The sequence below is a fragment of the Trachypithecus francoisi genome, unplaced genomic scaffold (assembly GCF_009764315.1).
Source record: "Trachypithecus francoisi isolate TF-2019V2 unplaced genomic scaffold, Tfra_2.0 Lachesis_group4, whole genome shotgun sequence".
NCBI lineage: Eukaryota > Metazoa > Chordata > Mammalia > Primates > Cercopithecidae > Trachypithecus > Trachypithecus francoisi.
In genome coordinates this window covers 15,932,685-16,002,741 of record NW_022681469.1, presented here as the reverse complement: position 1 = coordinate 16,002,741, position 70,057 = coordinate 15,932,685, and the positions used below count along the sequence as shown (strand labels likewise).

Sequence of the window (70,057 nt, the reverse complement as noted above, 5' to 3'; positions counted from 1 at the left end):
TCCACATTGGAGTGCCTGGCATAGAGTTTATGATGAACTACGTTTTATGAGGAATGAGCTGTGCTTGGGAAATTGCAAGCTATTTAATAGGTATATTTTCTTTCTTAGGCCCCAAGGGTAAAGGTGGCCCAATATACAAGAGAGGGGCCCAGAAGGTGGTGAAGAACAAGGAAAGGCGGCAAGGAGGTGTGTATGTGTGAATGGTGGGGGTGGGGAGGGGGGTTTTCAATCCCCAGCCCACACACAGAGAAATGGCCATCTTCTCTTGAAAGATTAGTTGGCCTGGAGAAGGTGGGAAGGGAGCAGCAGCTAGGACGGAAGAAAGGACACGATGTGTGTAGCAAAGACACCTGTGTCCCCAGCCATTCTCACCCTCCCGCCCTAAGCTTCCCCATCAGGGCCGGCCTGGGACCCAGAGGAAAGGAGTGATCACTGACCTGAGACCTGGGGGGTTGGCACAGAGGCCATGGAAACTGGGATTGCCTCCTTCTTGCCCCTCAGGTTCACCAAGTTCACCCATGGAGGGAGGGAGAGAGAAGGGGAAGAGACAGAGATTTCTGCCTGGGTAAAGAAAGAACGAGTTGCTTGGACAACATGGCTAAACCCCATCTCTGCCAAAAAACAAACAACAAACAAATGAAAAACTAGCCAGGCAGGGTGGTGTACCCGTAGTCTCAGTTATTTGGGAGGCTGAGGGCTGAGTTGAGATTGCAGTGAGCCATGATCACATCACTGCACTCCAGCCTGAGCGACGGAGTGAGACCCTGTCCCCCACAAAAAAGAAAGAACAAGTTGTTCCAACCCTCCCTTTGCAGCTGCCCTCTCTGGATGTGGCTTATTTAGGGAGAAGAGAGAGACTACGGGATGAGGGACTGGAGTCTGAGAGTTCCTGAAGAAGGAAAGAGTCATCATTGGGGGGTTATCCTCTCTGACCCATGGGAATGAGAGAGGCTCTAAGGACCTGGCCAGTGTCACCTTCATGGAGCCATGGCCATTTATTTCTACACCTCTTTCCCTTATCTCCTTATTTCTGAATTGGAAGACAGTATCCAGAGAGGGCTGAGAAAAAGCAGAGGGAGCAAGAGCACAAGAGAAGGGATCCAGGGCAGTTCAAGGTATTGCAATCACTCCTTACAGCAGTAAAAGTTTAGGAACGTATGTGCTTTCACATGCTTGGTGCCATTTTCTTGTCATAATCATGTCAGGTACACAAGTCAGAAATTATCGTCATCACTGACTGAAGTACAGGTTTCCTCAGCTAATACCATGGCAGAACCGGGGAGTAAAACTGGGTTTTCACATGCACACGTCATCCGTCAAGGGCCCCGGTTCTCGAGGGAGCTCTGCTCATGGGGATGAGAAAAGAGGCAGCAGCTGAGGTGGCCTTGGGTTAACCCAGCACCTGAGACAGTACCGACCAAAGAAGGCCGTGGTGGTGGCTGGGGCACGGAGGTAGTGATGATGTGTCTTGGAGGCACGTTTAACCCTCAGTGGGCACCATAGTTTGATCAGGAAGAAGAAAAAAAGCAGCTCAAGTAAAAGGGCCAAAGAGAGAAAGATTTGTTGATAAGAGAATGGCCTTTAAGAATCATGAAGGAGGCCAGGCGTGGTTGTGGCTCACACCTGTAATCCCAGCACTTTGGGAGGCTGAGGCAGGCGATTACAAGGTCAAGAGATCGAGACCATCCTGGCCAACATGGTGAAACCCAGTCTCTACTAAAAAATTACAAAAATTAGGTGGGCGTGGTGGCACGTGCCTGTAGTCCTAGCTACTCAGGAGGCTGAGGCAGGTGAATTGCTTGAACCCGGGAAGCAGAGGCTGCAGTGAGCCGAGATCGCGCCACTGTACTCCAGCCTGGCAACACAGCGAGACTCTGTCTCAAAAAAAAAAAAAAAACAAAAAAACAGAAAGGAATCACGAAGGAGAAGCTCTTCCACACAGGTAAGTGCAGGAAGCGCTGCACAGGTAAGTGTGGAGGCACACACTCAGGCTTGCCAGGCTGCAGCTGGCTTGCACAAGCCCCTACCCCCTCAGGCTCAATTGATCGTAATTGCCGCCTCCTCAAACCCAGGGATAACAAAGAGGCGCAAGCAAAATGAAGAAGGTGTGTCCAGTCCTTCCCCAGGTGGCTCCAACCTGGCTGCCATCGCAGGGCAGAGAGAGGGGGGCCACACTTCGCCAACCTCTCCCTGTCTGCATGACATCACTCAGCATGACCTGGTTAAAGTATTTCTCACCATGCCCATTTCTCATCTTTTCCGCATTCACCTTTAAGAAACAAGTAAGCTTGGCTCAGGGAGGTAAATGATCCTTGACCCCACGTCAAGGCATTGTCTCAGCTTTTCCTGGAGTGATCTCAGCTGTGCCGAGCAGCCTTCTGGATGCCATTCTTGGCCCCTCTCTCTCTCCAATGTTTCTTCTCTGCCCTGCCATGCAATGCCATCCTGCTTTTAAGGACCTGCTAAGACAACCCTACCTTGGCTTACTCTCTCCCTCCTCCTTTTCTTCCCCTCCCTCAGCTCTGCCCGGACCTTATCTTGCATTTCTTCAAGTGCAACACAGGGGGAGGAATGCTGACCTCTGGTCTCCCTTCCTGAGGTTGTCAGCAAAGCCATTCCTCAGGCGCAACTCAGCTGTTCTCACCAGAACCCAGCACCTTGTCGATAACATACTTTGCAAATGTCTGAGGCAGGGAGGCATTTTAAAAGTCCAGTGATGCCTGTGAGAACAGTATTTTCTTTTTCTTTTTTTTTTTTGAAACAGAGTTTTGCTCTTATTGTGCAGGCTGGAGTAAAATGGCACGATCTTGGCTCACTGCAACCTCTACTTCCAGGGTTCAAGCAATTCTCCTGCCTCGGCCTCCAGAGTAGCTGGGATTGCAGGCATGCGCCACCGCATCTGGCTAGTTTTGGTATTTTTAGTAGAGATGGGGTTTCTCCATGTTGGTCAGGCTGGGCTTGAACTCCCGACCTCAGGTGATCTGCCCACCTTGGCCTTCCAAAGTGCTGGGATTACAGGCATGAGCCACCACGCCCGGCTGAGAACAACATTTTCTCATTGCTTTCCAGCCTCTGGCCTATGAAACATACAGAAGCATGAATTTTTTTTTTTTTAATCTATATTCTGAAATAATCAGGGACAGGCGGAGACAGGAGGGAAAAATAGTAACCATTTGTGGGTACCTGAAGAATTCCTGAGGCAGAAAGAGCAGTAGCTATTTCTTCTACTCCCTGACCTTGTCTCTGAAGCCCTGTAAAGAAGCCTTGCAGCTGCCTGGCAGGAAGAGACATTTGCCATCTTGTTTAGCACGTGGATCACTTCCCGGATCTGCCCTATAGTGAGCTGATGTCTGTGTGTGTGTTCTCTTCCCTTCTCACTCGGGCTCCTGAGGGCAGATGTGGAATCTCATAGATCATCTTAATGCCTCTTTCAGAGGGTACCACATACCAGACAGTAAGCACTATTCCAGAGCTTTGCTGAAGGACTTCTTGCCCCCTTTTCCTCTTCCTCCTCTTATTCTTCATCTTTTCCCCCTTCCTTCTTCTCTTCTCTGTCAGTCCCGCTCCTGCCCCTTCTCCTCCACCACCTTTTTCCTCTCCCTCCTCCTTCTTCTCACTCTCTCTCTCTCTCTCTCTCACACACATACACACACAACACGTATATTTAGACTAAAAAACAGTTCCAGTAATCACATTTGCATTGGTTTTTATTCTTTCCAAAGTGTTCCACTTATATTATGTGCTCATCTTTAATTACAAAACCTCACTGAAAAGGCAGCTATTTTTTTTTTTTTACCACCTTTGAGAGGTAGGAAAAAAATGGAAATATGTTTGGCCAGCAAGAAAAGTCAGAATAAAAATAGGTCAATCATTCATAGATTCAGTTAATAAATATTTATTTCACAATATATTGTACTAGGAATTGTGCCAAGTACTGGGAATACACGGGTACATAAGATGGACATCATCTTTACCTTTGTTGTGGAGCTAATAGTCATTTAAACAAAGAAGTGCAATGAAGTCCAGCGTGTGTAATAAAAGGAAAATAAAGGTGGTCTAGCAACATAAAGCAGGTAGTCTCTAACCTAGCCTAGGAGTCAGGGAGCTCCCTCTCTTACCACACATGTGCACATACATACACCCTAAATGTACAATCTTTAAGCTGAGACCAATAGGATGAATAAAATTTACAGCAATGAAAGAGGAAATGGAGGCAGAGGGGTAGAAAGGTCCAGAAATGATGAAGGCCAGGAGGAAGGAGACTATAGCACTACCCAGGAATAAAAATAATACATCATGGTGAAATCATGTACAGAATGAGACACTTTAAAATATCCTAAGTGACAAAAGCAACAACTCCTTTTCTAATCTACTATGCTATTATATGTTTTTATATTTTAAGAGAAACATATGCATACATATACTTGGAAATGCCTAGAGTATTTTTCGAAGGATAAATAACAAACTTTCATCAGTGAATGTCCCTGAGAATAACAAGCAAGAGGCTGAGACATAGATGAGAGAGCTTACTTTCCTAGATATCTTGTGTGCTCTTTGGATTTTGTACCGTGTGATGTGTTATCTAATCAAAATTAGTTATTTTTCAAAGGAGAAATTTAGGGACTAGGCTATCCACAAGATGTGAGATTGACTGGATATGAGAGTTGAGATAGAGGTGTGGAGGATGGGGCGCCTAGAATCCTGGCTTAGGCAACTTTGTTGTGCTGCCACATAGTTGGTTGGGAACACTGGTGGAGGAGCAGGTTTGGTGAGGAAGAAAAGCTGCTCAGTTTGGGACATGTTGAGTTTGAGGTGTTTGTAAAACATCCAGGTAGAGCGCTCCAATCAATAGGCGTCCAAGCTGTTCATGCCTGGAGCTCCGGAGACAGATCTAAGGTAAAGATAAGGAGCTAGGGATTCTGAGCTTGTGCATGGTAATCTATTAAATTAGGCAGGACTACCCAGGTGGTGAGGAAAACAGCCTGTGAACTGAAAATCTTTAAGGGATCAGTGGAGGAGAAGCAGCCAGAGCAGCTGCGATATGTGGCACAAGATGTGTTGAGAAGTGGCGCATAGTTAACTGTAATCTGAATGCCACAGAGTGTTCAAGCAAAACTAAGACTTCAGTGGATTTAACTACAGATATCAGTATCATGGAGAAGACTGGGTCAAATCACAGTGGACTGAGGTATCAGTAGGAGGCCAGTAGACAATGGGGTTTACTCTTAAGAAGTTTGACCCTGAACAGGGAGTAAAAAAGATAAAGCAGTAGCTGAAAGCAGAGGTGGGGTTGAGGGAGGGAGTTTGCAGTTTCTTTGAAAATGCAAAAGAATAGAGCATGCTTATTTGCTGACAGAGCTACCAGGGAAGGAGAAGGTGAAGATACACATGTGAGAGGGGTCAGAGGAGACAGTGATGGACACGGGGTGTGAAAAGACAGAGTGAGGAATGGATCTAGAACACAGATGGGAGTTTAGCTTTGCACAGGAGCGGAAGTTATAAACTGAAAAAAAGATGTCTGAGATAAGTCTCGATCAATTTAGAGGTTTATTTTGTAAGGTTGAGGACACACTTGGGAAAAGAGACATGGGTCACAGTAAGATCTGAGGCCGGTACTTTTTCTAAAGTGCGTTTTGAAGGCTTCAGTATTTAAAGGAGTAAGAGTGGGCAGGAGGAGAAGAAGGAAAGTTAAAGAAAAGTAGGGGAGAGTAGACAAATCACACAAGTGGTTACATTCTTTTGAGGCTTTGATGAGTGCTCACTGAATCCACATGTTGCATGTGAGAAGCAGGGGGCAGAGGAACAGTCACTTATGTATTTGTGTCATGCTCAATAAATCTGCACTTTACATAAGACAAAGTAAATTAGAGGAAGAAGTCAAATATGCCTTCATCCCAGGGTAGGTGGAGGGACGATTTCTATTCCTCTCTTCTCCTCTACCTGTGAAGATAAACTGTTAATTTGTAATGTCAGGGTGAGGGAGGCCATCTGGGGAGATAATGTGGCCTTCTGTCTTGAGGCTATCTGTTTAGGAACAAAAAGACCGGCAGTTTCCAAACTTTTTAGAAGAAAGGTAACTTCCAAAAGTTTGACTCAATTTCTAAACTTAACTTTTCCCTTTCACATAGTGAGTTTGAGGTCCCAAGATGTTATTTTCCTTTCACATCCCCCCCACCCTGTTCTTCCAAATCTTTCAGGGAAAGCATTACAGAAGAAAGTGAGTCTCTGATCTCAGGTTTGGTCTGATCCCTTGTCACTAGGACAGTTTATTTCTAGATGGTTAGGTCCCTCATTTTAGAAAGGATCATTCTTAGCAGGTTGTGAAGTCTCGTGTTCCACAGAGAAAAATAGGGGAAAGAAGAGAGAAAGAAAACCAGTAAAAAAGGAGGAAAGATAATGACAACAAAAGGGGAAAGTAATCCTGGAAAAATGATTTAGGCTATATTACTCTGAAGTCCATGCATGAGTAGGCAGGCACAAAAGTGGTTTATATATATAAATAATTTGCTGTTACTTTTCCCAAAGTTTAAGTTTCTAGTTTCACTTGGCAGAACTTTAAGAAAAGCACAGTTTTAATTTTAATTTAATTTTAAATTAAAATTTCTAGTTTTAATTTCTAGATTCCACATGAGAAAAAAATGGAAACACATGAAAGAAAAAGGGAAAAAAATGAACAGTAATTTGGAGACTTGTAGCTAGGAAAGAACTTAGGATTCAGTCCAAATACATTTTAACGAAGAATAAAACTGAGAAACAATGATAAGATGGGGTCTAAGAATAGGTGTTTTATATTTTTTTTAAAAAAAACCTAATTTTTATCTCCTTAGTCCTCCATTTTTATCAAAGACATATCATAGTAGGACTAATTTATTTGTAAAAAAGCTTTAGTTGTATTGTACTTGGCCCAATTCTTTGTATAAAGTGCAGCAAGAATAATTATTTCCTTTTTTAATTGACTTTGCTGGAAACCTTTTTATTTAAGGAAGCTCAGTTTAGACTTTTTAAAGACCCCAAACCCAGTCAAGAATTTATTTGTGCCTGCAGATATCTGTATGAATTGGGTGAATGCCTCTCTTCGTAGTCCCAAGATAACCTGGGGTTCCCGAGCCTGCCAGAAAGTAACATTCTTTACTTATCACAGGTTGGGAACCCTGTAAAAGAATTGTGTAGGCAAGGTACAAGGCCAGTTTTTTTAAGGATCTTTTATTGGTTCTATAAGTCAATGGCAATTCCTTAAAGCAGTTTGTTTTGTTTACATGTTAAAATATTTCATTCTAGTCAAAGCTTTAGTAAAATAATAGTCTCCAATTGTGTCCTGTTACAAAAGAAAGCAGATTCTTATTGAACTCATACAAATAGCTATATTGTTATAAATTAAGAATACTCAAAGATAGTTTTCAAATTCTGGAGAAATCAGGTAGAGAGAAAGAAATATGCTTTAAATTTTGCTCACAAGAGCATATTTTACTCAATTGTTAAAAGCTGTAAACAACCCCATAAATGAAAAGAATTAGCAATGTTTCAGGCAAAAAGTTCACACAAAAATTATTTTAGTCTTCTATTAAACCAGTTCATGCAAGTAACCTCTGTTCTATTTGATACTGGGTCAACAATCCTCATGAATATATCAGATCTCCATGAGTGTCCTGGAAGATTTTTTTTCTCTATTTTAATGGCACAATCTCCAAAGCTGTCAGAAAACTGCATTTAAAAGTATCCATCTGATATGGTCTGGCTTTGTGTCCCCACCCAAATCTCATCTTGAATTGTAATCCCATAATCCCCACATGTGGTGGGAGGGACCCAGTGAAAGGTAATTGAATCTTGGGGGCAGTTCCCCCATGTTGTTCTCATGCTAGTGAGTTCTCATGGGAACTCACTCATTCAGTGAGTTGCCCACTGTACTCCAGCATGGGCAACAGATGGTTTTATAAGGGGCTACCCACATTGCTTGGCACTTATTCTCTCTCCTGGCACCCTATGAAGAGGCAATTCTGCAGTGATTCTAAGTTTCCTGAGGCCTCCCCAGTCATGTGGAACTCTGAATCAATTAAACTTTTCTTTATAATTTACCCAGTCTCAAGTATCTCTTCATAGCAGCATGGGAATGAACTAATATATCATCAGAGTCCTATAGCTGATTATAAACAACTTTTTGAAAAGGAACAAAGTAAAATAATAATTGTGAATGACAAAGGATATCCACGGTCAAAGATATAATTGACAAGGAAATCTGGTTATTTCTGTGGCACATAATAATTTAACATAATTATAATTATTACTGATAACATATACCAAGATGTATTAAAATTATAAGAATATTACACAATTTTGGAACACATAACAATAGCACATTTATATAAATATATCTCAGAGAAAGTTACACACCATTTTGTATTTGGAAATGCCTCCTGTATGATTTTGACATATCAAATAAGCCAAATATGTCTCTCTTGGACCTTTAAAAGTCAGTTTGAGGTTAAAAGGCTGCATTTAGAATTTAATCTTGAAAGTTAGTCAAACATTAAAAGTTTAAAGCACTTGATATCACAAAATGAGATTATAGGTCATTATAAAGTAGGTCATTTAGCTAAAGTGATAACTCACCAATTAAAAAAGAAAGCAGAAATCTTTACTCCTTGATAAAGAAGAGCTCAGTTTCCTGAAAAACAGGACCTAATAGAGATAGCATGAAGCCAGCTGAATCTGTCTCTCTCCTTCTTTATTTTTTTTGGCAGTTTATTCAAAGGGCAAATGAAAATCTTTTACTATCTCTTAATATTATACAAAAATCTTATTTAAAAGAGAAAACCAAATTTTATTTTTGTATTACTGTATTATTCTAAAACTTTAATATTATAAGCAAATCAATCAAATTTTAGTTAGTTTGATTGTAAGGTAATATTTCCATGAAGCTTTTATAAACTTTACAAATCTGTGTTAAAGAACAGATCAATATTCCAAGAAAATCCTGTTATCCTCACACAGTGCTCAGATTCTGACCCTGCATCAATGTGCTATTTATGTTAATGTTCAACTTGTATAAAATCTAAATAATCCCCTTAAAATTTTAGCCAAACTTGATCACACACAAAATTCCTTTTACAAGATCAACCTTCCAGAAACCTTCTACAACTTGCTTAAACTTTCAGTTTTTGTCCTTTCTGTTAACTTGAAACAATCCTTAAAAATCCTCTAAACTAGAAAAAAACACTTTATCTTAAAAAAGAACCACACTCCCGTGACTTATTTTAACATTTGTTCTCCAAAAAAAAAAAAAAACACATCCTACCTCTTTAATACACATTGTATGTACCTAGTAGTTTTAATTACATTCATTAATTCATAATGTTAACTCTTAGTAATTCTTATTTTAGTGAAAAACCTAGGCAGTAAGCAATTTTAATTACATACCAGGTACACAGGCCAGGACAAAGGACAATATCTGGGGGTAGGCCAAGGGCTCAAATCAAAAGACATGTGAGTTTATAGACAAGTTAAGCAAGCATTAAAAGGATTACAGGGCTAGTGCAGTGGCTCATGCCTGTAATCCCAGCACTTTGGGAGGTCAAGGCAGATGGATTGCTTGAGACCAGGAGTTCAAGACTAGCCACGGGCAACATGGCAAAACCCCATCTCTAAAAAAAATACAAAAATTAGTTGGTTGTGGTGGTGCACACCTGTAGTGCCACCTACTTGGGAGGCTGAGGGGGGGAAGATTACTTGAGCCCAGAAGGTCAAGGCTGCAGTGAGCAGTGATCACACCACTGTACTTCAGCATGGGCAACAGAGCAAGACTCCATCTCAAAAAAAAGGGCTATGAAGCAGAGTTTTAAAGCGCTTCCACTATGAAAAGAATAAAGAAGAATGATGTTGACTGAGCAGTTTTACACACCCTGCCACCACTGTGTCCCAGTGTGTGCGGGCATGTGTATACACATTGTGTGATTCCTCACTGTTGGGCACTCAGTCCTGAGCTAGTGTATCTGAATTAACTGTCTGTGGTTTCACAAATACCACTTACTTCTTTGTTATCCCAGACCACAGTCCTCTGAAAGCTGACATGGCTTTTTGCTAAGGGGGATGATAGGGACTGGGACTAGAAGTATACTGCTGGAGACAAAAGAGAGGCTGCCCATGAGCACCTATAATGGGTGCCCTGGACACATGATTCCCAATTTCCCTCCTGGAGAGGGATGACCCTTCCTCTGTTGTTGCTGTTCCTTTCACAACTCAGTGTGGGGAAAAGGGGATGGGAATGGAGGACGGCTATGTCAGGAGACCAAGCAGGAACTTGTTGCCTCCTGGCACAAGGATGATTAACTGCTAGGGAAAGAGCAGGAGGGTCCTGGAAAAGAAATGATTAGGCCATTCAAATATAGGCCTAATTTACCATACATACACCAGGATGCAAACACTTTAGACTGTGAGCCTCAAAGAGCAAAGATAAGACAATTCAACAACAACAAAAACCTAATTCGAAAATGGACAAATGAACCGAAAAGACATTTCTCCAAGGAAGATATATAAATGTCCAATAAATAGGTGCATAAAAACATGTTCAGTATCATTAGTCATTAGGGAAAGGCAAATCAAAACTACAATGTGAAACCACTTCACACCCATTAGAAGGGAATGTAAAATGGTGAAAGCTATTATGAAAACCAGTATGGCAGTTCCTTATAAAATTAAACATAAGAATTGTCTAGCAATTCCATTTTTAGGTGTATGCCCATAGTATTTGAAAGTAGAAACTTGAACAGATATTTGTATACCATATTCATAGCAGCATTATTCACAACAGCCAAAAGGTAGAAAAACTCAAATGTCCATTGGTAGATGAATAAATAAACAAACTGTCACAGATTTTGGACTAAGATTGCAGAATCCCACTTATATAAGATGCCTAGAATAGTTAATTCATAGACAGAAAGCAGAATATTGGTTATCAGGGGCCGGGGCAGAGAGATAACTGGAGAGTTATTGTTCAATGGGGATTAGAGTTGCAGTTCGGAATGATGAAAATGTTCCATAAATGAATAATGGTGATGGTTACACAACAATGTGAATGTACTTAATGCCACTGAGTGGCACATCTAAAAATGGATAATATGGTAAATTTTATGTGACATGTATTGTGCCCCAATAAAAAATTAAAGAAGGCAAGAATAAAGAGACTATTTTATTGCAGTTGGGGTTTGGTTGCTAAGTGGGGAGAGAGACCTACAGGAGGTTGTGAAAACAAGAAGGGCAACAACCTCTATGCCATGCCTGGCTCTTCCCACATAAGCCCTGGGGAGCCAGAAAAGCCTCACAGCTTACTACTTTCTAGGGTCTGCGTGGGGCAAAAGAGAAATGGTCCTGACATTAATCTAGCATCCCTACTTCATATCTTTAACTGCCAACCTCCTTTTTCCTGAGATGTGGGACTTCCAAGAACCCAGAAAATACGTGAGACAATAGATGACCATTGCCCATTGCCAAAATTCTGATGTGAAATGTGAGGTGTCGCCCTTTCGGGATTGTTCTGTCCCACCCTCCCATGATTAACAGGCACAGAAGTTAGACACATGCATAGGCAGAGGTCTCCGTCTCTGTCCCTGTCCCCAGGCCAACCTGGAGTAAGGTCAAGAGTGACAGCAATGCTAATCAGAAATGGTAGACCTCCTCCCCATCCCCCTCATTAAGGTTCAGTCCAAGATCCAAGTGCCCCAGGGTGTTTTGACGAAGGATCTCCCAGCCTCGGTGACTGCTGCTCTGGGATGTGGTCCGGGATAGGGAGGAATTTGGAAGAGCCAGGGAGGCTCTGGCTAGAGTCCCACTCCCAGGCCCAGAGGGCTGTTTCTCAAATGGATGCTCCTGGTCATCCTCCTTGTCTGAGTTCTTGAACGCTTCCACATAGCGAAGCACTCGCAGAGGATTCTGATCATTGTGGTTCTCAACCCTGATGAGGGGAAAGGGGAAAGGACTCAGTCCAGGTGGGGAGAGATGAGCAGGGGAGAAGTAGAGGTGAACATTTAGAAAGCAGGGTCAAGAGGGAAGGAGAAAGAAGGGAGCAGAGTTGAAACAGGAAGAGTATCGCGGATCAGGTGAAGGGAGGTGATTGGAGGGCAGGCTAACCTGGGATAGAGATAAGGCTGAGCAATCAGGGCTTGCAGGGTGGTAGGTCGCACACAGGTGTGTGTGTGTGTGTGTGTGTGTGGTGTGTGTGTGTGTGTGTTACTAATACATGGGAATGTGAAAGAAAACAGAGCCAACTAATAGATAAGTGTGTCACGAGGATGACGAGATGCAATTCAGGAAGTAAATTTGAGGAGAGAGGAGGGTCACGCCAGGAGATGAGGGCAGAATATGAAGGAGGAAGTTAGATCCAAGCCAAAAGTACACTGAAAATGAAGGTCAGCTCAGAACAAGGTGACAGCAAGTCTGGTAACCCATGCTGACGTCTGAGCATGGACACATGCACACAACCTTTTACACGTGGCTGCCCTGAGGTACACACAGCATTCTTCCTACCCCTCCACTTCAGCTCCCGCCCCCTCCCCTAGACAAGCTAATGCAGGCTCCAGGACACCTGTCGGTCACCCTTGCTTCCGTGGCCTTATACACATCTGCAGTTTTGCATGTGCACACCGTCACTCACCGCAGGAACCAGCGATCCCCCAGCCCGTACTCGCACCCACAGATCCCGGAGCGAGGCCACAGGCAGCGAGGCAGCTTCCGTTCCAGCATCACTGTGGTGGCCACGACCTAGAAGGAGGCAAGAGGTACAGGAAAAACTCTGAAAGAGCCATGAGGTTCAAAGAGGCACTGAGGCCACTGACAAAGGGAACCAAAGGCAACCAGTGAGATAGGACACTAGAGGTCAGTGGTGAGAACAGCCACCTATTCACCCCATAGCCTGTGCCAGGCACCGTGAAACCAGTTTCACTCATCAAGAAATGAAAGAGGATTTTTTGTGAGTGTTTTGAATAAAATAGTGACCCTTACGTTACTATTCAGACTCATGGAAAATGTGTCACTCCAAACTAATCTCAATTTGTTTGTCATATAAAAGCCATGGACCAATTATCTTGATTTAAATAAAATGATTAAATAGAATCTCTGTGATCTTGGGGATGAATTGATACTGTTACTGTTCAGGGAATTTTCAGCAAATTAAATATCCATATCTTAAGAAGGAAAAGGGTTGATTAATGACTGCAAAGTTGGCAGGGAAATTTCTGGTAGCAAGTCCACCACACGTTCTGTCCTTTGCTCAGCCCTCATTAATTACCTAGATGAAACGTGGAAAAGAAGCTTATCAAATATGCCTGTGACACAAAACTGGGAGGGATATGTAATAAGTGGGGCAACAGAAGCAATATAAAATGATATCACTAGGTTGGAAGGCTGGTGTAAAATCATTAACAAGAAATTTAAGTAAATCAAATCTAAGGTCCTACATTTACATTTAGGAAGCTTAGATAAGTGAGTCATAGAACAAAGAAGTGGGTGTGCCAGCTGATCACAAGCTTAATAAGGGCCATTTGTATATTTACTGAACGACCTGACTCTGCTTTACATGCTCTTAGCATTATGTCCAAGTAAGGAAAGTCAAGGTCCCGCTTTGTACCGCATTGCTCCAATCATATTGGAGACTATTCTAGTTTCAAAGGAACCATGATCTATTAGAGCATGAACAAAAGGGTCCAATCAGAATAGATCAGAACCAGGAAGGCTTCCTAACTGAAGGAGTGGCAGTCTTCAAAATAGCAAATTCTTCACCTCATGTTTTTCTACTCCCTATCTTCCTCATTACTCCACACTTCTTTCAGTTTCTTAATTGCACCAAGTTCCCTCCTAGCGCAGGACTTCCAGTCATTCTGTGCTCTTACCCTGGATAGCTGTTCTTCTTTGTCTTGAAAGGAATGTTTATTGTTCTTCCTGAGCCATCATGCAGCCTCGTCCTTCCTCAGGTAACAGCACCCAGTTTTCATTTAGGGAATTGCTGCCTCATCACTTTCAGTGCATTGGTTTGAGTTGACTGGGCTTCACACAGTTCTGCTTCATTAATTTATTTTCCCTCAAACCTCCCCTCCACCACCATCACCAACACCTCCACTATCTAGTCCTTGGTCTTTCCTTAGATTCAATGATGTGCCTATGACCCAAATGTGTTCCCATGAGATGGAACATGGACGGAATTGGCAGAGGGAAAGATGTTCTTTTAAAGCCTACAGTTTTGCCTGGCACCAGGAGCCTCACAGAACACAACATGAGTGGGGCCCTTGGAGCTGCGTATTGCAATGCAGGTCCTCATTCTTTTTGGAGTTTGGAGCTTCTAGAAGTGATCTCACAAACACGATGGGAGAGCTTGCCTTAGAAGAGAGGTCAAAAGAGAGCTGGACAGAGGAATGGATGTAATGTATAAGATGTGGATCTGCATTCTGGCCAGATACCTCTAAAGTTAGTTTAATTCTCTAAACTTCTCATTTACGAGGACTAACACATCCTCCTCCCCCTGTTTAAAAATCTAAAAGTCTGTTTGAGTTTGGTTTTCTGTCCCTGTAGCCAAGAGTCCTAATTGCTACTAACCTTGACCTGCATCCTTTTCCCTCCTTCCTTTTAACTAGCTAGTTCTTGCTCACCTTTGGGTTCTCATCTTAAATGTTGCTCCCTCAGGAAAGCACGTCTTCACCTCCCAGTTCAATTCCTCTGTTGCATCCTCTTCCTAGTACCTTACATTTTCTATGGCACTTTTGCTGCTGTAATTTTACAGCTTTTTGTGAAGTCATTAACTTCACGCCTATCTTTCCAACTAAACCGTCAGCTCCATGAGGGCACAGATGGTGTCTGTTGTGTTAATGCTTATGTCCCTAGCTCCTAGGTGTTTGCCAACACATGGCAGGGTCTAAATGATCATCATTAAATGAGTGAAAAGTCTAAGGGAAAAATGATGGCTATATTCAAATATTTGAATGGTGCTTATATGGAAGAATGTGTTCTATGTTATATGAGAGGGAAAGACTGGGACCAAAGAATGAAATTTTAAGAAGATAGATTTTAGCTCAATGCAACATGAATGTCTAAAAACAAAATCTTTAAAAATATGGGAAAACTCCCTTCTTCCCAACCTCTACCTGAATTTAAAAGATAGTAAGATCCTAATCAGCATTAAAGAAGATATTGAATGACCTTCTGACCAATAAATGATTCTTATGTTAAGTAGGAGGTCAACTTGAGGGCCATTGAGGGTCACTTCTAATTCTAATATTTGTCAGTCTATGATGATATAAAGAAAAGATCATAGAGAAACAGGGATTTATAGAAGCAAATAGAAGATAAGGTCCAAACTGAAAACTGGAATATGCCAGAACAAGGTCACTTCTAGTTCCCACTGGACTCCAGGATCACTCCTAGGTCTACTTTTCACCTGTGAGCAACAACCCCACTTCTTGCCACTATCCTCCATTTAATCCTCCTTCTATCCCTTCCATTTATCCACATGTACCTCAGTTTTATGCAAACCTCTGTTGAGGTGACAGCCTCATTGAGTTTTTCTGTGACTCTTTTAAGAATGATTCACCATAACATTTTCCACTTTGATTTTTCTCTCCATCCCCTGCCTCTTAGCAAGACTAACACAAATAAACCCACCTGGGCCCTCCAGAGCTCATCCCGCTCCTGGGCCACCCTCCAGTGGGTGTCACCCATCATGGCGATGAACAAGTTGAGCATGAGCAGTGTGGCAATGATGGCGAAGGCGAAGTTGACAACGCTGAACATGAAGGGCAAGTCCACATTGTAGTTGGCAGGTGCATCAATAACAGTGAGAAAAAGCTCGAAGGTGCTGAACAGTGCCATGGGGTAGTCATAGAACTGCCCCAAACTGGTTGGGTCCTCTGTCTGGAAAATGATACAGAACGCTGCTCCACCCAGGAAGAGACATGGAGATTGGATAATGGAGTTATCACAATAAGCATGGACATGGTTAGCACTTATTCTATCTCTGATATATATGTATATCTAAATACACTTGCACAGATAATTACATACTAATAAACGTAGTTTCCTGTGTAACTGTCTAACCCTAAGATGTCCTATGATTAAGTTCACCACTCTGGGTAATGGTCATGGTAACAGTCATTTAACAACAACAAAATTGTATGTGTGTGCAGTGTGTGTGTTTGTATGGATAATGGATAATAGGTCACCTAACTGGTTTTTACATTTTAGAAAACCAAATACTTAAAAGGCAAGTTATTATAAGAATGCATGGAATCTTCAACAATTTTTAAAGAACAGAACACATGAACAGGCTAAAAGAAGAGCCCCTTTTTATTTTGATGGCCTCTAGATAACCCTCCATCACTCTGACATTCCCTGAGTGAACCTGAACCAACAGAGGAAATGGATTCCTGCTCAGGGTGGAGCCTACTGGATAGCAGTGAGTGTAATGGAACTTCAGGACAGCACTAGACTGCTTGAAAGCCTCCTCTCTGCATAAGGAGCTGAAGCACAAGGTGATTCTGAGAGCAGAAACAGGGTCCATGACAAAGCATTGCCTCCTTATTTATTTAAGAGAAAAGCAAGTGCATTGACCAATAAGTGATCATTTAGAGAGCTCTGGATAGAGGGCATCTACAGAAAGCCACTCTGCGACCATCACCTCATTTTGTAATCTGTGTTATGTATAGATGTAGATGGCCAGGGAGTGGGAGGAAAGGGTACATAAGGGCTTGGGGTGGAAAACTCCAAACAGGCAGAAAGCCATCGTTTTACTCTTTCACATTTCAGATTTTGGTGGGGGTTTTGTTGTTGTTGTTGTTGTTGTTGGTCTGTTGTTTTGTGGGAATCCCCATTGAACGGGAAATTCCTGAGGATAGTAATGGAGTCCTCTGCACTTAGTCATTGCTTTTTAGAGATGGGAGGGACTCTTAAAGCTCATCTAGTGACTCTTCTTGTCTAATAGATGATCCGTTGCAGACACTGAGGACTGAATTTGAGCTACTGGCCTTTTGCTTTCAGACCTGGGCCTTCCTCTGTCTGCCCCTCCCTAAGGACTCTCTTCTGTTCCTCCACCCACCCTCTCCTTTCCTCTGGCTCTCTCCACCTGCCTATGTTTTCCTGCTGTGCTGTTCCTTTCTTTTGCTCCCTGGCACTTTCACTGGCTGTTCCTTGACTGGGTGCCTGTGTGTCCCTGTTCTCCCAGTCCCTCTTCACAACTCTTCTTTTTTGTTTTCTCTGTCATTCATCAAACTGTCCAAGCTGTTTTTCTGCGTCTCCTGTTTCTAATTCTTTCATATTTTTTCTCAAGTTTAAATGACCACATATAGAAAAAAAGCAAGTTATATGTTGTTGAGTGCTTTATGTTTCCTCTTCTGAATTGTAAACATGGGAGTGTTAAGCATAGCACTATCTCTGTTTGTTCATATGGTTTTATGAGATCCATGACTGGCCAGTCTTTCCTGTTTAATGCCCTGTTCTCACCAAAAGTCTTTTTCTGTCTCTCCTTTAAAGATCGTGCAAGGCAGTTAGTGAATATGAATGTTATTGGCCCTGAACACATGACTTTACCTTCCTAGGCCAACCTGAGTGGCCCCTGGTCTATAAATATGGGTGTGCTTTTAGACTCACCTTCCAACAGGAAAAAAAAAAAAAGCAAAATGAAGTGCAAATGAGAACTGAGAGCAAGAATGAGAGTGAACTTTCTGGAGAACTGGATCTGCTGATCTAGTAGAAGAGGGAATGGTGCCTTACCAGAGGCAAATCCCAAGATAACCACAGCCATCAGCCAGCAGAAACGCATTAGGTCTCCAAAAATCATCTGCAGGAAACAGAGAAGGGAGAAAGAGTGGGATGATTCCTTTTCCACTGCCTCTGAGGAGCTAACGCTAACAGATCAGGAGGCTCCCATGGTTCCACCAGCCCCACTCTACCTCCATCCCTCTGTCTGTCTGGGAAGGTCTTGTGCCTGAGGCAGAGGAAACTTTGGGAAAGCACTGACCTTCTGGATCATGATGGTGAAAGGACCCAGCATCTGGAATCCTCGAGCAAAATACATGACACTGCACCAGCCCAGCACCAGGGCAAAGGACATGGGCACCACCTCCCCATTGGTGTTGGTGAGCCGCATCGCCATGGTCACCAGCACCAGGGAGGCATAGGTGATGCTGGTGGGAGCAGAGAGCAGGGAGTGAGAGACAAGCTGGAACTATTCTAGGTCCCTACAGCACAGTGGTGACTGGGGTGGGACCCACACACTCAGGCTTCGTCTTTACACCTAAAACACACATACAGTTACACCTACAAGTCCACTGGAGAGAAGTGCTTGGAGTGAGAGTGACCCGAGGCCTAGATATCAGAGAGTGAACTGGAGACAGGAAAAGATTCTGGCAAGGAAAGGCAGGGGGCTGGAATGAGGGGATACTCACATGATGACATGGAATGGCCCCCCAAGAATTGTCTGTCCAAAATAGCGAGAGGCACCGACCCTGAAGATGTCTGGGATCTGGGGAAAGGACAGCAAAACAAAAAGACAATGTGTACTGCGGTTCAGTCTGGGCCTTAGATGGGATGGGCTTAGCTTGGACCCCACCTGCACCTCACCTCTAGGAGCAGGATGATCACAGCCCCAATGACGCTCACCAGCTCCCCCACCAGCCTGACGATATCTTCATGTGTCTCATAGGCCTCCTATGTGGGGAAATTCAGAAGAAGTGCTTTCTGATGGGCAAAGAGTCAAATCCTTTTATGCAAATGATTGAAAGCTGCTAAAGTCCATCCAAAATAAAGGAAAGCTCCCCTTCCCACCAGCATCACCCCACCCCCATTGTACTTGCCATTGTGGGTAACTCTGTGACCAAGACAGGAGTCTATGTATCTAAGGTTTAATAGACATCACATATGCTAATGTCTTGAGCTACCATCCAGCAAAATCGCCTTTTCTATAGATGCTTGTAAGCAGAAATTTATGATGCATATACTGAGCAGCTGAGAACACATTTCAGAGCATCAAGTGAGCCAACAGGAAGAGGTATTAGTGGCTTGGGATGGTTTCAGCTATGTGGAAAGTCCACCTTTTCCAAACTCATCATGGCTCCCAGTGGGAAGAATACACTGTAAACATATCACAGAATTCAGGTTCCCTCAGGGGCCCAAAATCTACTACCTCTAGTGAGACCTTGAACCATTCATGGAAAAATCTCTGAACTTGAGGTTTCTCATCTGTAAAATGGAGGCTACAGTGCTTACCTCCCAGAGTCATTGTGAAGCTTACATTAATGATATATTTGCATGAACTTTATAAATCATAAAGCACTACAGATATATTCACTGTGGTTTTATTATGATTTGACATTACGGAAAAGAGCAGAAAAGGGGCTAGAGACACTATGAGGAAGGGTCTCTGCCTATCCTGAGCAGTAGTTGTAGAAGGTACAGTCCGAGGGTCAAGGTGGAATGAAGACCACCCTACTTCAATGCATGTTACTTCATGGTGAAACTTATGCAATATCACAGATGTAGTGCTAGGATCCTACATTAATTATCCTTATCTTTTTGAAGTTATGCGCTCACTTGAAAACATAATAAAAACTGTATACCTTCTTTCTAGAAAACTGTGTTCACATATAGAAAATTCCCACATGATATTGCACAAATAATTTCAACACATGCAAGCAGCCTTTTGACTTTTGGGAGCTCTGTTGTCCAAGGTCACATCTCCTAATAGCGCACCCAAGAAAGGAGTTGAGAGTCCCCTGGGGCCAGCAGGAAAGCTGATGATTTAAGCTGGGGAGAATGTGATCCCTTGTTAGCATAAGAAACAGCAATTATCCCTGCTCTGCTAATCAGCTGGAACCTGTAAGCATCTCTCCAGACGCTACTGCAGCAGCACACGCACCTGTCCAGTGAGAGGCAGCGCTTTTGACATAGGGAACCAAGAGACACTAGGACAGAAGCTTCTGTCTGTGTGTGTGGAGATCTCTGTGGTCTAACAACCTGTGACCAGACATCAGTCAACACTTTTTTTTTTTTTTTTGCTTAAAAAATTGTATGCTCTGTAAGCTTTTCTGACATGTCTCTCTCTTGAGAAACTAGTAAATTTTATTTTATCATATAATAGAAAATTTCTTTTTTTACTTGCTTCCAAAGAATTTCAGAGTTTTTGTTTTGTTTGGTTTTGGTTTTGTCCTCCGCTCTAGCAACTATCTTTGAATTCCTTCTCTTCTCTCCTGAAATTCAGTTCATGGACTGTGTTCTTTTTCTTTATCTTAATGTTTCTATAGCATCTGTCTTTTAATGTAAAACATGCCTACTCCTTCACAGAGTCAGGTAGTGAGTAGGAGGATAAACAACAAATACATTACTTTAGAAACAAAATAACATTAAATATAGAAATAACTACATCTATGCCATATATGTGTCTGTAAAAAATTATTTTTATTTTTAAAATGTTGTGTCTTGATTCAATATGTCTGAAAAAATGCTACCGATCTTTTCTTGCCTCAGGAAGAAAAGAACTACACACATAAGCTGGCGAGGAGGGCTGGGAAGATCAGGGCGCCCCTAGAAGCCAGCCAGGGAGTCACAGCAGCCATTTCTTCAGGAAATGAAAACGTGAAACCCTCTAATGCTGGGGACAATTTTGGTCACCAAATTCTCCTGCTAGGGCTTCCTCTCACCAGTTCAACAGATTTCTTTACAAGTACGCGTTCCCCTTCACAAATTCACTAGGGCGTAACGGAGGTGTTCAGAAACCCCAATTTTTTGCCTCTGCATTACCTGGGATCTGACTGACCTAGAGAAGCTGCCTCCAGCACTCTGTCCCTGGGGTCCTTATCCTTAAACCAGGCTGCAAAGTGCCACAGACTCCTGAGAGCCCCCTTCCTTGCTGTTCTCCAAGACCAGAATACAAACCCTTCTGTAGGGTTTTGTTTGCTTTGTTTTATAAACTACTGTCTCTGGAAAACAAAAATAATATATGTGTGTAAAAGTTGCAATATAAATAATGATAATAGTGGGCTTTTAAAGCACTTTGATTTTCTTTAGATTTTCTGGGCAGCTCCAGTGTTTCACACTGACATATAATGTTAGCTCTTGCTTTAGAATAGATACTCTTTGCAAAGGTAAGGAAGATTTCAGTATTTCAGAGATGGAAAGGGGCATTAAATTGAAGTGAAAATAGGCTTCCCTTTTAATTAACCACCTTGCACCCCTAGAATTAAATCCTAAGCCCAAACTGGTGATGGATGCTTCTTTTAATTTTTAAAATTCTATTCTTTGGGAATTGCATTCAAGACTTTTTTTTTTTTCTAGATTGAGATGCTGATTCACAACTCTCTAGATTTAGGGTCCTTATGAAAACACTGTTTCCTGGTTATGTTTGGCAAAGTAAATTATCAGGGCACCCATTCTCCAGTCCTACTCGTTCAGTTCCCAATTCTCTCTGACATGTTCTCCTTTTCCTTGGTTAACAGAACTACTGCCCCAGGGCAAACCTATGCCATCTACCATCCAGTTTACCCTACATCTATTTCCGCTTTTTCAACCCACCCCCTACAATGCTTCTGAATTGATCTTTCTGAAACAGAGATATCATCCTGAGACTTCTCTGTTTAACATCATTGCTAGCTCCCCAATGCCTTCAGAATAGAAATGCAGGAGCGGTGGCAGTGGAGGGTGCTCTTTAATCTTTATCATCATAGAAATTCACTAGATAATGTCTAGATCTGATTAGCAATTAGAGATAGAAGCATTTGATTCCAGGGATGCGGAGGTGATGACAGGAAGGAAGAGCTAAAAGAAAGAAAAACTGGTTGTCCTCTGTGAGTAAGACATGGGTGAGAAGGAGGGGTTGTCCAGGATGCAGTTGCTCTCTATCAGATCTGCCACTTGATTTGTAAGTCATGAGCACGATGTACATCATTTTCTTTTAATTAGGAAAGCTCAGTGTGAGATAAGAATGTAAAAAATAAAACCAGAGTACCAAACGGGATGTACAAAATCCTCGCTACTATGGCCCCTGCCCTGTGTCCTCATACCCTGTGTGAGCTCCGGCCACATTGAGCTATTGGGGTTCTGGGTTGCTAAGTCGGGACTCTGCGCAGGCTGTGCCACTTTGTCAGAATGCCTTCCTCCACCATGTTGACCTGGCTCATCCTCACCAATGCCTCAAGACTCAGGTCAGGCCAACACTCCTCCTGGGCCTCCTTTCCTGCCCCTCCATGCCCAGGTCATATGTCTCTCCTGGGACATGTGGGGCTGCTGCGTATTGACAGCCCTCTCCCATCACACTGAAAGTGTCCGGGTACCCCATGTCTCACCATAGTAGTCTTAGAGCTTCCTGAGGGCAGGGATGCCTCCCTCCTACTTTTTATCCACAAATGCACACAATGTGGTAGGCACTCAATTGGTAAGAAATGAAAGAAGGAAGGAGAAAAAGGAGAGAGGAGACAGCAGGTGCAAGCTGAGCACTGCCTAAGAGTGCAGAAGTGTGGTAAGGAGGACAGGAAGCGGGGATGGAGAGACCTATCTGGAGGCCTAAGAGGAAAAGAATGATAACTAATTGTGCTTTTCTGAAATTTTCAGATTCCTAGATCAAGGTCACCTAAGCAGACCTGGCTAACAATGCACAGAGAAAATACTCCAATCCACCCCTTTAAAAATAAATATCATCTAACAATGACTGGAATTTTTTACTCCACAACATGGCTTGCAATTTAAGGAGCTATCAACAACCAAATCCCCTATGCAGGCTGGCATTTATACATCACTGAGAATTGTCCTAATGAGATTTGCTCTCACTTCCCAGCCAGCTGAGTTCATGGCCTTGAAGGGAATGCCCAGAAGGAGTGGGCACAGCAATGCCTGGGGCACTACTGGGTCGTAAGGGCCAGGGATGTACCATGAGGAAAGGATGGGGAACATAGGCCACCCCAGTGGGAAGTGGGAAGGCCCCAGAACAAGTTGTCAAGCCCAGCTCTAGACCTTTCTCCTTCCCATGATCCCAGACTTGCGAAGGGATGAAGTTCTCAGAGAAAGCTCTGCTAGCTCTTATGAAGAGCTTCTCCAATTTCCTAACTGGACATGAGTTCCTAACCAGGACTGCCCATCAGAATCAAGTGGTAAGTCTTTGTCACAACACACATGTCCAGGCCGACCCTGGGTTAATTTGGAGCAAGAACCTGGCATTTTCTTGAAAAGTTCTGTAGGTGTTTTGGACGTGTACCCCAAGTTGAGAACCGCTGGGCCATAAAGAGAGAGAGAGATCTGGTTCCCATGTAAGTCAAACTGCCTTCCAAGGGTGAATTTCATGTCCCAGTCTCTGCATTTACTCAGGGGGATTGGCTTGGGAGATTACCCCTTTCTTCTGAAGAGTCTTCACCCATTCCCACAGAAGTATGACTTGCCTTATATGCCAGTAGGTTAACCCCATCAAAAAATAGTGCCAATTATCAGAACTGGAGAAGAGCCAGTAGCTCACTATCTGGGGGAGGGAATCCTTCTTTATCTGATCCCCTCCCACAGCACTTCTCAAGTGCCTCTAATCCTGACAGGGAAAGATGAGATGTGTAAATACAAGTGAGTGTGGCAAGCCCTGGCTAGCCAAGAGAGAAGACTGGGACCTAGCACATAACTCTGGAGGGAGAAATGGCCTTGTCTGGTGTGTAAAGGTGAGGATTCTGAAAGGAAGCAGACCTGCAGCCCAATCCCAGTGCTGCCCTTGCTAGCTCAGTGTCTTTGCCAAAGTATTCAACCTCTCTTGACCTCAGATTCACCATCTTTAAAGTGGTGATGATTGTATTTACTTGTTAGGATTTATATGAAGATTAAATGATAGAATAATGCTTTGTCACTCAAAATATGGTCCACAGAATCACAACATTGGCCTCCCCTGGCAACTTACTGGAAATGCCAAGTCTCAGATCCCACCCGGCCTTACTGTCAGAATCCACATTTTAATAAGGCCACTTTAGTAAGTGCTGGGATTACAGGCGTGAGCCACCATTATTTTTTGCTTGCTAAACTGTAATAGCCTCCTGACTGGTCTCCCCATGTCCTTCCTACCACCCCCCACATCTGTTATTCACCATGCAAGCACAGTAATTTTTCTAAAACAAAAATTACTCTGTAAGTTCCCCTGTTTAAAATCCTTCTGACTTCCCATTACCCTGGGGATAAAGCGTAAAATCCTCAGCATGGCCTTTAAGACCCTACATAAATTGGGAAGGATCTGTCTGGACAACTTCACCTGGAGGTACCCACCCCAGCTCCCTGTGCTCTGGTGAATCTTCTTTCAGTTCCTAGACTTTGGTGAGGTTATTCCTGCCTTGAGGCCTTTGAATATGCATTCTTTCTGTCTAGAACTCTCTTTTCACAATGAATTCATACTTAGATCTCAGCTCAGTCATCTTTCTCAGAAGCAGTCTTTGGCCTCCCAGAGGGACCAGGCCCCTGCTATAAGTTTTTCTTCCCACTCTGTGCTTTTCTCATTATAAGAAAAAAATAACATTGATGCCAACAGTCACAGATTATAATGAAGTATCTATTTGTATGATCATTTGATTAATATAAACCAGTCTGCAGACTCCAAGAAAGCAGAGATTATGTGTGTTTTGCTCAGACTATGGTTGTTGAATTTCCATCACCTGAAACAGTTGTTTGGCCTGTATGAGGCTCTCAATAATAGTTTATTTAATTAATGGATTAGCAAAATATTTCTGGGAAAGAGAAAAGCAAAGGAGGGCTCAAGAGAATCTTTTTCAAAAGTCAAAAAGGAGATGTGACAAGAAATTTGAACCCCCTGCTGAACAGTACTCCAGGAATCTAAATGACCAGAGCGGTGGGCCTAGGACTGGAAAGGCAGAGCTACACTGACCTCAAAGATGGAAGCCAGGGGTTCTCAACCCTGGCAGAACACTTGGCTCACTCAAAGAGTTTCTTAAAAATACTGAGGCCAGAGCCTCAGCTTCAGACATTCTAACTTATTAGGTCTAGGGTGTAGCCTAGTTATTTTACTAGCTTCCTAGGTTTCTAGCATGCAGCCTGGGTTAAAAATCACAGATCTAGCACGAAGTAAGATTTTCATAAGGTCAAACAACTATTAAATTTCAGAGTTAGGGCTAAAACCTGAGCTGCTGGACTCCTGGACTTTGAACATTTTACTCACCTAGAAATCTAAGAGAACTAGTACTATCGTGCGTGCTGCTCTGCCTAAACCAAGTAGAAATATATGGAGATAGAAGTTAACTCAAATTAATAGAGTTCTGGGAGATCTCTAGTAAAGCAGAACTTTAACAACTGAGCAACGAGGCACCTTAGAGTCATTAAGATGTCCCCCAAATTGGACAGAAATAAACTAACTCCAGCTTTACAAACATCAGCTTTTGTGTAGTTTTTGTTAACTTATACAGAGGAATTTGTTTTCTCTCACCTGTTCTGACGTGGTGGTGTTGCACTACTCTCATAAAATCCAAGATATTAAACTAGAAAGGACCTTAGGGGTCCTGGAGCCCAGTGATTTCCACAGATCCCAAGAGATCTGCAGAGGAAGTCCTGAAGTGACTGAGATCCCTGTGATCCCAGAGTTATTAATATAATTGGACAGTAAAGTATTCATTCATCTAAGAAAAAGCTCCACCAGCTAACGAATATGTCAACAATTGCATGCGTCAAATCAAGACACTGTATTTGTGCGTTTTCATTTTTTCTAAGACTTTCATGTAAGAAAACAGCAGGGGAAAAAAAAGGAATTTCCTATTATTTAACAAATCTGGTGCACTGTGAAAACAGAATCTTTCAAATCACGATGATAAGTTTAGAAGCCTCGGATCTAATCCAAATGGGCTTACTACTGAATAAGAAGAACATAGTCATCCCATGAATCAGGTCCAGGGCTCAAAGCATAGGGACTTTTCACTAGCGTTCTTTGTTATCTAACCCTTTCCAGCAGCATTCTCAATCCTCTTACCCACCCACTTCTCCAACAAGAAAAGAATATCTGAAAGTCCAAAGTCTTCTCTTTGAGCTGAAGTGGCTTTCACTGAAGCAGAAAGCAAAAGGGTATAAATGCCAAGGTTCAAGAAGAAAGGTAGAAGAAAGAAAGAAAGAAGGATGGGTCAGGTGTTCAGCTATAATTATGCTTCTGAGTCCTGAAGCAAAGGAGGTGATCTTCTAAATATAGAATATCTGGATCAAATGAACACGTTTGTACATAACTAGCCCGGTCCCAAAGAGATAGAGACACACAGGAAGGAGATTTTTGGTCATCAGTGGCTCAGCATTGCCCACCTTTTAACGCAGAGTCCTGTCTACATTTGAAATGCAGAAAATCTCCAAGTAAGTTTAAGACAAAGGAAGGTTGGAGAAGACACATCTGAGGACATAGAGCCAGGAGCACTGGAAAAGTCCAGCAATCCCCACCTTATTTTGTTTTCTCAATCTCTAATTATTCGTCCCTCCACTTGCCATCTCCTAACTGTCCTTATCTCCCTCATGTCTCCATGCCAGGGACAACTTTTGTGCCTAGACTGAGATGTATGGAGCACAATTGCTTCCAGCATCTCTAACACATTCAGGCTTGTCTTCCCCAGGCAGCAAGCCCTACTTGGTGAGAGGTTGTGGATCTGGACACACGACACACTGCATATATATATATAGGCAATTCTAGAAACAGGAGAGATGGAGTGTCTCTACCTGTCATGGGGTTCATTGGGGCTCTTTGCCCTGTTCTCTGTGCATACCACTGTCTTTGGTCTAAACCAACTCAGGGTTTTTGCTTCTTGGCTATAGAAAGTTTATATTCTCTTTCTGACCCAAACTACCCTGCTTCCTAGTCCAGGCTGAGCTATACCTATGACTGCTCTCTCCTGCATTGAGATAAATCTCCAATCACTTAGTTCTCACTTGCTTTGCAAAATTCTTTCTCCTGGTCTTTTGCTTTCTGCTACATACCTACATCACCTGCTGGGTATTTTCAGCTCACCAGGACAAAAATTTTAGTAATCCACAAAGACTCAACCCCCCAAATGTAGCTATATTTGTTCAATATATATATTCAGAAGTGCTCATTAGAGTCTACCCTTTGTGTTGCACTAAAAGGAGGGTTTACTTTCTTCAACAGCAGATTTCTGTATTTACTCTGTACCTCTAATAAGTCTTCTACCTCACCCTAGTTTTCCCTTGGCCACCACAACACAGAATGGCAGGCCCACAACAATAAATGCAGCCTCAGAGAGTATTTACTTCAACCTGATATCCAATCCAGACATCCTTCTGCAGAGTGTCTGAAAGGCAGTCAGACAGCTGACACATTATTCCCATGGGCCCATACAGACAGCACACAGAAGAGGATGCAGGCCAGCAGGCTGTTTGTGTTGCCCCAACACAACAAAAATGGACTCAGAAATGGACTTGGAGCACAATTTTCCTCCTTGGAGCAATAGAGTTTACCTTGAACATCCCACTACAAAACCCTGATCCTTTTTGTAAATTACCAAAAAATTTCACAAAAGCACAGGCTTACTCGTGCCAAGCACACTTTCAAAGTTTGTGTGAGAAAATCCACAGCTCCCTGGACAAATGCTCTTGTGCTCATTAAACTCCATCTCTGGCCTCTTGGTCTCATGTCTAATTTCTACATGAGACCTCTTGGTCTCATGTCTAATGTCTCCTGGGTGTTTAGGAGCCTAAACCTTCTGGAACCCAGAAAGTGGCATTGTCCCTGAGCAACATGGCTTCATTTCCAGCACCATCACCCCATGATGCAATTTCCTTTCATCCCCTTCCAAGGAGAATCACCTGTAGTAGTTTTTGCTGGAGGATGGTGATGTCTCGAGAATCAGTGCGGTTGCCACCACGAAACTTAAGGGGGCGGTAGACGCAGCATGTGGTAAAGCAGATCATGTACAGCAGGTACAAGGCAGCCAGGATGCAGAAGTACGGCCGGCCATATTTGTTCCACTTGAAGCTCACCAGCTCCTTCACTGGGGTCTGTTCCAGAATTTGGCGAGCCTGTCATGGAAGTAGAGTGAAACTTGGGATGACCAACACAGAAGGATGTTGTTTAACCTACTGGGTACCAGAAGAGGCAGGGCGGCAACCATCACTTATTCAGCTCATCAGTCACTTCTTTGACGGACAACTAGTATATTTCTCACATATGGCTGGGCCTTGTGCTAGTGATACAGGAAAACGATTATAGCAGTAACCACGAGGCACCATAGCACCAAAGAGGATTTAAAGGATGAGTAGTAGTTAGTTGAGTAAAGGGAGAGTTAGGAAAGATCATACCATAAGGTAGCAGCAGTTGCCAGGTCAGGAAGGTCCGAGAAACCATTGCCCATTTGCAGTTGAGATGCGGTTGGGGAGAGGGGAGAATCTATTGGGAGTAGTAGTCAGAAATGATAATGACTGAGGAAGAAAAGGGCCAGATCATTATGCATCGTAAACGCCAAGGTAAGAAGTTTGTATTTTTGTTTTTTTCTAAATATAACAGAAAGCAACTGGGGAGTTCAAGCAGGGAAGTGGTCAGATTTGCTCTAGAAGTATTGTTGGGCTGGAAAGAAGCAATGGAGGTTACAGGCAGTAGGATGTGGCAGGGTGGGATGGTGCTCTGATATAAGCAGCCAGTGAGATGTTAAAGATACACAGGAGAGGGGATGATGGATGGGAGGAGGCATCTGAGAAATTAGAAAGAGGCAGATTCAAAGCGCAGTAGAGTGGTTAGCCGTTAACAGCATGAATACCTTTTCTATTGAAGCTGGAGGGGAGAAGAGAGACAGTGGGCAGTTTCCAGACATGCCTGGCAGTGTAGGGCAGGAAGCTGAAGGATCCCCAGTCAGAAAGCCTCTAGTTTGTCCTAAGGCAGGAGTCTAGGTCTTCTGAACTACAGCTGAAGGTAGTGAAGGATGTGAAAGGGAGCTAGAAAGGAAGATTTACGAAGGAAAAAAGCAAGTGGCCCAAGACATGTATGAAACCTGCTGGAGAATATTGAGAATAGCTTAAATCAAAGACCAAGGATGTGTGGTGGAGATATCCACACAGTGGGATTGTGCTTTCAATACCTAAGAAATCCTGCTCAAGGTGTATCTGTTTCCAGGGATATTCTCTGAGGAAGATCTCACAAACTGGCCACTCAACTTTTCTTCTATTCATTAGTATTAATAATCATTCATGTTTTCTGGCTCTATAAAGGTTCCTGGGAAATTCTCACATGGCAGATAAAAAGCAAAAACCATATCTTGGCACTCTCATGGAGTGTCCTGAAACCTGGAAGTCTTTTCTCCTCTCTACTGCAGTCTTCAGCAAATTTTCCTTTCCCTCACATCACTCAACCCAGCATTGTTGAATGGTCTATATGTTGCTCCCTCTCTAAAAAGCTCTTTCTTTTCTCATCTTCTTGGTGACTCCCAATTTTTCCTTGAAGATCCAGCCCCAGCATTTCCTCTGTGACATCTTCTCTGGTCTGTCCAAGCCAAATTAACTCTACCTCAATGTGGCTGTCTGCATGCATGGTACACACAACTATTATGGCATATGTCATACTCTGTTGCAATTATTCAGGGCAGGGACTGAGAATTGAGGAAGTTGATGAACAAGAACTGTGTTGTATTTATTTCTGTATTGTTTGTTTCTTGTGTAGTGCCTGACACACAGCAGATGTTCAATATGCTTGCATTAGTCCATTCTCACATTACTATAAAGAACTACCTGGCACTGAGTAATTTATAAATAAAAAAGGTTTAATTGGCTCATGGTTCTGCAGGCTGTACAGGTTCTGGAGAGGCCTGAGGAAATGTACAATCAGGGAAAAAGGCCAAGGAGAAAGCAGGCACATCCTACATGGCCGGGGCAGGAGGAAGAGAGAGCAGGCGGAGTGCCACGCACTTTTAAACAACCAGATCTTGTGAAAACTCACTATCACGAGAGCATCAAGAGGGAAGTCTGCCCCCAAGAACCAATCACCTCCCACCAGGCCCCTTCTCCAACACTGAGGATTACAATTCGACATGAAATTTTTGCATTTGGACACAAATGCAAACCATATCAATGCTGAACCAATGAATGAATATGAGGAAACAACTCTTATTTGGAGTTTATCATCTGAAATGTTAGAATGAGAAAGGTAGGTAGAAGGGACTGGAGCTAAGCAGAGAGACAGGGGATTCAGGAGAGGAGTGTGCATTGGACTTTTCCCCAGGTCCCAGGAGACTATTCTCATCTCCACCTATTAAAAGGCTGGGAAGTGCCTCGGGCCCAGGATCTTAGTAAGTGGACAGAATCTGCACAAACACTAAATTCCTTCACATGACAGCCCTGATCCTCCTTGGCATCCATACCTCTCGTTTATCAGAGGAGACCACAAGCTCTAGGAAGGACAGTTCCTCTCCCCAGGAGTCGATCTCTGTGAGGTCGTAGAGAATGGAAGTCAGGGGTCCATATGTCCACTGGATGTGCCTCCGCTTCTGCATCAGGTGCTGGAACATCTGTGAGACCACCAGGATGAGTGAGGGGGCCAACGTGTGAGAAGGTGGTCAAGGGGAACAACTCCATTGCATGGAGCCAGTTGCCCACCCCTTCAGACAGACAGGCAGTGGGAATCAGCAAACCTCTGCATCTACAAGCTTCCCCTTTTTTGTCATCTTTCCTGCTTCACAACCCCAGAAAGCTCAGAAAGAAGAAAATAGGCAAAGGAAGCTAGAGCTTTGGGTTACCATAGCACATGCGTTAACGTGAGGTTCTCAAATCCTCTTGAGCCAAGGAACATGAAGCTCAAGATTTCAGTGGTGGAATAGGAAGCAAGGGACCACCATCCCTTTGAGGAGTTTGGGGAAAAGAGATTTTAGAGAAAGGTGGATCCTTCACCTCTATTTCTCCCAGGGCCAGGGGGTAGGTTGAGGGTCATTAGAAAGACACCTCAGGGATGGGGAGTGTCTCTCACCACAGTGTTACCCTCCACTGCAGCCAGCTTGAAGGGGGTGAGACCCTGGTGATTGGGCACGAGGTCCAGGGGCTGCAGGTGGTCCCCATGTCCATCGTAGGACAGCAGCAGGTTGTACATCTGGCAGGCAAAGGTTTTGTTGGGCTGGAGGATGAGGATGTGTAACACTGTGTTTCCTGGGGAGGACACAGGGTATCATGTGGCCACTGGCCTAAAGTCCCTGATGTCCCCATCCCCACCCTGGGGTCTTCCTGAAGGTCTCAGTCCCTCTCCTCACCCTGCCCCTCACTCCCTGCAGCATCTCAGCTCCCCTCCCCATCCCAGCTCTTACCCAGGGAGTCCTGGGCCCGGATGTCAGCTCCATGCTCAATGAGGAGCCGCACGATCTCCTCGCTGTTCACACAGGCAGCAAAGGACAAAGGGTGCTCCCCTGTGGACACAGAGAGATCCATGGCAGGAGAGCGCAGGATGGCAGGATCGGATGGGCAGTCTCCCCCAAGTAATGGCCTCCTCCTCATCCCCCACATCTCAGCTCTAGGCTGAGGGATACTCCTCCAGCAGAACCAGAGGAAGGATCATTAGGGGAATTGGCCTCTGGCTTAATTAAGCCCTAGAAGGGCTGCCCATCCCAGCTGCCCAACAGATGGAGCTGAAGGCAGGAACCTCCTGCCCTGGCTCCCTCTGCCTTGCCCGCCTCTCCAACCAACCATCCTCCAAGCCCAACCCTGCTCTCACCAAAATAGAAGAGGTTGCGGGGACTATGGCAGAAGGCAGTGCCTGTGACTCTGGCAGAGACACTGGCCCTGTGGGAGAGCAGGGCTCGCACCAGGTTCACGTTCTGGTTCACAACAGCGATGTGCAGTGCAGTCTGACCTGGCCCAGAGACGGCCATCATCAGGGGTCTGCCTCTGTCCCCAGTTCTCTCAGGGACACAGCATCCCCCACCATCCCTCTCAGGACGTTCCTGATAGATCTTTGCATAGACTTGTGCCCTGGATTTGGCAGGGTGGCCTGGGACTGAGGGTAATTTGTCCTTCAGGCTGCTCTGCTCATTGACCCACCCCTCAGTTATTGTTAGCCTGTAGGGGATTGCTATGAATACAATTGTTCTCGTGTTGCTATGAGAGAAAGAAATTGAGATAGGTCCTACAGGGACTGTGGGAGGATGGAAAGGAAATGCTAAAGGAAGCCACAGATTGGTAAAAGCCAAGACCAAGACAGTTGCATTTCTCCCAACTCAACTGAGCCTGTTCTCCTGACCCTCTATCACCCCACCCCAACCCATCCTTCAGAAGCCAATTTTAAGAGACAACAGCACACCTTCCATCTCAAAGCTTCCGCCTTGAATTACTGTGTAGCCTCCTTACCTGCAAAAGCCTCACATGTGGTGGGCTCAGAGACCAACTCTGGGGCAGCCTTCATCAGCACCCAGGCTGCCTCCAAGTTGTCATAGAGGGCTGCTATGTGCAGCGCCGTCTCCCCCAGGGCTCCTGGAGTAGAGTAAGACAGAAACGTTAGACACTTTTCAGATTCCCTTGAGGAAGGGGCCTCAGGCTCCAGAGACACCCTCCAAGGCCCCATTTCACAAAGTCGAAGTCTTGGGGAGGAGGGGTAGGTGCTTCTGCTCCCACCTCCATCCTATTAAATCCAGATCCCACCTCTTTGTCGAACGTCACAGGTGCGGTCCAGTAGAAGTTGCCTAAGAACAGACAGGTCATTTTCCTTGGCTGCTCGAAGCAGTGGAGACTCTAGAATCCTGGGGAAAGGTGAATGTGAGTTTGGAAGAGACAGAGCAGAATGAGGCCAAGGGCAAAGGGGATCTGAGACATTCTTTAAGACCAATGTGACTCACACAGTGTGCAGTGACAAATTGGAAAGAAGTGCCTACTGGACTCGAATGACCAAGGGTGGACTTGGGCAAGGGTCAGCCCCAGAGCCTTCCTTGCAATTCACTTCATGGTGATTCTCCTGAGAGGGTGGCCCCTGAAGCTCTGCTGGAGGGGAAGAGTTAATAGGAAGAGAACCTGTGGTCTGGAAAGAGTGGTGTGAGAGTCTCTGAGAAGAGACCCTAGGCTTGGCTGAACTCATCTAACCAGAGTAACCGTCTCAGATCCTGGATAGTTGGAGAGCGGGACAGAGGGCACTTCCATCTGCAGTCCCCCTGCTCTTGGGCCTGCTGAACCTACTGTCTTTAACCAAGGGGAGTTTGGGACACCAAAACAGAGAGGGAGGAGGAATGGACCGACTGCTAGATCTTTCTTAGGCATTTTCAAATTTGTGAGGCACTAAAGTTCTGACTATTCCCTCAGGCTTTTTTTTTTTTTTTTTTTTTTGAGGCAGGGTCTTGCTCTGTTGCCCAGGCTGGAGTGCAGTGGTACGATCTCAGCTAACTGCAGCCTCTGCCTCCCAGGTTCAAGCAATTCTCGTGCCTCAGTCTCTCGAGTAGCTGGGATTACAGGCACGCACCACCACGCCCAGCTAATTTTTTGTATTTTTAGTAGAGACGGGGTTTTGCCATGTTGACCAGGCTGATCTCAAACTCCTGAGCTCAGGCAATCCGCCCGTCTCAGCCTCCCAAAGTGCTGAGATTACACTGCGCACAGCCTCCTCCAGTTATTTAGATACAGGTCCCTGCAGGGGGTGGAGAGTTGTGGGGTGAGTTACAGGGTATCTGTTTCTTCTGCGTGACACCCTTAGATGCAAGGGTCTAAACAACTTGTTTATTTGGGTGTCTCAAGGCAAAACAGGTTGAGATATTCATTCTACAGGACCTCTATTAATCTTTGTTTCTACCACACCCAGATTTGAATCCAACAAGAGATAAAACTGGAACCTCTCTGACTAGACATATGTGTATTTGTCCCAAAGACAAGCACAGGGTGTGGGGAGAAGAACAGAAAGGACAGGCCAATAAGTGGCTCCTCTGAGGTCCCCACCTCCAAATCCTTCTCTTCCAATAGCCCCAGGAGCCAGAGAGAAAATATGTTTTTATTTTATTTATTTATTTATTTATTTTTGAGACAGAGTCTCACTCTATCACCCAGACTGGAGTGCAGTGGTGTGATCTCAACTCACTGCAACCTCCGCCTCCCAGGTTCAAGCGATTCTCCTGCCTCAGCCTCCCAAGTAGATGGAACTACAGATTCCCACTACCATGCCTGACTAATTTTTTATTTTTGGTAGACACGGGGTTTCACCATGTTGGCCAGGCTGGTCTCGAACTCCTGACCTCAGGTGATCCACCCACCTCAGCCTCCCAAAGTGCTGGGATTACAGGTGTGAGCCACTGCACCCAGCCAAAGTGTTTTCATTTAAAGAAGAAGCTTTTAATCTAAAGTTGGGGCCTGGGTTTACCTGTTAGAGCAGTGCTCCTAGGAAGGGCCATTGTGAGGAGTCAGTTCCCTGCCCCTTCTCACCCAGGGAATCAGTCCCAGGGAGCCCAGTGTCCCTGACCAGCCCAGAGTGATCAGGGCTGAGATTGCAAACTCATCCCCTTCCTGAGGCCACTGCACAAAGAAAGTCCTTGCCTCCCTGGCCCTCTAGCCCCACTGCCCCTCTGCAGAGGGTCCAGATTTGGGCTGGAGGCTCACTTTCTCAGAGACCCAGGGGTCCCACTCTAAAGCAGTAAGGTGAAAATTCCACTGCAGGTATTGGATGGGGAGGTGAGGAAGCAGAGGGCTTGCCAGTATGAGGGCTCAGAGGGACTTGGGACCAGGCCCAATGTAAACCTGCAAATGCAGGACCCCTTGTTCAAAATTATTAAGAATTTGAAGACGAGGACAGCAGGGCATTGAACCAAGCACAGGAATCTTCTGGAGTACAGGGGAGACCTTTGTGACTGCTAATGTCTGCTCATCAACCTCACCCCTCAGACAGCTCTTGGGCGAGAGGCAAGCCCCAAAACACTTGGAGGCAGAAGCTGCCCACAGGATTCGTCCCTGCCCCAGCTGCTCTTCCTGGGACTGGACCTCAGGGCTAAGCCATGAAATGATTTACCTGCAGGTGTGCTAGCCCTGCCCGAACTGAGAGCTCTCCAGGAGCAGGCACAAGTCTCATTCAATCTTTGTGTCATTGGGACCTAGCACCCTTCTGCACACAGTAGACTCAATAAAAGGCAGATGGACTGAACTCAGAACCCTCCAGTGTCACCTGAGCTGCCCTCCTCAGCTGGTCAGCACCCAGTGTTACCCCAAACAAAGCTCTCCTCCCCTTTCCCACACAATCCACTTTCATTCAAATGAATGGTGTTTTCTCATCATGATTCCACCACACATAGGAGTGCCTCCCTTCTCCAGCAGCCTGCTTCTGCCTGCCCTATCCATCCCACACACCCTGGCTTCTTCCCTCTGGTCCTTTTTGGTCCTCTCACTCCCCCTCGGCTGTCATTCTGCCTCTGTCCTTAGGTCTACCCTCAAGATTTCCCTGTGTGGCCCAAAGTCACGTCCTCCACCACCACTAAAAGGGGCCAGCTGGGATTCCATAATTGGGTGGGCTGGAAGGAAAGGGTGTGTCCAAGTGGCTGGCACTGAATTCTGGGGTGCTCTATTCGGGAAGCAGGCCCAGGTGGGTCAGAAGGTATGATGATCACAGCGGTAGGGCCATGAATCCTTCTGGGAAGCCTACCTCTTCTGCTGCAGCATATGAAGCTTGTCCAGGTGCTGGTCCCAGTCTTGTTCTCTGACAAGAAAGGAGGGCAGAAGCTTCTGGAGTTGGCTCCTAGGCCCTTCTGCCTTAGATAGAAAACCCCCCATGCTTCTCCTTGCAGGCACTGGCAGATTATAGAAATGTGGTGAAAGAAACAGGTCTAGGATGACAGCAACTGAGAAAGAGATGGGGTCTGTTTGGGGCTGTTACTCTGAGTTTATCTCCTGTATGACTTGTGTATGCAGCATGCAGCTTGTGGGTGTGTGTGTGCATGCAGTACGTGGGTTGTGAGGTGTGCGTGTATGCACAGTGTGTGGCTGTGGTGTGTGTGTGTGCATGCAGTGTGTGGTTGTGAGGTGGTGTGTCTGCATGCAGTGTGTGGTTGTGAGGTGGTGTGTCTGCATGCAGGTGCGCTGAGCGGACTGACTGCCCTACCTGGGGAGGAGTGCTTTTCCTGGAGGGGGAGGAGCTCTTTGCAGAGCTGAGCCCCAGGGCCACAGAACCACCCTGGAGAAGAAAAGGAGGAGGGGAAAGAGGGTTCCTAACTGTGGGCTGGGATGGTTGAGACCCGGAGAAGCTGAGGGGTGTGGCAGAGGAATTCAGAAAAGAAAAGGGATGGAAGGTGGGTCCACAAACAAGGTGCGCGGTTAGTTGGATGAAGGAGAGAAGGAAGTAAAGACCTCCAGCTCAAGAGTCAGGCAGAGCCTGGTACAAATCCTGACTCTTATCCCTTACAGTTAGGTGAGACCTCGCAGTCTCAATTCCTAACCTGTGGAATTGGGGTAACAGCTATGCTGCCTCACAGGAGCATCTGTAAAGCATGTGTCACAAGTACTCAATCACTGCCAATCCTCCTTCCACAAGTGGGCTCAAGAGACCCCCGGGCTTCTTCTCAGAGCTTCCCATTTATGTGTCTTCTCATCTCTGTCCTCAACCCTGCATCTCAAAGGAGGGTTTCTGTCCCCCTCTTCCCAGGCCAACCCCTCTCTGTTAGAATTCCTCATGACTGTGACCAGCCAGCTTCCTGGAGCACCACCGAGCAGGCTCTCTGGTACCTGGGGAGGCAGGCCAGAGGAGCCCCCAGGGGCCCTGAGTTACTGTGGAGGTTGAACAGCAGAAACTGGGCAAAGGTAGACGACAAAGAAATCGTGATTCCATGTTTGGAACTCTTTCCAGGAATGAAGCACCAGGAGGAATGAGTAATGTTGTGTAATTTTATATATTTTATATTATATTTTCTATATTAAGTAGTTTCCCTTATCCACAGTTTCACTCTCTTACGGTTCAGTTACCTGAGGTCAGCCACAGTTGGAAAATAGGTGGGCACAGCACTATAACATATTTTGAGAGAGAGAAAGAGAGCACTCACATAACTTTATATTATTATAATTTTCTATTTTGTTTCATTGTTGTTAAACTCTTTTTTTTTTTTTTTTGAGACAGAGTTTCACTTTTGTCGCCCAGTCTGGACAGCAATGGTGTGATCTCGGCTCACTGAAACCTCCACCTTCCAGGTTCAAGCTATTCTCCTTCTGCAGTCTCCGTAGTAGCTGAGATTACAGGTGCCCACCACCACGCCCGGCTAATCTTTTTATTTTTAGTAGAGACAGGGTTTCACTGTGTTGGCCAGGCTGGTCTCAAATTCCTGATCTCAGGTGATCTGCTTGCCTCAGCCTCCTGAAGTGCTGGGATTACAGGTGTGAGCCACTGTGCCTGGCCTAAACTCTTAACTGTGCCTAATTTATAAATTAAATTTCATCATATGTAGGTATATATGTATATATATAGGAAAAAAGATAGCATGCACAGGGTTTGGTGCTATCTAAGGTTCCTGGCATCCACTGGGGCATCTTGGAATGTATCCCCTGAGGTTAAGAGGGAACTTCTGTATATGATAGCTTGTATTTATGTTCTCATTGTTTTCAAAGAGGTACATCAGTATTATTGAATTGCATTCACTCAATAGACCTATCAGGTAAATGAGAACAAGGAAGAATTCTCTGTGTGAGAATTCTTGGGTGTGCTCGCCCCAAGCCCCATGGCTAGTGGCGAGAATGGAACTGGCCATGAACTTGGGATCTCAGCTCCAAACCACTCTCCAGAACTTGTTACTTCTTGGGAATCTTTTGGCCATAAAAATGTGAGAGACCAGCGTGAGGATACGCTGGGACCCTCCCTCTGGGGGTCTTGAGGAGTGGGGACTGCCCCCTTCTTTTGTTGTAAGAAAGAGAGATCTGCTCCTGAGATTGACGGACGGACCAAATAACCTTTAGAGAAGGATAAGAATTGAAAGGAAAATAAATAGGGAAACTAAGAGGAGCTAATATTCATTGATGTTTCCAAAGGGGGAACATTTGGATCTTTTTCTTATTAAAAGCCAGAAGGAAAAGTTAAAATAAAAAAAAAAAGATACAGTGGAATTATGTTCTCACTGGGAGTGGGGAGGGCTCCATTTGTGGGACATTTTTCTGCCTCGCTGGGGGTGACGCCCTTGTGGAGTGACTTCCAGTCTAAGGAGATGGAGGGAGCGATAAGGGTGAGGTGGGGGTTGTAGATGCCTTGATAAGCGAGGCAGGCCAGGAAAGGAGCACCTGCCAAGGAAACTACAACCCATTAAGCTGGTCCTGGGGCAGGGGGGTTGGGACATGGGGGGGCGGCAGGGGAGGAGGCTGGCCCAGTCTGAGCTGCACAGAGCAGGTGTGCAGGGACTTGCCGCCAAGGGCATTGTCCAGGGGTCTGGGGAAGAGAAAGGGGAGGCCCAGTGCTCAGGCCTCCCCTTCCCACCGCCATCCCTGGGCCTTCTCCCTCTCACTTGCCCTTCTCTGCGTACCTTGTCCTCCCCAGTGGGAAGGGCATGGACAAGTAGCCTGAGTGAGGACCACGGTGTCCCCCGCAGTCCCAGCTGGTAGACCAGAGATTTGGAATCTCTCCTGTTCTCTCCTAGCCTTCTCTCCCTACTGTTTCTTCTTCTTGTGATATTCAACATTACCATTCTATTTTTCCTTTTCTCTCCTTTCTTTTCATGCCTCTCTCAGCTTTCTGCAAGTGAGGACGCCTGCAAACTCTCCCCTTCAGAGAACAGCTTCCCTGCCGCTGATGCACGGTCAGTAATGCCTCCAGGCACCCGGGAGAACTGGGTTGGGGGCACCAAACTACACTGTCAGGTCCCAGAACCCTTCACACCAAAGCAGCCTGACCTCTTATTCTAACATAGTAAGGAGGAGGAGGAAACATAATTCCTAGATTTCCATTTTTAAGAATTACACTCCCACCCCACGTGGCCACAGCCATCTAGGAAAAGGATTCAGGGCCAGGTGCGGTGGCTCATGCCTGTCATCTCAGCACTTTGGGAGGCCGAGGTGGGCACATCACAAGGTCAAGAGTTCGAGACCAGCCTGGCCAACATGGTGAAACCCCGTCTCTACTAAATTAAAAAAAAAAAAAAATTAGCTGGGCAAGGTGGCAGCCACCTGTAATCCCAGCTACTCAGAAGGCTGAGGCAGGAGAATCACTTGAATCCAGGAGGTGGAGGTTGCAGTGAGCCGAAATTGCACCACTGCACTCCAGCCCGGGCGACAGTATGAGAGACTCCGTCTAAAAAAAAAAGAAATAAATAAATAAAAGAAAAGGATTCAAATAATATACCTTAAAACTAACTGCGGCCAGGTGCAGTGGCTCATACCTGTAATCCCAGCACTTTGGGAGGTCGAGGCGGGCAGATCACCTGAGGTTGGGAGTTCGAGACCAGCCTGACCAACAGAAAGTAACCCCGTCTCTACTAAAAATACAAAATGAGCTGGGTGTGGTGGCACATGCCTGTAATCCCAGCTACTCGGGAGGCTGAGACAGGAGAATCACTTGAACCCAGGAGGTGGAGGTTGCGGGTGAGCCGAGATCGTGCCATTGCACTCCAGCCTGCGCAACAAGAGCGAGACTCCATCTCAAAAAAACAAAGTGATTATCACTGGATGGTGGAATCATTAGCCTTTTTGGGATTTTGTATTTTTCTGTATTTTATACTTTTGTAATAAGAAAATGTATTTAAGGGATTCCCTGTTTTCTGCGAGAATTTCTCTCTTTCAACACTGGGTGCGGGGTGGTGTCAGGTGGGTGGTGGTGGTAAGGAAATGGAAGTAATGGAAACAACTCAGTTATTTCCACTCAAGCCTGCCCTGGAGGCAACTCTCACCCCAGCCACCCTACCCATTCATTCCCACAGAGCGGGAGATGGCTTCTCTTTTTGCCAGGAAACCAAGAGGCTCCTCCCCCAAAAATAGCCAGGAGGGAGGAGATTAGTGATGGCTTTTTCCATTCAAGCATCATTCTTCGGATCTCAGGTCAATGGGTTCAAGGCAGGGGTGAGCATGGTCACCTGCCTCCTTGAATCTTTCCTTACTCACCTTCAAGTGACCTCCTGTACCACTCCCCAGTCCCTTGTTATCTGGCTTGGACCATCAGGAAGTGTAAGAGATGGTGTCTGCCGTATGCGAGACGGCATCCATGTGGGCATGTCTGCTAACACAAGTAACCTCTGTGGGAAAGCATCTCCTTGTGTGTTTCTCTGTCTGCAGTTCGCTCTTGCACAAAGGGTGCCTGTCTCCGCAGTGTCCTTGGACCTGCCTGTGGTGTTTCATTCAGGTCTGGTATGCATGGATGAGCAAGAGCGGTGTGAACTGGTTATGAGAGTTCAGGAGTGACTAAAGTCTCCTCTTACCTGTCTTAGCAGCCATCCTGCATCTCATGGCCCACATCTCTGTTGCTGGTTTTTGAAAAAAGGCCTTCATTCTGTCTCCCTAACTCACAACCCTCCAACCATCTCTGCCCAAGAAGCAGTTGGGGGTGATTACCCACAGCCGGTTGCTGCCAACAGATCTGTGCTCGCCAGGTTCATGAGCAGGAGGTGCATCCAGGTACTGAGGCAGGATTCTTCCAGATCTGTTATTTGGGATCCTAGACTCCCTGCCACACTGCGGCTTCTCTGCAGACTCTAACTCCTTCCGCCAAGCAATAAGGTTGGAGATGAGTCTCTAACAACCTTTTCTTTCTGTCTAAGAGTACAGAAAGGTGTAAAATGAAAGAAGAGGCTGTTTCAGCCTGGTGGTACAAGAGGGCAAAGGCTAGAAAAGGGGGAAAACCCGGGGAGGGTGAAGAGAGGGTGTGAATGGGTTCTACTGGCTGCAAGGCACCCTGCTCTGTCTCTCTCTCTCTCTGATCACTCTCTCTTCATCTGTCTCTCTGTCTCTGCATCTCTATCTCTCTCTGTCTCTACCCCTCAGTTTCTGCCTGTCTCTCTCTCTTTCTCTTTTTCTATGCCTCTGTCTGTCTCTGCCTGTCTATGCCTGTCTCTATTTCCCTATCTCTGTCTTTTATACACACACAAAGCATGTGCCCTTGCCCATCCTCGCCCTATGCTCCTCCCATCTTTATTTTCTGGTTGACCCATGCTTCATGTAGAGCAGCATGTTCATGCCCACAACTTGAGAATCCTGGCTGGCACGTCTGTTCTGGGCCTCATCCTATGCAAACCACTCTTGTTACAGAAAGGCCACATGGAATAGTGGGAAGATATCACATTTAAAAGTAGAAGTTCATCAAGAGTCCTTTTCTGCCCCTTAATATTTGGATGATTTTGAGTGAGAGAGTCATTTTTTCTTTGAGCCTCAGTTTCCTCATGCATATAATGGATATGAGAACACAATGATTTTGCAGTCCTGGCTGCTATGTGGATCTAATGGTGCAATGGATGTGAATGTACCTTGCAAACTTTTAAGTCATTTCTGTTACTAAATACAGGATGACCCACTGTGTTCATCTTGGAAGCCTCTGCCATGCCTGTTGGCTGTGCTCCATTCTCATGCCTCGCCATGGAATGCTCTAGTGAGCCGGAATGAAGGTCAGGCCCATGGCTGTGATGTCACAGAACATGTGAAGTCAGAGGTCCTATGGAAGGGAAGGGGAGAAAATGCCTCTGGAAAGGGGTAAGGGCCAGGACAGGAATTGGGCAGGAGGTGCAGGGATCCTGCTGGTCACTGGGAGCAGGGGGTGGCTGAAGGCAGTGAGTGCGCAGGTTCATGCCTCCCCTGGCCTCCCAGCTCTGCAGGGCAGTGTTCCTGGTTCCCATCTTGCTGCTGCTGCAGGTGAAGCCTCTGAACGGGAGCCCAGGCCCCAAAGTTGGGAGCCAGACAGAGAAAATGCCCTCTGCAGGTAGGTGGAAAAAAAGATGGGAGCAGGACAGAGAAAACGCCCTCTGCAGGTAGGTAGAAAAGAAGACAGGAGCCAGACAGAGAAAACACCCTCTTCAGGTAGGTAGAAAAAAAGGTAGGAGAGTCTGGAGGCTCAGGGTCAGGTCTGTGTGAAGGCGGGCCCCAGGTCACTGAATGAGGCTAGGGTGAGACCTGACGTAGGTCTGGTTTATTGGGGGTAACTCCACCCGCTGATGGTTATCGTGTGAAATAATAGTGTCAAGGAACACCACGGGCCAGCTGAGCTTGCACGCAACTTCTGTGTGTGTAAGCATGATGCACTGGCTGGCTTTTGTCATGCTTCAAGGTGGCCCCTGCCTCCCCCAGTGCTGAAACCCTAGAGGAGGCAGCTAGCCTTAGGAATGGTGTGTGTGTGTGTGTGTGTGTGTGTGTGTGTGTATGTGTGTGTGTGTGTTTGAGTGGGGCTGTGGTTGAACACAGAGCAGAAAAAACCTCTAGAAAGAGCATCCCCTCTCTGGTCAAGGCCAAGGATATGGGCAATTGGAACTGCAGCCCTAGGCTTCAATGTGTTTTTCCTATTCTAACTTCTCCGTTCTGGTTCAGGCCAGAGTCAAGGCTCAGTCCTCATCCTTTTCCCCTGTTCCAGACCAGAATCAAGAACAGTTCGAAGAGCACTTTGTGGCCTCCTCAGTGGGTGAGATGTGGCAGGTGGTGGACATGGCCCAGCAAGAAGAAGACAAGTCGTCCAAGACGTCAGCTATTCACAAGCACTCTTTCCACCTCGGCTTCTGCATTAGTCTGGCCAGTGTCATGGTTTTCTTAGAAGGGCCATTGAGGCCGACATTCCTAAATATCCATCTCTGCTTCATGCTCACTCATTGACCCTCCCTCCCTCATGGGCTCCAGGTTACAACTCCCAAAGGAGATGCAGGCATGGCTCTCTGCCTCTGATTACCATCACTGTACCTCAGGGTTCAGCATCAGAGTTACCGGTTGCTATCAGTGCTGACTGACTGCCTCTCTGGGTTCGGAGTTTCACCTCCCAGGGCCAGAGACAGCAGACTCACATCCTTCTCTCCCACACCTCTCCTGGTTTTGTTCAGGACAGCAGATTAGAGGCAGGAGGCAATGACAATAAAATAACGGTAAAATTCTGAGAACAATTGGGAGCAGCTTTCTGATACTTAATCCAAGCCCTTCTCGTCTTTAGCTAGACTGCTTTATTCTCCAATCTTTGGTCCACTGGGTGGTCTTCAAACCCACCAGTTCACCAATTGTTGATTTTTTCCTTTTCTTGTGTCCACAAAATATTTTTGGCATTTCTCCCTCTTATCTTTTCTGACTTCAGGGTATTTTTCTCCCATATAGTTAATGACTTCTAGGCATAGAACATAGCAGGAACAAGTCATTAAGAGAGAAGCAGAAGCCAAGTGCCAGCTTTTATTTTGGAACAGAAGTGGAAAGGAAATCTTGCTCTGATTCCGTGGATGTGACCAGGGAGGTGTTGGTCGATATTTCTGTGCTGTGGCATCTTCGGTAACCAAGTTACCAGAGCTGGCAGCGGCTGGAGGGGTTCAAGAGGGTACCACGTGCACAGCGGAAATATCTGGCAAAGGCTGGGGTGCTGCTGAGGGCCCCGTGGACTCGGAGGTGTGGAGGGCTGTGAGTGTCATAAGATTCCTGGGGGCTGGGCTCCCTACACATCACCTGAGCAGGAAGAGAGGTCATTGAAGGAGGAGGGTTCGCAAGACAAGGCTAACCTAGTGACAAGGGGTGATCAGGGACAGCAGACAAAGAGGGGAACAGGGGATCAAGTGCTCCAAGGGCCACATGGAGCATTTGAAATGTATAGTTCATTTAATCTGGTGATAGTAGTCCAGGAGGAGGGCCTGGGCTGTATAATGATACCATTTATCAGTGACCGAGAGGCGAGGTCTAGCACAGGAGCTCTGGGGTGAAGTCTAATCTAAGTGTGTTGAAGACCTGGCACCTGAGTCTGTTGAGGGAACACAGGGTGTTTAAGGAGGTGATGTCAAGTGGCCGCCACACCTAAGGTCAGGCATCTGAAGAGGAATGTGGCATACAGTCAGCCTGTCGCAGGCTTTTTTTTTTTTTTTTTTTTTGAGACTGAGTCTTGCTCTATCGCTTAGCCTGGAGTGCAGTGGCAGGATCTTGGCTCACTGCAACCTCTGCCTCCCAGGTTCAAGTGATTCTCGTGCTTCAGTCTCCCGAGTAGCTGGGATTACAGGCGCCCGCCACCACGCCCAGCTAAGTTTTGTATTTTTTGTAGAGACGGGGTTTCACCATGTTGGCCAGACTGGTCTTGAAATGCTGATCTCAAGTGATCCACCCGCCACGGCCTCCCAAAGTGCCAGGATTACAGGCATGAGCCACTGCACCCAGCCACAGGCTTATTTTTAAGGCATCTGTATTTTGGGGGTATGAGAGGAGAAAAAAGTTGGTCTCCTCTCCTGGAGAAACCTGGGAATAGAGTTTTTTCCACCTTTAGAGTTGTGGAGGTGCTGAATTAGGTAGAAGAAACTGTAGTCATCTGAGGGGTGATTCCAAGGGGTAGGGAGGGATGAGAAAAGATGATAGTGAGGCATCTGCAGCAGAGGGTTTGGGGTATTTGGCGGAGTGTCCAAGGAGAGGAGTTCCATGAGCTTCAGTAATAAGGCGTTCAAACTGACATAAAGCAAGCTGTGGCAGGAGATGGCAGTACCTACCTGGGCATAGCTTCGAAAGAAGATCTGCTGGGGGCTGAGGTCCAGGCTAGGCAGGATGGTCTCCCCATGGTGCCGTAACAGCCTCTTGCTGTATGCCTGGGTAGGGGTGGGAGAAGAAGGGCCTTCAGGCTCTAGACCTGTGGCCATTTGAAAGTCCCTCCACACAGTACCCAAAACCCATGGCCCTTGCTCACTGGCTCTGCACTGACAAGTTGATCTGAGCCAGAAGAAAGAGTAATTCCCAGAAGACCTATAGATGTCCTAAAGACAGAGGATCTCTGGGGTAGGAGGGGGATCCCCAGGTTGCCGTCTGTTCAGGGGGGATGTGAAGGGCAGAGAGCCATGCAACTGTACTTACATCAGGAATGGAGGCAGGAAAACTTGAGCACATGTTTTCTAGTCTGCCAGTACACATAAATTGTGGCCCTTGACACTTGCATACCTGTAGCGCAATGGCTAGCCCCCCCACGTCTGCAGCGTTCTCCAAGAATGTGAGGGAGTCATTGAAGGAGGTTCCGCTGGGTAATGGAAAGGCAGCATAATGGCGTTTCAGGCACACAAGAGCTTCCTGGAGGGCATGGGTGTCACAGGCTGGGCACCCCCCAGGCAGCACTGTTGAAAACAGGGCAAGAGAACACAGGGTTGGTGCTGCCGAGGTGAAGATGTGGGTGATACCACAAAATGACCCAGCTCCCAGGAGCGTGGCAAAGTTCCCAGGACTGCCCCACCTCAAACCTTAAATAACCTCCCTTTCCCCTCCAGGCCCCCCTGTGGCCTTCCCTTAGGTTCCCTATAATCCCACCTCCCAGTAGCCCCTGTTACCCACAGAGCTGGTAGAAGATGTGCAACAGCTCGTGGGCCATGATGCTGCCAGCAGCGCCAAAGTTCACAGCTCTAGGGAGACAAGGGCTTGTTTGACCCCCAGAATCTCTTGGCATTTTTGACTCCAATTCTCCAACTGTAAGTCCCATTCATTATAACACCTGTCGGCCCCTCTTGGGAAACTCCCTACCTACCCTCACAGAGTGACCCATACCTGGGGTAGCCAGGGTGGAAGAACGGGGGTTGGAGGAGTCCAGCTGGAAAGACTACCACATGGTCAGATATTGAATAGTAAGCATTGACCTCCCAAGGGGACACCTTCCACCTGTGGGAAGAGCACAAGTGAACTCCAGCCCCCACCACATATTGCCCTGCCACCCTGAGACATACGCAGTCCCTCCCAACTACCGTTACTATTCATGCTGCCTGCCCTGAGCCCTGGTTTCCTTTCCTACGAATTGTGGATGGATCTCTCCCCGATGGAGTGCCTGTGTCTCCCCTGCACTCATACCTGTGTTGGGGGCAAGGCTGCAAGAAGCTCTGGACAATTCTAGCTTGGAGGGACCGGACACAGCTCAGGACAGATTGCAGGAAGTTTGGTCCAAGTTGTATCTGGGGAAGAGGCAGGAGGTGACTTGGGCACACAGAGACTTCTACAGATGCATGCTGACATACACCAATGGGACCATTTGACCCAAAACAGGCAAGCCCTGACACACAGGCATCCAGGGATTAGGAGACAGCAACCCAGTGGCATCACCACACAGCACACAGAGGCTTTACACAGATCAGCACACAGATGAACACGCCCAGACAAGTCACAGGATGCATGCATGTGTGTGGGGACATGCATTGGGACCTGAAAAGATTCTATTCTTCTGCCAACAAGACCTAGTGTGGATATTCCCCCATCGACCCCAGCCAGCACCATGGCAAGGACAGGGCTGAGTCACCCAGGGAAAACTAAGTGTCCAACAAAGACTCAGGATGGTCAGAGAAGTGAGAAGTCAAGGACTGAGAAGGAGCTAGAAAACACAGGGACCCACATCTCTGTATTCTTGTCGGGCCAGCTCTGGCTTCAGAGCCCATACTGAAGCCCCCATCTCCACCTGCAGTTGAGCAACCTGGAGAGAGACACAGAAAGGGGTAGGAACACTCTTCGAGTCTACCAGAGGGAATTTCTCCCACTCGTTGCTCTGTCCCATTGTTGCCTCCCAAGCCTCTCACATTGTTGCCAGTGTGTGTATGCAGCCCAGTGGCTGCCCTACTTAGCTTGTGCCTGGGGGGGCCTTTGGCACTTGCTTCCAGTCCCCATCTCGCTTGGTCCAATACTCCATTCCCCACACAGGCTCCCATACCAGCCAGGACACCTGACCTGACCTTCTCCTGGGCCATGTTCTGGGTCTCCTCATTCATCCAGGGAAGGTTTCTGAGGTGAGTGATGAGGGCATCCCGGATCGCAGTGTATAATTCCATGGCCTGTGGGAGTGAGGTCCGGGGACAGGGGGACAGGATCAGAAGAGGCCTCAGCCTGGAAAAGACCCTTGGAAAAGACCTTGGTCCCAAGGAGCTGCCTGGGCTGGAGCTGTTGCTTGAGCAGCAGCTCAACTAAAGCAACTAAAGGATCTGTGGAGAAAGGAAGCAGTGCCAAGCCCACAAAGGGAAGGTGGGGCCTGGCCATCCGTGAGGGCCATCAGGGAGATATAGTTCCTTTCCATGGGATATAGTAGCCTAATGAGGGAGAAAGACAGTGTCCTTACTCCTGGGGGCAGGAACACCTCCCAGCAAGCAGAGGGAGGAGAGGGCTGTCGTTTTCTCCTCTGGCTCAGGGCCCTTGTCTTCACACCATCTTTTTTAGTGTCCACTCCCTCTCCTCATCCTCCTGAGCTCTTCAGCTCAGTCCCCCACAAGTCTCCCCAGCTTCACAACCTGAGTGTGTACTCATTGCTTCCCCAGCCACCAGCCACCTCAAGTAAATCCTTTCTTGGAGGGAAATGAAAGGTAATATCAAGAGGCTGGGCTCTGGCATCAGAATGCCTGAGTTCAAACCCTGTCTCTGCTTTTCGGTAACTGTGTGACCTTGGGCAAGTCACTTAACCTCTCTTTGCTTCAGTTCCCTCTTGCATAAAATCAGGATAATAACAGGAACTAAATGACATAGTTCATGCAAAGTGCTTGAAGGAGTCCCAGGCATGTGATAGGTACTCAGAAAGTACTCAGTGGTGATTTATTTGACTTATTTGCCCTCTTCAAGATTATGTCATCCATTCTGACGTCATGTCATGTGTTGTTAAAAAAATCTTAGATATAACAGGGAGGAGCCTTAGAGATGATAGTGTTCAATTTTCCTTTTTTTTAGTTGTTGTTGTTGTTTTGTCTTTGTTTTTGTTTTTGAGATGGAGTTTCACTCTTGTCACCCAGGCTGGAGTGCAATGGCGTGATCTTGGCTCACCGCAACGTCTGCCTCCTGGGTTCAAGCAATTCTCCTGCCTCAGCCTCCCGAGTAGCTGGGATTACAGGCATGCACCACCACACCCAGCTAATTTTGTATTTTTAGTAGAGATGGGGTTCTCCATGTTGGTCATGCTGGTCTCGAACTCCTGACCTCAGGTAATCCACCCACTTCAGCCTCCCAAAGTGCTCGGATTACAGGCATGAGCCACTGCACCTGGCTCGATTTTCTCATTTGATGGTTGAAGAAACACAAGACCAGGAAAGTTGGGTGATTTGTCCAAGTGAGAGCATGTCATGGAGACTCAGTAGCCTAAAGCTGAACTGTTTCCACCCCAGGGATGGAGCAGGCCTTTGGGTTCCATCTCTCAGTGGCCCTTCTCTCTCTGACTGCCCGATTCCCCAATCACATATACCACTGAGAAAGTCAAAGTTAATAGAATGAGGGAAGGCTGGGTTGGGTGGGAAGGGGTGGAGGGATGTGGGCTGGGAAGAGCTCTCACATACAGCACTTCGGGTGCTCGGGTCAAAGGCCTCACGAACAAACAAAGCCGCCAGCGTGGGCTCGAAGAACGTGCCTGTCTCCTCCACGCACTTCATCCATCGCGGGCGGGCGGGCTATGGAGACAAAGCTGGAATGAGTGGCTCCTGTTCAGGGCTCTTTCCTCATCTGTCTCCCCAGTCTTCATTAGATATTCATTCCCAGAGGGTGCTCTTTTGACTGGACTTTCTGGGATTCATCTCAGTTTACTACCCCTTAGGGTGACGCACATCACCACTCAGTACAAAATAAGCACATCTTCTTCAGAGCTGGTCTCATGAGCCTGGCTGAGCAAATCCTTCACGTTATTACCTATTGAATTTGACAGCAAGGCCTCTAGGAGGCATCATTCTAGGGGACCAAGAGGCTCCTGGGAAGAAGATGAGAACCCAAACCTCATACCTCGGCAATCTGATGCTCCCCCTGTTCCCCCCACCCCTCCCAACCACTCTACTCCGGGGTCCCAGCAATGATTCCCATCCTCCATGCTTCTTTGCTCAAAACGGAGATTGCAGATGGAAATTCTGTTCTACCACCATCACCCTTATCCTCTCTCCAGGTGGGCATGGTGTATTATACTGTAGCATCTTATAAAGAAGAAAATTATCAGAGTAGAACTGGGTTTTAGATGCCATATTGTTTGCTAGGAAAAGAGGACACAAGACAAGACTCATTGTATAAATTCATAGAGCTGGAAGACTTCCAGCCAAGTCAGAGAGGAGAGAATAGAACAGGAAGGTGGAGGGCTTTCACTGCAGAGGCAGGAGGCCATGGACAAACACCCAAGAAGGCAGTGCCAGCTGAGGACCTCGAGAATGAGAAACATAAGAGACAGACGCTGAGAAGGTCTTGGCGGTGGGCTTGAATGGCTTTGAAAACTTGACCAAAGTGTAAACCCAGATATGACACAGGGTAAATGGAGACACACACTCAGGGAAACCAGGGGCAGGAGGAGGTAGCTCGCCTGAGGGAAAGCTGAGCTGGAACTGATAAATACCAGCTAATATGCTAATTTGGGTTAGGCAAGATGAAGCCTCAAAACTTTATTCCTGTGATTCTTTTACTTCCCAAAGACCTGTCCACAGGGAAGGTAGGAAGGGTGCCACTAATACTCTCTCTGCAGGAGCTAGGCTGGTCCTGGGAATGGAGGGGGTTTATGTGCATCCCACTAGAGGAAACAGACCAAAGAGGCCAGTCTGGTAGTCACTGAAGAAGAAACTCCTGAACCCACCAGTTAAAGAGGTTATCATTTTGGAGGTTGCTGCAGACCTGGCTGCTCACATCTGTATTCTGTTGCACCTTGAGGTCTGCTAACCTTGTCTATTTTTATTTTTATTTTGTAACAGAGTCTCACTCTGTGACCCAGGCTGGAGAACAGTGGTGCGATCTCGGCTCACTGCAATCTTCACCTCCTGGGTTCAAGTGAGTCTTCTGCTTCAGTCTCCCAAGTAGCTGGGATTACAGTTGACTACCACCAGAGATGGAGTTTTGCCATGTTGGCTAGGCTGGTCTCAAACTCCTGGGCTCAAGTGATCCACCTGCCTTGGCCTCCCAAAGTGCTGGGATTACAGGGATGAGCCGCCGCACCTGGCCAACCTTGTCTCTGATAAAGAGAAGAGGCTCAGATTCTTCTCATGCTGCATGAGTTGGAGCTCTGAAACAACAGGAACTAAAAGGAAATCCGGGTCTGAAAGCAATTATAGGGCCAAGTTGAGAATCTGCCAGCCATATTCTGCTGGACAAGCTTGGCTCCAGGAATACCTCTTATCAGACAGTTGCTACACCTGCAGCAGCAACCAGCATCAGCAGAGAGCTCACTTGAGCTTGGAAGTGTGGATCTGCCTACCCTTCTCACCCCTCCTGTTCCTGATTTGTTTCCTGATGCCCTTTGCTGGAGCCTGATCATTTCTCCAACACGCTTTGCCATGGGACCTGACTGCTGGAGAATACAATCGCCACTGCAGACCACTGCTACAGCTGTCTCTCAAGATGTGGAATGGTAGTGTATACCACATTGACTGCAAAGGGAGAGTTACAGAGAGAGAGAGAAGGAGAGAAATAGAATTATAGAAAAAAAGTCTCCAAAATATAAACCATAGAAGAAATATTTCACACCTAAGGTAATGAAACTCAGTGGACTAATTTTAGGGCACCAAAAAAAAAAAAAGTTGCACATATAACCTCAGAACCACAAATACTATTTGAGAAATGATAGAAATCAGGACAAATTCTACAAGTCCGGAGGGAAGCAAACATTTGACCAGTCTTCTATAGGATGAAAGGAAATTTTAGGGATTACAGGCCAACCAGGAATCTTTAATGTTCATTTCTAAGCAAAATTGTAGAACAAATCTTTAGATAGTTTTTGAACACTTGGAAAATAATGTGTAACTACTAAGGGCTATGATAGGATCACTGAAGAAAAATAATGCCAAAATAATAAAAATTCCTCTGGCTAAAAGTCTTGTGTAACTGAGGCATATGAAAGACCAGAAGCCGCAAACTCCAATAGGGGCCATGCAGAGGCATAACAGAGAACAGCAGTGCAACATCAGAGCCACAGGGCCTGGTGGGGCTACAGAGAGCGCGCGCACACACACACACACGCACACACACGCTGGAAACCTGGCGCGCGCGCACACACACACACACAGGCTGGAAACCTGGCGCGCGCGCGCACACACACACACACACAGGCTGGAAACCTGGCACGTGCACACACACACACACAGGCTGGAAACCTGGCGCGCGCGCACACACACACACACACACACAGGCTGGAAACCTGGCGCGCGCGCGCACACACACACACACACAGGGTGGAAACCTGAATGCTAGCATGCCATATCTTAATTTTTGAATGCTGGTGATTAATTCAAAGTTTGCAAAAGATTCTACAGGCTAACAAAACCCATCTATAGATGAAATACATCGTCAAGCACCACGACCATCCTACCACTGAATAGAGTATTAGCACTTACTAAGTTTGAGTTATTAACTTAAACCCCTGTGATTCAGTGATACCAGTTGTCAAAATGAAAACAATATCTAGTCTACCTTCCTCACAAGTTTGGGAATCAGGTGAAATAATACCTTTCAAGTACTCTAAGGCACTACCCCACTCTGTTGGCATGATCTTGATTTAGCCATTCTTGGAAAACACAGATTGAGTCCTAGTGAATTAGATAGAGAAACTGATGTTGAATGATAGTGCAATTTGAGTGGAGTCTCATCTGGCCAAATTATAAGTAAACATCAATGGTGAACGATTTCAAGTTAACCTGACCTCTCCTGACATTCCTACTAAGAATCCTAACTACCACTCACTTAGCATTTCCTTTCCTCATTTCTTGTTTTGCTTTCCTTCATAACACAACCTAACATATTTTATTATTTTATTAGTTTGTTTATTGCCTTTCTTCCTTCACCAGGATATGCGATGAAGGCAGGGTTATTTATTTGTCCGTTTTGTTCGTTGCTGCATTCCAAGTGCCTGGAGAAGTACCTGAAGTACACTAGGTTCTCAACAAATGTTTGTTACAAAAACGAATGCGTAAATCTATAGCTAGGTCTTCAACAACCTGACCCGATGCCCTTCTCCCTTCAGGATCTTAACAGTAATCTGGATGAAGATGCACTGAATAAAATTGCAAATGATCCAAAGCTGGAAGACCTGAATGAATTGAGATGTTGGGCTGAATATAAATCATTCACATTTAATCATTACAAATGTGAAGCTCTGCTTTTACTTCTCAAAAGCCACCTTCCCAAGTTTCATAAAAGAAAACCTGACTTAACAGGCATTTTCATTGACTATAACTCTATTCAAAACTAATCATCCAAAGATGGTCCAATAATGAGATTTAGAAATCTTCTGTATAAGGGCACTATAGACTATAATTCATTCAAAAGAATATGATCAGAAGTCGGTAATTAATGGCCACTGAATCGAACCAAACATTTTGATCATACCAAGGCCAAACTCTAGGTCATGTCTTTGATTCCATTCTTCCTCTCACATCACTCATCATCAGGACATCCCATTGCTAACCTGAAAATATGTTCTTTTAAAATACAAATGAGATAAATCCCTCTGCATGTCTCTATTTCATACAGAGAGAAGCAAAAGTCCTTCAGTGACCTACCAGACCTCGTATGGTTCTCTCCTTCCTGCTCTGATTCCCTCCCCACTATTGTCCTAGTCACTCTGATCCAGGTGCCCTGGCTTCCTTGCTGATTCTCAAACACCCGGAGCACGCTCCAGGGGCATCAGTGGACACAGCCTGCCATGCAAGCCTAGTCTTCTCCTCTCAGCCAGAGCCACCAGGAGGATCCTTCACTCTGCACCAAGTTTTAGCCAGACTGCCTCCTGCCCTATCCCAATGAGACGATACCCCTTTCTTCACCAGAAAACTTCTTCCTCTCTCTAAACTTTTTGTCAGTTCCACCTCCTGCACAGAGATCCCATTGATCCTTCAAATGCTCCCTGATCTCTCCCTCTCGGGAACTCCAAGAATATCTGCTGTCTAAATCAGGATCCCCATATCTGCTGTCTAAATCAGGATCCCCTGCGAACACAGCCATACCTATCCATTTACTTAGTGTACAGCTGTTTTTGCACTGCAGGGACGGAGTTGAGCAGTTGTAACACCAACCATTTATGGATCACAAAGTCAATATTTACTGTCTTGCCCTTTATAAAAAAGTTTTCTAACCTTTGTTTGTAGCACCTACTTATTTCTCAATCTTATACAGGGTGTGGTTAAAAACATGACTTTATGAACCAAAACATCTGTTTTGGAGTCTGTTCATTTACTTGTGAGCTGTGTGGTCTTGGGAAAGTTTCTTGACCTTTCTAAGCCTATTTTTGCATCTGAGAAACAGGGATTAAAAACCTCCAAGTGTTTCTGGAAGATATAAACGAAATAACCTGTCCTAAGTGCTAACAGACAATGACTACGCCATGTATATCAGCTATTATCATTAAGTGTCATCTTTTATACTATTGTCTCAGAAAGGGGAAGTGGCTTCCCCAAGGTCACACAACTATTTGTTGGCAGAGATTAATTCAGCTTTTTTTTTTTTTTTTTTTGAGACGGAGTCTCACTCTAGCCCGGGCTGGAGTGCAGTGGCCGGATCTCAGCTCACTGCAAGCTCCGCCTCCCGGGTTTACGCCATTCTCCTGCCTCAGCCTCCGGAATAGCTGGGACTACAGGCGCCCGCCACCTCGCCCGGCTAGTTTTTTGTATTTTTTAGTAGAGACGGGGTTTCACCGTGTTAGCCAGGATGGTCTCGATCTCCTGACCTCGTGATCCACCCGTCTCGGCCTCCCAAAGTGCTGGGATTACAGGCTTGAGCCACCGCGCCCGGCCTAATTCAGCTTTTAAGCCCAAGGACAATTATGTGTCCTACTGGAAAAGATAATGGCTTCAGGACATCTAAGCCTTCTGCATTCTTTAAGCCTGAGCCTCAACATTAGCACTCTTACAACCTCCAAGAAGTGCCATGAGGCTATGGTGCTGGCGTTTATAGGTAGCTGTTTTTGGGATTTTGTAGCAACCCCAATTAAGATAACTTGGGGCTCTGGTCTGCTTCATCTGAATCAAGAGAAAAGCTGGGCAGAAGCTTCTTGGCGACTCTCCAACCCAAGTGATACTCCTCAGGAAGACTGCTTTTTTAGCACAATGAGCAAACAACACAGACCCTGGAGCCAGGCTGCCAGGGTTCAAATCCTCACTCCACTGACTTACTGTCATAACTGAGCAACTTCCTTAACTTTCCTGCCTCTGTTTCCTCATCTTTAAAACAAGAACAAAATGGCATCCATGGTACCTCACGGAATTGTAAAGATTAAATCAGCTAATAGATCTAAAGGCTTTCAAAGAGTGTCTAGTGCATCATTAGCTCTTGATAAGCAATAACTACATTCCAGTCCCAGTGAATGTCTTTTCCTTCTCTGAATTCCACAGCAATTTTAGGTTGCCAAAGCAGAGAGTTTCTCCAAGGCAGGGAAATGGCCCACAAATTACCAAGAAAAAAAAATCCAGTGATTTTTAAGACTAAACTGAGGCCTTCACTGAGGTTGGGACATATCCAATGTACTAGACTCTTCTGCTAGCTTTTGGATATATCCAACTTGGGATTTCAAGATTCTCAGCAAAGGAGCATCTCTGCATCTTATGTAATAAGTAGACTCTGGTGAGTGAAGTGCATTTTCTACCCAGGCCCCTCCTCAGCTATATCCACATCTGTGCCACAAAGCCTACATGTGGCCCAATGGATCCCACTGGATATCAGAGATAAACTCTCTGTGAAGCATGTTTGAACATATAATCAACTAGACATTAAGGAAGGCCACTGCTTAACATCTCTCTCTCTCATCCTAATAAATCGTAAGCTCTAAGTCCAAGTTATCCTGAGCAAATAGTATAAGCATAATGACAAAGAAAGGGCAGTCCTTGATAATTTCAGAGTTTTATATTTGAGCTCAAACACCCAGCAAGAAGCCAGAGAGGTAATCAGGCTGGGAGATGTGTGCCTGAAGGTCTGGCACATGGTATCTTGGTTTTCAAGTTAAATTTTGTCTGGCCAACTTGCCTGCTTCTGTGGAAAGCCAAGACAGGGAGGGGCATCTACCATCATGGCCCCCTCCCTGAGAGACAGATGCCAACATTTACCCCTCAAAAGAGTAGATACTCCTTTCGAGTATCTGGGCAAATACACCCGCTCCTCTCCTCACCATGGGTGGTTGATCTGTCAGTTCCCGCAGTTTCTGGCTGAGCTTTCTGCGTGCCTTCTGGAATTGACTGTCTAGGGCTGGAGAAAGGGTCCCCACCAGCCCTAAGATCATGTGGCTCTGCAGAAAGTCCCTATGGAGACAAAAGAGACCCACACATATACCCCAGGAATCTGGGGATGCCTCAAGAAGAGCCTCCCCTTGTATAAGTCACCTTGATCCTCCAGAAGGCAGACCCTTCTCCTCTGTATTAATAACTGTTTTAACATGCACCCAAGTCAAAAAGAGCTTTTCGTGGTATAGGTTGGGGTGGGATCTAGCTCCTTAGTAAAAAAAAACTAGATGAAGAAGCAACCTTCAAAGAAAGTCACAGGGAAAGAAAGTTCTGGGCTAGATGGCGTCTGGACTCATGTCATGAAACAGATTCTACTTCCACAGTCAAAGTATCTCAGGTTGTCCTCAGATGTATCTCACAAGCAGAAGTAAGCTGGTCTCTGTGACTCCTCTCTGCTCCACCAGCAATGCTCCTGCCAGGACTGCATTGCACCCTTATGTAAGCCGGCTCACTCCCATGTGAATGGGCAGCTACCTCCGTCAAAAAGAATTTCTAGATGCTGCTGCCACCATGAAGAAGGCCCTTAGGCCCAAGCCCTTGGAAGAAATCCACTGCTTTCAGGCGGTAGCCACCCAGGGATCAGGGGAGGCAGAGACCCTAACAAAGAGCCACTCTCTCATGTCCCCAACCCCAACACCCCCTTGACTTCCTGATACTAGCAGAAATGCTCTTAGACATTGTTTCCCATAAGAGCTCCAGAATCCTCACACCACACCTGAGGAATGGCCCCTCCTCTTACTTTCTTCCCCTAAGCACCCCCAGCCTTCACCATCTTCATCTCCTCATCTCATGTGCCTCCTCCTCCAGCCCACAGTCCTCAGCTCCTAAAAAGACATACATGCACTCAACTGTCCTCTGTATCTGGGTCTTCCAGCATCTTCTACAGCTCAGAGACTCTTGACTGGCTGGTGTTCTACTCTCAGCAGACCCTGTGTCTTGGCTGACCCTCCATTCTTCACGTCGTGTGTATCCTCCCTTACTCGTGCTCCCAAGACACATCCCCCCATCCTCTCTGTGCCACCCACCCCACGCTTCTCTGCCACCACAGGTAGCAAGTTCCTCTTATCTTCCTAGGAGGCCCTTACCAGCCTGCCTTCCCCAAGGTTTCCTCTGCCCCCAAGATCTATGGTGCACAGGCTCTCCTCCATTTCCATGATCTCCCCAATCCCACCTGGGGCGAACCTCTGCTTTAGCAGCATCTCCTCCACCAGTTGTGACATGTTTTTCAAATATTCCACGTCATGGACCACGAGGGACTGAGAGGGGCTCAGGGACATCGGTGTGAATGTTGCTTGCAAGCAGGACAACCAGTCGATGGCAGGGGCAATTTCCTTAGAGGAGGGACACAAAGCTGAGGGGGAGAAGGAAAAGAGAAGGAAGGGGAAAGGGCTTCCCCTTGGGTGTGAGAAAAAGAAGAAAAGAGGCTAATTGGAGGAGGAGATGGAGCCAGAGACAGAATGAAAAGGAATTAAGGGCACTAGGAGGAAGAAGGAAATGAGGCAATGTTTGGGAGGAAGGTTCCCGTGCCCACAGTCTTCTGGCCCCCAGTTCCAGGCACCTTGAGCTGGTCGATAGTGACCATCTGAAAGAGCTTGCCCTGTGCCTGCCGCTGCTCCAGGGGCCTCAGAAACTGGAACAGCCGTGAAGTGATGGAGATGGACAAGGAAGCGTGTTCTTGCACCTTGTTTGGGTCTCCTCCCAGCAAGGTTCCCAGCTGATTTAAGTAAGTCAGGTATTCCCGAAAGATCTGGAGGAAGGAAATGTCAGTCACAGGTGCCAGAGGTGCCTACCTTTCTCCTGGCCTCAGAGGGAAGGGTCTTTGTCCATGTGCCATCTTACCTGGGCATAGGTCTTCTGTTCCTGATCTTGCTTGAGGGGAACATCAAACTCTGGCTGGTCTATCTGGACACAAGAGAGACTGGAGAGAAGCGGGGAGCATAGCAGATGGAGAGGGCAGGCATGGGGAGTTGGGGAACATACCATGGGAGACGGCCTTGGGAGACGGACGTAAAGATTGGACAGAAGAGAAACAAGAGTACAAAGAAAGGAAGAGACTGTGGTTGAGGGGCATGAGAAGAAGAGTCCGGATGTGAGAATGGGAAGAGATGGTGAGTATTACAACCAATGTGGGTGTGCCAAGCAAGGCAGAAGCATAATAATCAGCATCCTAAAAGGAGCTATTCTTTGTCTCAGGAACAAGACCAGGGTGAGTGAGGTGAGGAACTTGTCCCAGGTACAAAATCTAAGACGCACCAAAAACTCAGTAATCAAACTGCAACCTAACTTAGGAGTATATTCTTGCAATAGGTAGCTCCATCTCAGCCAGCCATAGCAGCTGATCTTCAGGCAACCATAGGCTGTCAAGTGATCAGACCATGCCCATTAAAGACAATTGCTAAGCTGTAACCAATCAAGTTGTTTCTGGGTGTCACTTCCTCTTTCTGTAAATACTGCCTGCCTACATTGTTGGGTGGAGCTCTCTGAACCTCTACTGCTTCAGGATGCTTTCCAATTCACAAATCAATCTTTGCTCAAATAAACTCTTTTTAAAAAAACTCAGTAATCAAGATGAATACTTAATTATCATTTTAAAAAATCAAAATTACTACCAAAAATGTATGATAAATAAATTCTCAAAACTTTGCTTATCATGGATTTTTTTCCCCAAAAAAACATACTTTTAGTCAATTTTGAAAAGAATCATGTTGTGTTCAAGAAAAGTCCTCAGTGTATTTTTGATTCATTTTGAAAAGAAAAATCATTAGTATTTTCAAAATGATTCACATAGAATTTTGTTCCATTTTGGGTAAAAAAGCATAATCTTTTGTCAAAAAATTCATAATGAAGAAAAGTTTGATATTTTGGTTCATCGTGTATTGTTGCATTGATTTTGATTTTTTAGGAATGTGTATTAAAATACTGTTTATTGTGATACTGAGTTTTGGGGACCTTCTTAAATTAGCACCCCAGGAAAGCACCATGTGTATTTCACCTTAGTCTGGCCCTGATGAATCCTTGATTCTATTCTGAAGATCTTTGCTTCTACCTTTTCCCTTTTCTTCTCCAATTTCAATATCCCACTCTTATCTTGAGCCATATACTTTTCCTTTTGTCTTGAAAAAAACTTTCACTTGACCCTTTTGCTACATTGTATGTCCACAGGTCAAGGAACAAAAAAACATCTATGCCCACAGTTTCCACTTTCTTACCTCCCTCCTAAGCTCCATACAGTCTGTGTCCACTGCCATAACTGTTTGGAAAGTATCTCCAGGTATCCAAGGGTGTCTTCTCATTCCTTGTTCTCTGAGCTGACCCCTCCTTCCTGAAGCTCCTTTTCTTTCCTTTGTGGCCCACCACACTGGTCTAGCTCCCATCTCTCCAACTGTACTCACTTTTCCCTGGCTCCCTTCTGCCCTCAGTCTTTGGAGTTCTTCTTCTGTAGTCCATCCTTCCTACCTGCTTTTAACCCAAAAGACTATCTAGGCTCACACTGATGATAACCACCTTCCTCCCATTCACACTAAATCAAAACAATGGGATCATTGTATAATCCCCCACTTTCTTTATTTATATCCAATCAGTCACCAAATCCTCTAGAAACAGCATGGACTATCATCACTTTGGTGAAGTTGCCTAAATCCTTGTGCCTGGCTCTTCCTTTCCATTTTTACCTCTATCTCAGGGCCTCCAAAAATGCTCATTTAGTTTCCTTGACAACCCCAGACTGACATTCAAAACTGCTGACTATGCACAGCCATCAAAATATTTGCTCTATGCACAATTGTCCTAACAGTTGGATGGCCTCAGTAGCTCTTTTTTTTTTTTCTATTATGTCAAATGTTTCACCTCTGCCTGACTTCTTAGAAACAATCAGGCTCAACCTTATGTCTTCAGTCTCACTTTTACCTCCCACTGCACCCCACCCTGCCTCCCAAATCCTCAGTTAATAGACCAGCCTCCTCACTGACCCCACAGAGGAATCACATCATTCCAGGTCCTCCCCCTGGCTCAGGATTTCCAACACCCCATAGCTTCACCTCCACTTGTGTGAATTAACCATGTTTCAAGGTTGGCTTAGCTCACCTTCTCTCATTCTCTCCTCTCTGAGCCTCTCCTTAACCAGATCTTAACTGGCCCCCAAAGGCTACATCAGTTAAATTCCTGAGCACACTGTTTAGAACTAAATTTTAGAACACCTCATAATGATAATCAATTCTTTTGTACTTATCCTGTAGTAATTTTGTGGCTCTTTTGACAGTAGGGTCCAAATATACAGATAGCATTACATTAACCACCATAGTGACAGCCCCAGTGTTTTTATTTAGTTACTCCCTCAACAAATACCTGGCAAAAGCCTCTAGCTGCCTGGCCCTGTGCTAGGTCCTAAGGAACAAAGGCAAATAAAGCATGGTCCTTTTCTAAGGAGATTCACAATGTTCAACACAGAGTGATAAATGCTGAGAGCATGAGGAAATGAGAAGAGCGAGAAAAAGGCTTCATCTAACTCATAACCAGGGTGTCGGTGAAGACTTCCTGGAAGAGATAATAAAGCCAACATTTGAAAAACATGTAAGTTTTCCAGGTTCAGTGTGGGGGATGGTTGCAGGCACAGGGAGCAGCATAGGCAAAGAACTGAGAAATATTCCTGGAAGTAGCAGTGAGTCAGCATGGCTTGGGGGTAAGGGAAAGAAGGAATGTACAGGAGATAAGGCTGGAGAAGTGTGTAGGGGTCAGATCACAAGGTGCTTGCAAAGCTTTACTAAAGATTAGGGACTAGATTCTGATGACCTGGCAAGCCACTGGGTCACTGACAAGCATTTAAATACAGACAGTAGTATAGTTAGCCCTTGGTTTAGAAAAGTTCCCTCTAGTAAAAATAAAGAGTAAATAAAATGAGAGCAAGCCTAGAGATAGGAGGACTAGTTAAAGGGCTCTGAGATTAATCCAGATTAACAGTAAGAAAGACCAGGCCTACTTCTGTCTTCCCAGCACTGGCTCTGCTGCTCCATTTCCCACCCCCAGCTAATGTCCCTGACTTTCATATCAATAATTTTCCCTTAAGGTTGGGTTGTTTCCTATATCACACAGGTGTCCTCTCTTCCCAACCTGCAACCTTCCTCTAAGGGATGATTGACTAGAGATGGAGCCAGGCCAGGTCCAACTGTATCTTTGCCAGTGCATCCCTCACCTGGATGACTGGTGTGTGTGGAGAGGCAGGATGAGGTCCCAGGTAGGCTCTGAAGAAAGGGAAATGGCCATACTGACTCATGAGAAGTCTCAGCGTTCGGTTAAAGTTTAAGGAAGTCCAGTTACCAGAGATGCGCCAGCCTCCAAGCTTTAAAGGAGAGAGAAGGGGCTGAGCATAGGATCTGTGGAGTCCATCCCTCATTGTCTTGGTCGTCTCTTACACAGCTGCTACCGCCTGACCTCTGCCCTGGGCGCCTTGATTCCTCTAGGGCGCCACATCTGTCCTTTTTTATCTGCCTTCTCCCAAGGTCCTGATAGTTTCACAGGGCGTAACCATTTCCATCTCCATCTCCCTCCCAGAACTTGGGGGCCCCTAGGAAGAAGACCCACCCTCTAGGAAAAACAATGGCAGCCCTAAGCATGCATTGGTGCCATATATTATGTGTCCTGAAAAGTTAGTATCCCAGCTTTTCTCACCTCCTCAATAACTTGTCTGAGGGGACCAGTCCCTGCAGCTTCAATGGCACGTGTATCCATGCAGGAGTTGTAGAACTGGAAAGCTTTTTCCTCCCCAGAGCCTGGGTGCCAGGAATTCTGGGCCTCTAGAAAGGAAGCATGGGAGTGAGGACTAAACTCTGATTTTATTTTTATCTTGCCCAAATTCCTATCAAAGGGGTCTGAGGAGTCATGCCCTATATCATAAGTTCTCATCAGATGGGTTTTATTTAACGCCATGTAACATGATTTACTTTCTAACCTGATTCTGGCATAACATTACGAGACAAAGAAGAAAATAAAAATATTTTACTCCAAAACATGTTTCTTTGCCATATTTTGAAATGACCCTACAAAGCTGTTCTTTGTGGAGGAAAATTTGCATCTATAAAGACTCTGTATTAGCTATTAACATATCTCTGTTAACATAGCTAGATCTTTTGATTAACTGAGATCTGAACAGGAAACACTTATCACCTATTGTCTCTAAGGGCAGCCACTATAAGACTTCGAAAGAACTTTGGTCTCCACAATCTTTATCGTACCCTGAACATTTCCTTTCTATCTATCCCAGATCTTTAGACAAACTCAACCAACTGTTAACCCGGAAATGTTTAAATTCACCCATAACCTGTAAGCCACCCCTGCCCCTTTGAGTTGTTCCACCTTTCTGGACCAAACCAATGTATTTCTTAAATGTATTTGATTGATGTCTCGTGCCTCTCTAAAATGTATAAAACCAAGCTGTGCCCCGGCCACCTTGGGCACATGTTCTCAGGATCTCCTGAGGGCTATATCACAGGCCACGGTCACTCATATTTGGCTCAAAATAAATATTTTCAAATATTTTACAGAGTTTGACTCTTTGTGTTGGCAGGAGAATTAAAGGAGTGGCAACTGGTATAGAGGCAAAGAGGGAGGGTGGGAGACAGGGAGCTTACAGGAAAGAAAGACTCCTACAGAAGATGGAAGGAGGGGGAGGATTAGAGATGAGGAAAATAAGAAGGATGAGAGCACTGCCTAGTTTGGGATGGATCAACTTGATGAAATGATGAAAGCAGGGAAAGAGAATGAGGAGAAGAAGACAATATGGAAAATAAAAGAAATGTGGGAAAGAAATCAAGAAGGAAAAGACAGGGAAGAAAAGAGAAAGGTAGCAATAAGTGGGATATGGGCAAAGGATAAAAGAGAGAAATGAAAGACAGGAAAGAAAGAAATGACTGAAGAAATTAGACAAATTCAGGGAACTAGAGAACTTTAAGGAATTGGAGAGAAGAAAACTCATAAGGAAAGGTTTAGCAAAGAGAAGAAACAGGAGAGGACTCTCCTAGTCCAGACTTCTCATCCACTGATCCCAGGAAACAAACAAACACACTATAATCAAATGCAAGTCTCTCTGAATCATCCACCCTCTAATATCTAACACTCTTTCCACCCTCAGTCCCCTGAAATCTATTCATCCCATTGTAGGCAATAGAATTTATCCTGAGCGTATTTTTTCTTTTTATCTCTGAGCCTTCCCTGAAAGTATCCATCTACCCAAAGAGAGTCCACCTCCCACTCTTTCCCCATCAAAAAAGGAGGGCAGAGGGGTGCATTATTTTTCCCAGATTCTAATTGATAGTGTCAACACATTATTTAGGTTCCCTTGCACTGGAAACGCATGCCTATCTTACATGTTCTTATTCCCAAATCCTCACCATCCACCAACTTCCTGGGACGCACTTCCAACCTCCTACACAGTTACAGTTCATCCTTCTGGTTTTCCTCTCAGTCCTGGCAGTTTTCCTCTCCAGCCCCCATCTGCAGGAACTTTACTTCCACTGCCAATTAACTCAGCTTTCCTATTCTTCCAACATATCCTTAGTACTTACCCACCTTTTCTCTTATGCACAGTGATGAAGCCCTCTCTCACTTCTCACCCCACCATCCTATCCCTTTCATTCCACCATCATCCATCATCTCCAGTCATCCATCTCTATCATCCCACTTGTTCCAGGTCAACTTGCTTGCCATGGTCCAAAGTTTCAAAGGAGAAGCAAGAAGCAAGAGATCATTTTGAGAGAGGGGAGCTTTGGCATGGTGAGAGGGAGAGGATAACGTTGAAAAGGAGGCATTGAGAGACTAGAGGTTTCGGAGGTTAGAGAATAAGAGTGACAGACAAAAGAATTGGAATGCAGGAGGAGCTGAGGAGATGCTTGTGGAGGAAGGCACCATGCATAGGATAGAAACTGAACATTTGGAGGAAGCAACAAAGATGGAGCTTGCTAAAAGGGACAAGTTGGAGAGAATGGAGTAATTATGGATACATGGAGAAGCAAAGAAAATGGAAATTAGATAAAGAAAAAAATGCAGAGAGGGACCAAGAGAAATGGAAGAAGGATACCCAAGGTAAGGCAATAGGAAACAGTGAGAGAGGAGCAAATCCAGGCAGCTCCCGCCATCCTACCTCTTTTACTCCCACATCATCTCCAATCATCCATCCATATAATCCCACCTGGGATGGCACAAACCAGTTGTTCCACAACTACGTAGGGTTTGGAGTAGTCATGGTCATTCTAGGCACCCACTTGCACAGAGCATCTTCCACCCTGCTTTCCTCACCCAGTATTCTCCGAAGTCGGTTTTTGTTCTTTGTGGCAAGCTCCTGAAAAGAATTATTGGTCCCTTTGACCCTTCCACAGGCAAAGCCAAAGAAGTCGGTGCAGGGGGCCACACTTGTGTTCCCAGAGGCCAGGTAATGATCCCGGAGATCCAAACACACAGGTGTCTCACAGGGGCCTGTGGGGAAAAGCTCAGAGCTGGGAAAGAAGAGGCAAAAAGACCAGGGCTCTCCCAAGGGGCTAGGCAAAGAACATCAGGTGAGTAACTAAGCGGGGAGCTGATGAAAAAGAAATGGTTAGGATGCAGGGAGGAAGAAGAACCATGGGGACCCCAAGGGTCAGGGAGGGCAGAAGCCCCAGGAGCAGGGACTGGGCCCAGATGCCAGGGCTGGGGGAGGGCTGACTAGGTTAGGGTGTCTGGGATCTTGCTTACCAGGGCCACAGTTCTGGAAGATGTAGAACAAAAGCACAGAAAAACAAAGGAGCAGGCCCAAAACCTGGATAGCTGTCAGCAACCGCCTGGCCACTGCCCATGGTCTGCTCCCTTCCTCGGGCAGCCTCTCTTCTGGAGTGCTCTGTGGAAGGAACCAAGAGGTGAAAGATACAAGGTGGAGGGGGTTGAGAGACAGGGATGGCAAGAAGAGGAAGAAAGGGGAGAGAGAATGCATCTGTTAGTGCTAAAGTCACTTTATACAGAAATAATTATCCCAATTCTTCCTAAACCCAGTCCTACTTTAACTCCTGGGAGATGAGAAAACAAGGAATGTCAACTGTTTTGGGTGAGGATGAAGCAGACAGTTAGGGGATGAATGTTTGTGGGATTTTAGAGCCCAGAGTGACAACATCAGTGTATTCCAGCCCTAGGAGAGAAGGCCACTTACTTCTTGGCTCCAGAGAGTCCCCATTCCACCTGCCTGGCTGGGTTCCCTCGGCTCTTCCTCACTTTGGTCCCCACCTTCCTGAAGTGAGTGGAGGGAGAAGGAGGAGAGAGAAGCTGGTGCAGGAAACCATGCATTGAAGAGAGTTTTCTCAGGCCCTTTTGTTACCCTCGCTGCCCGCCCTGCCCCCACACACATATTTTTATCTCAGGACAGTCTTCCCAGATGGGCTTCAGAATGAACCTGTCCCCTGAATGTGCCATTTCTCACTTCCTCTCCCATTACCTCCCTCTCTCTCCCCCTTTCTACTCTGTAAGCCTCAGGTTCCCTCCCCTCCAGTGGGGGCAGGACATTTGCACACAGCCATCCTCACTCCCCATCCAAGGCCTCTGACTCCAAAAGGGGACTTACCATCTGTCTATCCTCTATGGCTCCAGAATCCTTCCTGGTTCCACTCTAGGTGCTGATTCGAAGGACTGGGGTCCAGGAAATGGTCCCCCTTCTTGCCCCCACCCCAGTTCCTTGATCTTGGAGAAGGGACACTTCTCTTGCTCTTTCCCCTTGTCCTCAGACACACAGGACTGGCCTCTGGGTGGAGCCTGCTTATCACTGGGGGGCACCCAGGTTTCTCCTCCCCCTTTATCTCAGCTTCTCAGGGGAGAAGAGGGAGGGAGTCCTCACTCCCCGAGCAATCTTGCCCTTGGTCTGCTCCTCTTGTCTTGCACTGTGACTCTGCCCATGAAGTTCCTTTATTTCTAAAATATTCTTCCTTCTCTCCTTTCTTCTCTATAAAAAAATATGAGGCACAGTAACATTTTAAAGAGTTATTTAAGTAAGAAGCAATTCATGAATTGGGGAGCACCAGACCGACAAAAGTTTAGTGTTGCGATGACAAAGTGTCAGAGGCAAGCATTTATTGGGAAGTTATAGAAGCAAAATAAAACATTATTTGATTGGTTTGCAGTTACATAATTGCCTTTTTTAAGTAACTTTTTGGAAAGTCCCTAGTCACATGATCATATGTTAGTTGACTGCTTATCATTGGCTGGGGTTAAATTTTTATTTCTGTCATAAGCATTTATCAGAAATTGACCCAAGTTAAGTTTCACTTATGTTTGTAGTTTTAGCAAGAATATGGCTATTTTTAAGGTCTTTGGCTTTGTCTGCCTGGGAATTTTTCAGGCCCAGTCTCCATTTTAGTTTTGTTTTCACACCTCTCTGACTGGCTTTTCTGGGATTCATCAATCCCCAGGTCAAATGCCACCTTTCCCAGGAGACCTCCCAGCTCCATGCCCGTTCACACTGTTCCCAAGCATGCTTAATTGTTTCTTTTGGTGTTTCATAGCTCTGCTGGCTGCTGGCAGAGTCATGCCTTCAAAAGATCACCCAGCTAGGAGACCCTAATCTGCTAATTATTAGCTCTGTGACAATAAGCAAGCCACTTAAACTCTGAGGCAGGTAAGCAAGTTTTGTCATCTGGAAAATGAAGGTAATACTTGCCCATGCCTACCTCATAGGATCTCATGTCTTCAACAAAAGAACAAGGCTTTACTGAGTCTCTCTTTCTTTCATTCTGCTTTCTGTTACACTGGTAGCTTGTCTCTTCATCTCCTTATTGATTGAAAACTATGTCACGGCAGGTACAGTGTCTGGTTTTCATTCCTTCCCATCCAAGATGCTTTCTAAATATTCATAGAAATGAATTACATTCCAAGTTAGAAATCCTCTTTCTCACATCATATTAAGCTTACCTGTGGTCTCAGTGAGGCAAGCACATTTTTTGAAGAAAGTGTTTCACCCTCTGTCCCTTGTTTCCCCATCCCAGGAAAAAAAAATGCAATTTATTAGGATAGTCTTGCAAATGATTCCCTGGTGATATTTTCAGATTCCATCAGCACTGTGCCAGGGCCATGGTGCACTTGCTGGGATGAGGGTGGGTGTGGAGAAGTGGAGTAAAGCCATTGTGCCCCCTGGGGCCAGCTGGTGGGGAATCATGAAAGTCATAACGAAAAGTCAGAACCTCATACATTAGAAAAGAAAGCATTGGGGAAAATAAGACTTTTGAGGAAAGGTGTGGCAAGACACAATAATATCTAAGAAACGCTGGTGTGGTATTGGGGATCTGGACGGATTGGATAAAGACAAGAAACAGAGTGGTTAGTCTGGCGTTGCAGGAGTGATGAAGGCAGCGGGATGGCAGAGGGGAGGGAAGTGCGTAGAAAGAAAAACTGTATGGAATAAAGTCATGGTAATGGATTGAATGGAGGAGGGGTTTATAATCGAGCCACAGAGGAGCTCCAAGTTGCATTTCTGCATGACTAGGGGAATAGTGATGCCAGCGAACAATGGAATTTTGGTTAAGGCGGGGAGAAGGAATCAGCATGAGGGGAAGATGCTGACTCAGGATTCCAGAGGTGTTTGGTCTGTGTGGGTACATCCTGATGGTGCCTCGTCTTCAAACTTCCCTTCCACAGAAAGTCCAATACTCTCCCCATGGGCTTTTAGCTTCCTTCACACATATGCTCTTCCTCACTCCTTTTCTATCAATCAAATCCCCTGAGCTGATGTTTCCCTGGGAAAATGATAACGGACACCACTTAGATTAGATACGAGAAAGTTGAAGAAAGAGTGTGCTCTGTGACATTCCCCTATGGACAGCCACCACAGCGTAGACTTAGGTTCTCTCCATGTCAGAGAAGCTGAGCCAGCCACAGAGATAGGGCAGCACAGCTGCCAGGTCCACCGTTCCTACTCAGCTGCCTCCTGAAACCCAAGCAACCTCCGTCCTGGGAGCTGTCTCAGGAGCATGACTTCCTCTTATCACCCATATCCTACTCCATGGTGAGTCGTCACCAGCACAGCCATACCCAGTCATGGCCGTGCAGCAGCCTTCACTCACATCTAAACACAGAGAAGAGGTGTGTTAACAGCTGAGGCACATGGACCACATTTATCTTTGTGGATGCTGCCTCCTGCTTGCCTTAATTGTCCTATCTGTTTATTCTAATTCCAGGAGCTTTTGTTTGATGTCATAATAGTATCAAAATAAAATATTGGTAATAATAAAAATAACAACTTTTTACGGAGCACCTCCTTTGTGCTAGGAATGTGCTAAATGTTTTGCTTGTATGTTTTCCTTCAGTCTTCACAGCAACTTTGTGAGGGAGATAACAGCTATTATTTTCCCCATTTTATAGATCAGCAGTCAGAGCGATATGAAAGTACAGTGAACTTACTCAAAGTTACAAAATTAATAATTATCAGAACCGAGAATTGAACCAAAATCTTAACCATTGAGCCTCTCAGTCACTAAGTTTCTGTTTTTTGGAAGTGTCTTCATAGTAAACATTTTCCTTCATCTAAACTCTTCTTTTTAAAAGAGTTTATTTATTTTTCTTATCTTCTTTATTTTTCACTGCTTGGCCTTGTGAAGTGACAGTTTGGGGGGCTGGTATTCTCAGACTCTCCAACATTCAGTTTCATCATCTGAAGATCACGGCCTTTGCTACAATGTTCTATCCAGAATCAGCTGCCATCCACAGTGGATATGGTATCAAAATCAAGGACAGGACATTAATATATCTATTGTGACACTCTCAAGTGTGCACATGAATGGCAATTTGCTTCTAAGATCACTTGATTGCAGTGATAGCAACTAAGAAGTTACCCCCTAAAGAACAATAAACCCAGTTCTGAGTGAACCGAAGTAAGCCTTGATGTCACAAGCAATGTTATGGACTTTGCCCAGAAGATGATGGAGAAACATACCATGGAGGGCAGGCTTTGGGGTGTTCTGATTGTTCTTTCAAAGGAAGCAACACTTGAGAATTGGGGAGCTCCTTTGGGGAAGAGTAACTTCTAAGTTCAGTATACCACAAATTGGCTTTTGAAATAATTTAAGTGATAAGTAGATGGACCTCTTTCAATATGTGTGTGTGTGTGTGTGTGTGTGTGTGTGTGTATATACATATATATATAGACTATATATATATATAGTCTATATATATATATAGACTGAGTCTTGCCCTGTCACCATGCTGGAGTGCAGTGCTGTGATCTTGGCTCACTGCAACCTCCGCCTCCTGGGTTCAAGCGATTCTCCTGCCTCAGCCTCCCAAGTAGCTGGGACTACAGGCCCATGCCACCACGTCCAGCTAATTTTTGTATTTTTAGTAGAGACTGGGTTTCACCATGTTAGCTAGGATGGACTCAATCTCTTGACCTTCTGGTACATCCACCTCAGCCTCCCAAAGTGCTGGGATTACAGGCGTGAGCCACCGTACCTGGCCCAATATTCTAATTTTTATATACATTTTTTCTTTTATAGATATATGACTCTAAGAAGACTAAAATACATAGCCTCTGTTTAATTATTAAATCAACTAAAATATATTAAACAAGTAATAGCTGTATTGGTACTTGAGTATGTCAAAAACGAAGAAAATGCTCAGAAGACTGGAGTTTTAATTATATACAGGTAGAAACAGCTCAAAAGGAGAATCTTGGTCCTTTTTTCTTTTCTTTTTGGTATTTTCTACATGCCACCACATTTTCTTCACAATCTAACAGGTGTTGAAGGTAGTACTCTGAACACAGAGACTCTAGTAAGTTGTGTCAATTCAACGTATGTTTCCTCAAGAAAATTTACATAAGCTCTTGCTAAAACCAAGGTCTTAGTCAACTATTACCATAATAATGCTTTGTTACAAACCACCCAAAACTTAATGGTTAGAGGAACAAGCATTTATTCTTATGTTTAAATGTCTCACTTGGAACAATGAGAAACAAAAGAATGCGACAAGATGTGTGGTCTCCCTCTTAGCAAACGTACCAGTTACTTATTACTCCATAATAAACAACCCCTTATTCGGTGCCTTAAAAAATTATTGGCTCTCCATTCTATGGATTGGCAAATTAGGAACAGCTGAAGTATCCTCTGAGCTCATTTGTGTGTTTGGTTTCACGTAGCAGGCCAGTTCAGGGCTACCTAGTCCAGGATGGTCTCACTCACATGGTTCTTGGTTGGCTGTGGCTGTTGGCCAAGGTGCCTCAGAGCTCTTCCCACGAGGCCCCTCTAGCAGGTTAGCTTGGGCTAGTTCCCGTGGCAACTAGATTCTAAGAGAGCAAGAGTAAACGCTGCAAGGCTCTGGAGACCTAGGCTTGGAAGTTATACAATATCACTTCCGTCATATTCTGTTTGTCAATGCAAGTCCCAAGGCCAGCTGAGATTAAAATAAACTCCACCACTTCAGGGAAGGATTTGCAAATAATTTGCAGTCATGTTTAATATGCCACAGGAGGAAGACAGTTTTCCTGTGAAGCAAGCTATCATGAAGAGATCGCTGTACCAGGAGTTGGAAAACCTGATTTTCAGTCCCTACATCAGTTTTAAAGTAGCTGGGTAATTTTTACCTCATTTTTTTCACCTCAATAAAATCCAGCACTGAAAACCTATGTTTCTAGGTTTCAAGTTTGGTCTCTATTTCTTGTGAGAGGGCTTTAAGGACCCAAATCTTCTAAAGTCTCTTAAGTTTAAGGTCAAAGCATTAGATCAATGTATGGTAACTGATTCTCTCCCCTTTAAAGATTATCATAGATGAAAGAAGGAACTATCTAAACCCACTAACCTAGTCCTGAAAGTGCTGGCCAAGGAGATGTCATATAGCAGTTACTGGGACTCTTCCTTAGGAGATATCTGGTATATTTCCATTGCCTTGGCATGATTTGTTGT

The 70,057-nt window shown here is 45.5% G+C and overlaps 3 protein-coding genes across 7 annotated transcripts; 1 reads left to right on the top strand and 2 right to left on the bottom strand.

The window, feature by feature from the left end:
* Positions 1-9,744: 9,744 nt before the first annotated feature.
* Positions 9,745-35,937, bottom strand: TRPV5 (transient receptor potential cation channel subfamily V member 5). The gene is made up of 15 exons (XM_033193470.1): positions 35,549-35,937; positions 32,584-32,681; positions 32,293-32,415; positions 31,661-31,798; positions 31,257-31,355; positions 30,926-31,101; positions 30,324-30,470; positions 27,784-27,996; positions 18,592-18,678; positions 18,417-18,493; positions 17,990-18,155; positions 17,743-17,809; positions 15,640-15,908; positions 12,644-12,750; positions 9,745-11,944 (listed from the first exon to the last, which is right to left on the bottom strand). The coding sequence occupies exons 1-15, from the start codon at positions 35,674-35,676 to the stop codon at positions 11,650-11,652; spliced, it is 2,190 nt and encodes a 729-aa protein (XP_033049361.1). The 5' UTR covers positions 35,677-35,937; the 3' UTR covers positions 9,745-11,649.
* A 5,398-nt stretch (positions 35,938-41,335) lies between these two features.
* On the top strand, positions 41,336-42,935 carry LLCFC1 (LLLL and CFNLAS motif containing 1). 2 transcript variants are annotated; one of them, XM_033193149.1, is made up of 3 exons: positions 41,336-41,547; positions 41,662-41,773; positions 42,419-42,935. In XM_033193149.1, the coding sequence occupies exons 1-3, from the start codon at positions 41,512-41,514 to the stop codon at positions 42,652-42,654; spliced, it is 384 nt and encodes a 127-aa protein (XP_033049040.1). In that variant the 5' UTR covers positions 41,336-41,511; the 3' UTR covers positions 42,655-42,935. The 2 variants fall into 2 exon arrangements, with proteins under 2 accessions (XP_033049040.1, XP_033049041.1); XM_033193150.1 differs by having other exon boundaries at positions 41,525-41,773.
* Positions 42,936-43,180: 245 nt separating this feature from the next.
* Positions 43,181-65,222, bottom strand: KEL (Kell metallo-endopeptidase (Kell blood group)). Of its 4 annotated transcripts, none has more exons than XM_033193144.1 (19): positions 64,738-65,222; positions 64,330-64,407; positions 63,882-64,023; positions 63,450-63,626; positions 60,828-60,952; positions 60,352-60,498; positions 57,003-57,065; positions 56,722-56,910; positions 56,346-56,494; positions 55,052-55,181; positions 48,279-48,389; positions 46,701-46,799; positions 46,367-46,444; positions 45,832-45,932; positions 45,535-45,645; positions 45,325-45,392; positions 44,857-45,110; positions 44,499-44,594; positions 43,181-43,479 (listed from the first exon to the last, which is right to left on the bottom strand). In XM_033193144.1, the coding sequence occupies exons 1-19, from the start codon at positions 64,738-64,740 to the stop codon at positions 43,318-43,320; spliced, it is 2,283 nt and encodes a 760-aa protein (XP_033049035.1). In that variant the 5' UTR covers positions 64,741-65,222; the 3' UTR covers positions 43,181-43,317. The 4 variants fall into 4 exon arrangements, with proteins under 4 accessions (XP_033049035.1, XP_033049037.1, XP_033049036.1 ...); XM_033193146.1 differs by having other exon boundaries at positions 44,941-45,110; XM_033193145.1 differs by having other exon boundaries at positions 64,330-64,442; positions 64,738-64,931.
* Between the last annotated feature and the right edge of the window lie 4,835 nt (positions 65,223-70,057).

Bases quoted from the DNA above. Each gene is read 5' to 3' on its own strand.
- LLCFC1 (XM_033193149.1), top strand. From the start codon at position 41,512: ATGGAAGGGAAGGGGAGAAAATGCCTCTGGAAAGGG. The intron at 41,548-41,661 runs GTAAGGGCCAGG...CTGGCCTCCCAG, and splicing joins GAAAATGCCTCTGGAAAGGG to CTCTGCAGGGCAGTGTTCCT. The intron at 41,774-42,418 runs GTAGGTGGAAAA...CCCCTGTTCCAG, and splicing joins AGAGAAAATGCCCTCTGCAG to ACCAGAATCAAGAACAGTTC.
- TRPV5 (XM_033193470.1), bottom strand. From the start codon at position 35,676: ATGGGGGGTTTTCTATCTAAGGCAGAAGGGCCTAGGAGCCAACTCCAG. The intron at 31,356-31,660 runs GTGAGAGCAGGG...CTGTGTCCACAG, and splicing joins CCGCAACCTCTTCTATTTTG to GGGAGCACCCTTTGTCCTTT. The intron at 31,102-31,256 runs GTAAGAGCTGGG...TGTCCTCCCCAG, and splicing joins CCGGGCCCAGGACTCCCTGG to GAAACACAGTGTTACACATC.
- KEL (XM_033193144.1), bottom strand. The intron at 57,066-60,351 runs GTGAGGGATGCA...TCTTGTGTCCAG, and splicing joins CACACACACCAGTCATCCAG to ATAGACCAGCCAGAGTTTGA. The intron at 43,480-44,498 runs GTAGGTACTGCC...CTTCCTGCTCAG, and splicing joins TCTTTCGAAGCTATGCCCAG to GTGATGTGTAGGGAGCCCAG.